Source organism: Drosophila albomicans, chromosome 3 (assembly GCF_009650485.2).
Source record: "Drosophila albomicans strain 15112-1751.03 chromosome 3, ASM965048v2, whole genome shotgun sequence".
Taxonomy (NCBI): Eukaryota; Metazoa; Arthropoda; class Insecta; order Diptera; family Drosophilidae; genus Drosophila; species Drosophila albomicans.
The window spans coordinates 22786154-22847101 of record NC_047629.2 but is presented as its reverse complement, the minus strand read 5'-3'; the positions used below and the strand labels follow the sequence as shown (position 1 = coordinate 22847101).

The following is a 60948-nucleotide window of genomic DNA, read 5'->3' as shown; positions in this document are numbered from 1 at the left end:
GGCGATTTACTGCTGTTGTAATTCCCTCTTCCCCCCACTGCCTTTTTATGTGCATTCGAAAGAGATTTTTCCTAGATTTTGTGCGTGTGATAAGCGCCTGGTGTAATTGCCTGCAATTATCATTGTGCACATGTGCGAGTGAGATGGCAATATGCCGAGGTCGAACATCGTGGGTATGTGAGTGTGTGTGTGGACTGCGGGAGGTGGTCAGCGTGCTTACATTTTAATTGCCCGCGGCGTTAATCAATTATAATTTATTCATTATTTTATTAGATTCGACTACTGCTTTGTGGCCATGCAAATACTACAAGCAAAGACCAAGACATTCCCTCCTTTAACTACATTCCCTCCCCTTACCCTCTTACTCCTGTCAATTATGTGTCATTATGCGCCTTTGTTTGCTGTGCATTTAGTTCCTTTTAATTGCATTTAATTGCTGCTTGTCAGCCATTTCAATTTGTCTCCACTCGTGCTTTTGGTTTTCCTTTAGGCGCCTGAAGGACTTCAGAACTTCCAGCTTGGGGCTTTGATTATTAATTGAGTCATTAATGAGATTCTGACAAGCTGATAACGTTTTGATAGGGCTAATTGCAAGATCGAGCTTGTCTCATTACCCAATCACATATTTCACCATTCAATTACGATGTGAGAACAAGTGAAATATTTTAGCTACCCTTTTTTTTAGTGGATTTGCTCAGCAGCGACAAGTTGCGCCATCTGTCGGACAGTGGCGGCACATTTATACAGCTTAGACGCCTGCACTGCTTGCTCTCTTAATTGATCTTCCTAATGAGCTTTCTTTAGAGGCCTTCAATCACTAACCTAAGATTTTATTTTTATTTTATTACATTAAATCTAGTATTTAATACTACATTTAATCTTACGTGAGATATTCGTGATCTAAAACTGATTTTCTACAAAACACTTCTTAAAATAAAAGAATATTTTTTAAATTAAAATAAATTAATGCTTATGTAAAAGTATAGACGTATATAAGTATATTGATGTGACTATTATAGTAATTGAAAATAGAAATTAAATAAACAACTATCATCACTTATTTATTTGGCTGCCATCTAAGTAAATTTCCATGCATCCACTGCTAATGCATTAACGCAAATGGAACCCGCAAATCAATACCACTAATCGTATTATATCGCAATCGATTGCTCGCTATGCGAAGCGTTCACAATTTGCGGTGGCCTCATTTTGTGGTTAGACAAAGTTGTGCTTTGCATTTGACGCCATTTCACACAAAAATAAAAGTTCATTTCCCCCCAGAAAAGAGAGCGTAAATAATTTAGAAATTGATGTGAGCTAAAACTTGTTTATTTATTTTGTGCTAATATGCATTGGGATTAGTTGCAGATTTCGGTCTGTTGTAGGATTTATTCAAATGTTACAAATAATGCTAAATAGTATCTATTTAGTTGGCGTATTCCGCTTAGCACTAATAATAGAATTGGGGAACATATAATTGGGAGTGTTTAACAAAGACTTAAATAATTACTGGGGAATGTGAAATTGGGAACACGCCGCTGTTTTAGTTATGAGACTGGGGAAACTCTTGGTTCACTGGTTCTTAGCTATACAATTTGAAGGATTCGCTAAACTAAAATACACAATACGATAAACGAATATACGATAATACGATACGATATTAGGACTTTTGATTGGAGTGTGAGGGACTTTCAAACTAGGCTTAAACTAGACCATGGACACGAGTCCCTTGTTCAGATTATCGAGATGCTCCTTCGCCTTGATGCGCAGCGTGGCAATCGAATTGCTTCTCATGTCCACCGACGGAGCACCGACAACGGACTGTGGTGGCGTCGTCGTCGCCGTCGGACGCTTCAGGGCCAGCGAGGAGGGCGGCGGCGGACTCTCGCGTCCCACATCGAGCAGCTCCACTTGGCTGCACTTCTCCAAGCCGCCGGCGCCGTTGCTGTTGCTGCCTCCATCGATGTCGCTGCAGTCGCGCGGATCGCCATTGGAGTCGGCATTGGAGATGCTGAGGTTTTGCGGTGACATGCAGACATCGGGGCCGCTGCACTCCAGCGACGAGGAGGAGGACGAGGTGGTCGAGCAGGCCGTGGTCATTGTGGTGCTGGTGGGCGTGACACTGGACGGCAGTGAGGCGGCGGCGGCGGCAAGTGCGGCAGCATGATGCGGCGACAGCGACGTCGCGTGTGGCGACATTCGTGACAGGTGCGGCGAGAGATGCGACGACAGCGACGGCACCGCATGATGTGCTGCAGCATGCGAGTGCGCGTGTGGATGCGAATGCGGTGGCGGTGGTGGCGGCGGATGCGATGGCCCAGCCACCGAAGAGGGGGGCGCAAGTTGCCCACTGTGCGGCCCATGCGGTGGCGGCGGCGGTGGCCCATGATGATGGCCCATGGCAGCCAAGCTGCTCATGGTCAAATTTCCGGGCGCCAGACTCAACGGAGGCGTCAAATAGCTGGGATAAACAGTTTGGGGATGCGACAAGAAGCCTGAAAGAACCAAGTTTATTAATTACAGTTCTAATTAGAGTTTTGAATCGTAAGTTACCTGGCAGCGCGCTCAGCAGCGGCGGCGAAAGCCAAGGATCAACGGGCAAACCTGAAGCACCGCAGCCCAAGCGATGCGGCAGCTGAGTGAAGTGCGTCAAGCCAAGACGCAGACTCTCCGACTTCTCCTGGCGACGCCACTTGGCGCGTCGGTTCTGGAACCAGACCTACAAAAGAGATAGAGAGAGAGAGGGAAGATAAGTGTCAGTTAATTACGAGGCGAGCGCAAGGCAATTAAACGCGGCGTAGGCGAATTTGGGCAGCACAAGGAGACGCGCTAATTGAATCAGGCGCAAAATGCGAGAGTGTCTAAACAGACAACAACAACAATAGTAAAAAGAGAACTGACAGCAGCAACAACAACAAAGAGAACATCAACGAAGGTCATCAAAGATAATTGGAAAACTGAATGAGCTTAATTACACGTGCCAGAGCGAGCAAGACAACGAGAAGGAGAGCAAAGCGACAAAGTGTGGAGCAAAAAAGCAAAATGGCCGCCGCAGCCAAATTGTTAATGAAAACAGCCGCCGCAGCACACAAAAGTCAGAGCGAGACAGCACGAGGAGAGAACGCACAAAGCAGCGCAGCAGCGACGCCAGAAGCGACAGCGACAGCAGCAGAAGTAAAGAGACAGCCCAAACAAGCAGAAAGACAGAAAGACAGACAGACAGATGGACAAACAAAATGGCGTAACAGCAAAAAGCAACAACGATTGACGTGGCCAAATGCTGTAGAAATAAAATTCAATTAGTGCCCGTAGCTCTAATTAGAATTATCGTTACAATGTGTGTGTGTGTGTATGTATGTGTGTGCAAAGCTTTTGAGCAGCTCTGCCAACCAGCGCGCAGCCCAAGCGTCTGTCTAATTAGTGGCAAACGCAAAGAGAGCAAATCGAAAGCAGAGAGAGCGAGCGAACGAAAGAGAGAGCAAGTGCGAGTGGATGGCAAAGAGAGGCAGAGAGAGTGTGGTGTGGTTTGCGTGTGGGCTGCAAGTGGGTGGCATATTTTGGATTTCCGTTATGCCGCCGGCAACGCTGCCGCTGCGCTCAAAGTAATTAAATGCAATTTGCGCAAATTAATAAGAAATTATTTTTGATGGAAATTTCATTACCATTATGTCGCTCTTGTTGTTGTTGTTCATGTTGTTGTTGTTTTTGCAGTCTTTCGTTGCTGTCGTTTGCTCTGCTTTCACTTCACACATAAACAAGTCTCTCTGTGTATGTGTTGGTGTGCGTGTGGAAGTTGTTGTTTGTATGTGTGTGTGTGTATTCTGTGTGTCGCTTTGGTTGCTGCGGCTGTTTAATTAAACATAATGGCGCGTAAAATTATTTTCGTTGTCAATTTGGCGCTCAGGCAGAAACTGATTTGCATTTCAAATTTGCCAAGCGTGCAGCTAACTGTCTACCTCCCCCACTCCACCCACTTTTCTCCGCTTCTGCTTCACCACGTTGACAAACAGAAAAGCGAAAAGTGAAAATGCTCTGTTGTGTATTGCTTTTCCAACGAGCAAATCAACTTTGGCAACTAATTAAGGCTAATAAGTAGTTGAGGCTGCTGAATAATTGCTTATATGTTGTGTATATTCGTGCACACAGCGATGAATGAACAGTTAACAGCTCGTTTAAACGTGACTAATTAAAAATATATTATTGCACGCCCAAAAGCGTGCTATAAAAATTATAAAAGCAACTATTTAGCAGGACTTTCACAAAGAAATTCTCTTCAAAAGAAGCCTTGATTGCTAATTTTTCTTATCTTTGAGGTTATGAATATTATGTAGCGATTTAAATTATTATTTTATTTCAATAAATACGCGCTTATTAAAATTATTTTGTTTTTAAGATATATCGAATTCTTAAAATATTCGTATTTAAGGTAAATTTGTTTATTTGGGGAGTCTAATGTATGGAGAAAGCTTATTTAACAAAACTATAATCGATTTCTGTTTTTAATAAAGATATATACACACAACCAAATTTTAAAATGTAAAATTTCTGGCAAATTGTAATTAAAGAATGTTTTTATAAGTCTCTTATTGAGTTGCTTCATTTAGTTAATGTAATAATAATAATAAGTAAAATTAATAATATTTCATTAACTAATTAAATATCTAAACGAATAAAGCTTGTTCAAATATGTTTCATTTAGTTGCTTCATTTAATTAATGCAAATATGAATTATCCTATCATTAAAAAGTATATGAATGTAACTTGTTTTAAACTATTCTGAACAATTCAGTTAAATAATAAATCAGCAATTGCCTTGAAGAAAAGAATTGTGCAATTCATCAAATATTTATATGCGTATACAGTTTATTTTGATTAGGCATCAAACAGTTTGTCTTTAGTTTAATTGCCAGCCACATTTTGACTTTAACTTTTGGCTGTTTAGTAAGTTTTGGCTAAGTGGCAAATGAATCTATAGTTCAATTAGCATAGATGAGTGACAGTAATAACAAAGCTCAAGGAGCAAAAACCAACTCAAAGTCTAATTTCCTGTCTCTCAAATCTGTACGAAGAAAATAAATTAAAGTTAGCAGCTTTAGGCCACATACAAACACACACACACACACATACACACTCAGACAGAGACAGAGACACACACTAGCCGAGTTTCAAATGTTAAATGAATATTGACATTCGGCAGTGCGAGTCGAGGATGTAGAGGGGAGGGGAAGAGAAAGGCGGGGCAACTTTAGTGGGAGGCCACTCAAAAGCCAGCGCCATGCTGCTGTTGCTGCTGCTGCTGCCGGTCGCCGACTGTTATAATTTGAGTTTGTGCTTCTTCATTTTAATTAAATCATCAAAATCAATTTTGTAATTTCCATTCATGGTGCGTCATAAGTTCCCAAAAGAGTGACAGCGACAGAGACAGCGACAGTGGAGCGATGAGGAGAGGGGAGTAGAGGGAGGGGTGGCAGCATAGTATTGATGGGTGGCACGCCCATCGTCATCGCCAGCATCATCATCATCAACGTCCACATCATGATGACGATGGCAAATTGTCTGCTTTCATCTTTGGCTCTTGATGCTCGCCTCGCTCTGTTGTGGCAACAGCTCTTCCTCTTCATCTTTTCCGCCCCCTCCCCTTTCCTCCAACCTGGCACCAAACTCAATTTTCCACCCCATAGACACAAATACAAACACCCGCACACACACACTCACACACACAGACCGTTTCAGCCATTTTCAATTTTGCTACATTTTGTGTTGCCCGCCCATCTTCTTCCTCTTCCTCTGCGCCCCCGCCTGCCTGCGGCATTTGGCATTCATGTGGAGCCCGCGCTGATGCTGATGCTGTTGCCGCTCTTCCACCAGAGCACGCGCCAGGCCACAACACCCCCTCCGCTTCACCCCCCTCCGCTTGGCTGTGCCCAGTCAACCACTTTTCAACTTTAATCTTTTTCATAAACTTCACATTGGCAGCAAACAATTTGCGTTGCCGTGTATCCCGAAAAATGGTGACGTTGATGTTGTTGCCTCCTCCCATTCCCCCCTTCCCCCTTCCTCGTTTACCCCCCGCTTAAATGGCGTTCAGCATCATCATCCCCCGAAAACAAGGAGAGCAACAAGAGCAACCCCATGGGCGACCGTTATTCTCATCGTTTGCCGTTGTCGTCGTCGTCGTCTTCTTTAATTTTGTTCGCAGCAAAGTTTTGCCGTTTTATTGGAAAACTTCTGCCGCAAAGTGTCGTCGCCCAAAAGCATACAAGGCGTATACGCAATTTGGCTTGTACTCTCAGCAGTCGTTCCCTCTCTTTCACTCTCTTTCTCTCGCTGTGTGTGTGTGTGTGTGTGTGCTATGGCACAAATTGCTTTTCGAATGTTTTTGACAGTTTGCAAATTGGAAAATTGACTTTTAACACACAAGAGCTCAGCAGCTTAATAAAACTGTTTGCAACTTGAACTACGCAGCGAGCGAGACAGCAATAAAGATAGAGAGTGAGAGAGAGAGAGAGAGAGAGGGGGAAGTCGAGGCAGACATCTTGTCATTATAATGGTCATTGTTGAGGTTCCGTTCACATATATTCATTGGAATACTTCCGTCTCAGTCTCCGTTAGTTTTTTGTGGCTAACAAATTGGAAAAAGTTTTGTTGCCATTTGCTTAACTAGCTTTTGGCCCAGAGGCTCCGCCATTTATCGTCTATCGTTGCTGGTTTATCGTTTATCGTGTTGAATCTATTCCCATTTGGGTTTGCATGTTCATGCAATTCAATCAATTTGATTGAAGCTGAAGTTGCGATAAGAATTTAATTGCATGGAAAATGCCAGCGAGGCTTCAACTATATAATTAGAGCAAGGGCTGGCGACAACCCGTTGCGTTCAAGGATATTGATAGCGGCGCCTAAGCTAATGTCCCGTCGAATGCATCTGCATTCACCACTCTCCCTTCTCCCTCTCTCTCCCTCTCTCTCTCTCTCTTTCGCTCCTTCTCTGCTCGTGTGCAAGCTTTAATTCAATTAAAAAACTGCCAGAACCGAACTCAAACTCAATCGCAAACTCGAACTCGACCCTAATTATATGGCTGGCAGGATTTTTACTTTAGCACACATATACAGACAGACATCAGTCATATCCTTGCCTGTCATAATTTCAGTCGTTCCTTCAGCCCTCGGCGCTGCAAACAAAGACTCAGCGTGGAGTCCGCTTTGCACTAGTTTATGACATGTTTTTTCATTCTCTTTTGTTGGCTTTTAGTTCCGGCCCTCGATTCGTACCTCAGTCGCAGTCTATCCCCAGTCAGGATCGCTGCTCGGCATCCTGCTTCGACTGCTTCGACTGCTTTACTTCTGTCTTCTACTTCAATTTTCGGGGGCAATTTTACGGAGGCAAACAAAAGCTTTGCTGCAGCCATAAAGCGCACAAGATGTTTTAATTAGTTTAAGAGCCGACAAGCGTATTGATTTACACTTGATGCCGCTTTGTCCTTGCTTCGTGAGCGGCAAAAGCTTCTTCAAAAAAGGGATCGAAGATCGTTTCGTTGAAATTCCTCTGACTCTGCAGAGTTTAGTAAAGTTTCAGAGATTGGAACTTGTTGAAGTTTCTGAAGCAATAATTCAAATTTGATCAAACTGACTTCGATATTGATTTTAGTTGTACATTTCTCATATTATTTTTTTTGAGATTGAATTTTACAATCTTTAAATGTAATTTGGTATTTGTTGGAGATTTATTTTCAGCAGTAATTTAAGTATGTAATTTAAGTATAAGTATTTGGTATTTTTTTGGAGATTTATGAGCAGTATTTTAAGTATCTTATCGACTCTAAGACTCTACAAGATTTTGAAACAAAATTAATATGAAAGCTGTTCCGATTTGAAAATTGAGAAAAATAAATAATAAGATCTGTCTTAGTTAGGACTAAGATGATTAAATTACTTTCTTATTTAAACCTGAATCATAATAAAAAATTTAACCCATTCTATTCTATATTACAAAAAAACTTTTCATTAAAAGATAAAGTAAGACGGCACAATTTCGCAGCGCTTATTACTGATTATACAGAGTTGTTATTTATAATGTAAACAGAGAAGTAGAAAATATAATATAATATATTAAATAGCTGGGTAAACACGGCCTTCAAAAATCAAAACAAGTTCTTATTCATTCTTCAAAATATAATTACTGTTTATATTTTTGGTATTTGGTGTAATTGAATTTTTGACACTCTCTTTGAAAAGTATTTACCCTAATGGCATGGAAATTTTCCCAGGGCTGCTAAGTATGTTTAACCTTAGCTGGCTGGCTCATTAGCCTTAATAATAGTTTAGCTTGCATTTGAATCGCAGTAATACAAAGCGAGACACACGACTTCCTTCCCTCTTCCTCCCCCTTCTCTCCACTATATTTGTGACCGCTGCCAGCCGCAGACAAACTTATCGGTTCAAATATCGCATGTGAAAAGTCAAAGGCAAAGGCAGGTCCTTCTGTTTAGTCCTTGGCTTGGCTCATTTAACACCCACTCGATCAACGCGCTCAAATTTCCTTTCAATTTCAATACGAATTTGTGATTGTGGCCTTCTTCTGCTCAACTTGAGCTGACTTTGACTGCTCCAGCGAGAGATTGACGAGGCAAAGAAAGAGGGGGGAATTATTCGACTTTAGTCGCTGGCACTGTTTGGCAGGGCGTATTTGCTTGCGCCACGTGTCACCCTGTATTTAATTAGCTATTTATTTACTTGCTGACATGCCGAGCACCCGAAAGAGAGAGAGAGAGAGGGAGAGAGCGGGAGAGAAACGAGTGAGATCTGAGGAAGGGGAGGAGCACAACAAACAGTCGCACGCACAGTTAATAAGCAGTTAAATCGGCTACAAAGGACGACAAATATGCCCAGCAGCTGCTTGGCAAATAGTCGACTGGGAATGGGCATTATTAAGAGAGTGGCTAGGGCTTGGAGAGGGGCGTGGAATGTGGGCTGTGGGTCGTGGGTAGCTGGTAGTTGGACTGTCACACGCTCTGCTTGTTTCACATTTTGTTGACACACACACGACGCATTTTTAATTTGCAACAGTTTCACGGCGGGTGGAGGGGGAAACAGGTACACAGGGTGCACTGCAGGGGCAGTATGAAAATGTCGCTGTTTTCGATGTGGCCATTAATTTTTTGCTTTGATATCAATAATCATAGCTTTGTCGAATACAAATGTTGTTTACTTAAAAGAAAGGGCAAGAAAGCTAAATTAACGGTGCTCAAGCTCAAAGTGTGCTAAAGAGACTGAGAGCACTAAAATTAGAATCTACTATGTTAGCTAACCACTGCAACTTGTTGTTGTGGAAGCTGAGAGCGTAAGTGAGCGCAGTCTGTACTGCAATTATAATTGAGTTCCACACCATCCAAAGAGTGCCAGCCAGCAATTAGAGTCCACAGTGAGAGCACAACTAAAGAAGCACTAATTGCAGTCCACATTGCGATCCCAATGAGTGCGAGAGTGTGCGCTGCAAAACTTAGCTCACTAAGCAGAGGAGAAGTTTGTATTTTCTTCATTCGCTTTGTTGATCACTTTTCGCGTTGCTTCCCCTGCATACGCAAATGAGCTAAACTTTTAAGGCCGCCCTCGCAGACAGGTCTGCATTTAGTTCTAAGCACCCGAAAAATTGCCGGCGGTTATTTTCGTTGGCGTTTGCCACGCTGGCTGATTACGCGCATAATTTGAATAATTCCTTATGACAAAATAAATTAGTGCGCTGTGTAGTGTGTGTATCCTGACTGTGTGTGTGTGTGTGTGTGTGTGTGTGTGTGTGTGTGTGTGTGTGTGTGTGTGAGTGCAGTGGCTAAAAGTTTGTTGCATATATTAAAAGTTGTTCAAGCTGTTCCCGTTGTTATTCTCCTTGTTGTTCTCGTTGTTGTTATTATTGTTGCTGGCTTTTGATAACTTAATTATGTATTTTGCGTGAGCCAAAAATGTGGCCTACAGTGGGCCAAAAAGCAGCAAAGCGAGGCCGAAAAATTGGTTAGGTGATTAATTAGCACATAATAAAGTGGCAAGCGCACGGAAAATTATTTAAGTGTTTTATGATTTATTCATAGAGGTCGCGCAACCACCAAGAGCAGCAACAACAACCGACCACAAAATTGGAAATAATAATTAAATAATAAACAAGCGATTTGAATACGCGTAAAACGCATAAAACCAATTAGCATGTTACACAAATTAATTAAAAGCGGAAATCAAAAGCCCCAAGAACCATGTCACACATTTCAGCCCCAACAAAAAAAAAAAAAAATACATACATGTAATTATAATAAGCCGCTTGTTATATGTGTGTGTGTGTGTGTGGGTTGATACCCAAAAATACTGGGAAAGAAGTTCAAGCTGAGACGTCGTTGTCGTTGTCAAAACAAGCATTTATATAAAGCTGATTAAGTCACATTTCACATATCGTTTCATGCGAAAAGAGAGTGAGGAAGAGAGAGCGAGAGTAGAGATGGATGATGGAGAATGGGGGAGGGCAACAGGAAGGTAACCCATAAGTATGTAGTACCTGCCTCATTTCGTTGAAAATTTCTTTTGATTGACTCCACTCTCTGAGTTGGCTGAGTCACATGAGCCCAAATTGAAATTGTTCTGTTCTCGGGCCTAATTTGACAACTTAAGCCCAATGCTCATTTAAACTGACAGCGTTTGGTATCAGTGCGTTTTACTGGGAGTATCTCACAGATTGTGTATCTGCGGCTCTCTTTGATTGAATTGATAAAGATTGTACCAAAACACGCGCACAAACTGAATGCATAATCAATTCCCCATTAGTTGTCTATGGGATCAATTTTTGGAATAGTTTTTAAGTGCAGCATGTGTTGTATAGAAAACTGATTTATTTCTTTTACTAACAGTATGGGACTTGAAAAACTGTTTTCAACTTTTAAGATTAACAGTTTAAAAATATTTGTTCTCTTCTTATATTATAGATTATTTCTTTCTTTAACAATTGTGGGTTTCAAAAACAATATAATAGATGAGAAATAGAAAACTATTAATTTCATTTCCAAAACATTTTGAATTGTATTATTGTATTATTTCTAATCTAAATTATTTTATAAAGAAAATTCTCAAGTTTTCACTATTTCCAAGGGAGCTTCTTTCTTTTTAAAAGTATTTTATTCATTGAATTAAAAGGTATCTAAATTCAATGAATAAAATGCTCTTTTTTGTAAATCTCGTCATATGTTATCTTCACAACTACTCTTAAATCTCAGTCAAATCATATCTCTCTTTCAAACATTTCATTAAATATCTTCATCATCACACTGCTTAACAAACTTGCATTCAAAGTTAAACACAATTACACGCAATTTCATAACTTTTTACATGCATCTATAGAAAGTATCGTTAAGCTTGATCTAATCAGTTTATTTGACAATTTTCGGCTCGTTAAAAATGAAAGAGAAACAATTTTTGCCGCTTATTCGATTTGTGCACGAATTTAAAGGGATATTCTCCGTGTACACTTGACATCTGACACATGAAAGAATGAAGTGAAATGAAGGCAAGTGCCATAATACGATAATAACAATAATGCGAGCATTTTTGGACAACACAACAGGACTTCATGTTGATGTTTGACTTGTGTCGCACTTGAAACCTTCAGCGCAGCGAACAGATGTGCAACTCATTACACAGCATTTAGGCACTTAAATTGAATAATATTCATAATTTCATTGCAGCGTAGAGGGGTGGTAAATCACCCACCCCTGGCATGGCATCGACTGCTCCGCACTTGACGTCTCAAGTGGACTTTGAGTAGAGTTGAGTTGAGATGAAACTTAGCAGCTGCTTAGTGGAAAGATTTCCCCAAAACAACTTTAGTTACAGCTGCTAAGCTTAAGCGAAAGTCTCTCAATCTCTCCCTTCCTCTCACTCTCCTTCTCTTATGCTTTCCTTCTCTTTGCAATTTAGCATAAAAAAACGGCATAATTTCATTGTAATTGTAATTGTATTCGCTTGATTACATTTGATCGCATTTTGTTTCAGTTTAAGCCAAACATATTTCGAGTGTTCGCCCTCAGGACAGACGCTGTCAGGGTTGACAGCAAGAGAGGGGAAGAGTAGGAGGGGGAGAGCATGCAGCGCAATGTTTGTTGCCCTCTTTTTGCGCCGTAACCCCTAATGTCAAGTGAGGTTATGTGCGTGCGTGCCAGGGGTGGAAACAAACACGACTCTCGACTGTCGACCGTTGACGGGGGAGGCAAAATGATTTATAATTTCATTCCTTTTGATTTATACATTTTTATTGAAATGTGTTGACAGGTTACGCCAAATTCGATATGATGCCTAAAACAAATTGTGCCCTGGATTTGTTTTTGCTTGCTTCACTTGACAAGTGGACATGCCCAGCATGCGGGGTGGACAGCTCTTAGTGGCAACTACTTACTAGTAAACAACTGAGACTAATCCGCAGCACGCGTGTGCGTCTCAATTTGATTTAATTAGCTGGCAAAAAGCGCAATCATTGTCGTTCGACGTGAGTCGAGTTGGCAGGACACGTTTCGCAGCTTAAATTACGCACACGTTGGCAGTGCCAGGCTGCAGTCTGGCAGTCAATGCTCGAGGCATGTGTAAACTTGCTGAGATAAAAGGATGCGGCAAAAGCGCTTTAAAGTTTTGCCCCAAAGGCAAAGACTGCGACTGCGACTCGTAGACAACAACGACGACGAGGACGATGATGACACCCTTCTGAATACCACAAGGACAACGTGGAGCTCAGCGTAAACTCAATAAGTCGCATAAAGGAATGAAATTGGATGCCATTGCAGCATCAACAGAGCGGGCAGCGCTCGCTCTGCCAAACAAACAAATAACTGAACAAACGATGCCGACGATGAAGACAACGGAGTTGTTGTCCTTGCGGCATCTCCTTCTGCACTTTATTCCCATCTCTCTCTCTGTCTATGCCTGCCTGTCTTGGCATTGCCAACTTAATTAATTGCGACACGCATTTGCTTAGGCGTTCCCGATCTCAGGTAAAGCTCCATCAAGGCGGCATCTCATTCCGTCTCCTTTGTGAAACGAGCCCCTAATGAGGGTTAATTGAAAGCAGCAGAGCTCTCGGTTCTCTATTCACTGCTCAGTGTTCTCTGTACTCTGGTCTCTGCTCTGTGGCTGCCACAAAAGTGAAAGCTGATAGCAACTACGCTGCGAGCTGTAATAAGCTTGGCTATGCAAATGCCTTAGAGATCGAAGTCGAATTCGATGCTTACAAAAAACATAATCAAAATGAGGGGCAGCTACTACATTGTGTTATTTGACAAAGAAAAAGTTGAAATTTTGAATTAGAAATAGAAAAAGAATACAAATAAAAGAATATATAAAGAAAGAATATATTTGGCAGGCTGTGAATTCATAATAAAATATATAATTTTTATGCTGCCATTTTATTATTGTAATTTGGGTCTTAGTAGCAACGACTAAAATTCTGTTTCAACTTTATACTTTTCTATAATTTCAAAGCTTCTTTGATGAATAAATTCAATGTTTATTAGCATATTTAACCAAATCCCTAGACATTTTATTAAACTATTCAAAGATACGCAATTTATAATCAATAAGGGACAGTCGTCTATTTGAGAATTTATCGTTTGGTACTTACAACTATTTATATAATAAAAATTTTTATTGCTAGCTTATTCTAGGGTGACTCAGTCATGATCTAGTAAAATACTATAATATACTATATATGGATATTATGTCAATTTTCAATTATTATTTATATAAAGTTTAGAGAGGTGTAGCCCAAGCAAAAAGAAATAAGAAAAGTTTTACTCCAATTAAATTTGATTATTTCATATGATAATTTAGAATAATGATTGAAAATATGATTTTCAAAGTTGAATATAGTAATCTATATTTTATTGTAGTGCTCTTAGGCTATCTTCACTGTAGCTATCGGCTATTTTCGGCCATTTTGTATGCAGATCAAGAGTGAGCTGGAGGAGAATTTTGATGTGGTTTCATTGTTCACTGGGCAGACTCGTAATTAGGCAGCTCGCTTCAAGTGTTTGCTGCTTGCTTTGTTTTATTGGACAACTTAAGCAGCAGATGTGCATCAAACACACACACACACATACACACACAAACATATATCGACTACCCTCATACTTGACTTTGACTGCTTTATTATTATTTATTATTGTTTACCCTTGCGCTGCGCATTGTTGTGGCTTTGTTGTGTGTTTGTGTCAAAGGTGGCATAATGTGTTAATTGTTGTGCCCCTGCCACATTCCACACACCACACGCCCACGCCTCACACCACACTCGCCTCAGCGAGCAGCTGTCGTTGGTATTTTGCATTAATTATAAAAGTAAGTTGAACAACAATCGAAAGCGGCTTCAATTGGATCCACATTTTTGGAGCTGGACAAATCACTGAGATTGACCCGATAAATGCTCGCCTATTGAAGGCGCATTTCCCCAATGGCAATTTCACAATAACTTGAATAAACTGAAAACTCACTGCCCCTAGAGAGAGAGAGAGAGAGAGAGGGGGAGAACAACAGAGAGAAGGGGAGGTAGCAGCAAATGAGCCCATTCATGCAATTGTCAAGCTCAATTTTGAGTATATTTCATTTGATATTCTGGTTTGTTTGATTTTTACGACACAACTTAGCCGTAGTTTGTGTCGTCCTTTTGCTTTTTGATTATTTTCATTATTAGATTTGTATAGGATTTCAATAAAAGCGCACAAAATGAACCTAATATGCATTATTATTATTATGACATGTGAAAACGAAAGCGAAAGCGATTCAAATCGAATCCAATCGAATCGAGTTGAATCGCATCGATTCGATGGACGGAAACATATGAAGAGAAAGAAAGAGAGAGAGAGAGAGACTGTGACTGTAAGTATAATAATAATAAAAAACAAAGCGAAAGCAAAAGCAAAGGAGAAACGAACATAAAAAAAGTAAGCAGCAACAATAACAATAACAAGAATAACAACAAGAACTTGAGGCCAGGCCATGGCAATGGCGCAAGTGGAATGCAATAAAAATCTATTTTATTTGTTAGTGAAATGACATTTTTATTTGTTTGCTTTTTATGCACACATACGCATACACACACACACACTCATATAGAGAAGCACAGAAAAACACGTCTCGCTGTCACGTCACACACGTCGTATGCGCAATATGCAGATAAATAACTATTTCTCTCTCTCGTTTATTATACGACTACGATTGTTATGCCAGTGCCGTTTGTCCTTTGACATTTTTACGATATTTAATCATTTGACTATGCTAAATAATTGACAGGCATTCATTCACATTCACATTCATTCATTTGTTTATTTTTGCTGCTAATAATATTAATAACAATTGCCATGCTCGACAATTTCACTAAAAGCTACTCAAAACCAGATACTCGTATGTTATTCTTTCGATTCTCCCCCATTGTTTTCTTTTCAAAATGTTCTCATATTACTCGAACTCGTACTTGAACATTTGGCATTTGATTTACTTATGGCAAACAGGCAAACAGGCAAGAAGCCAGATCACGCAACGCATGTTCCTTCAAATTCTCTTATTGAACTTCTTGACTTTCGTTTTAATGATTTCTCATAAATAAATCGATTACATGTGTTCTGAATACTTTCACAAAATTAAGCCTCAATGTAAAGCTATATTAAATAAACTAAACAAATTAAATATTGTTCTTGCTGTAACAGATTTTGATAATTTGCATTTTTGGCATTAAGAAATTAAATTAAAATTGTTATTTAGCAATGCAATATTTGCCATTAGGAAATTAATTTCAATGAGTAAACTATGTACTAAAGTTACTTAATAATTTCTTCTTTATTCAAAATCAATCTTACGGAATTTGTCGCGGGCGACATTATTTAAAATTATAAAAACATAACATAAACTATAACAATTTTAAAAATATGTAAAGGTTATTCTTATAGCTCTGGTATATATTTGGAGCTAAGATTGATTTTAGGAACTTTTACTGTTTCACAAAAAAGTATATACGTAAATTTGCTCATTTTCTGAGAGCTTAAGTACGAATTCGTTTATTTTTACAAATTATCTTAAAGCAGAAAAATAATTCCAAAATCATTCTTAACTCGAAGTAAAGTGATAATCAAGAGCTTTAAGATTCAACTTTACTCAAAATAAAAAAATCTACCAATATAATGTTTCTTACTTTTATTTCTTCCTTTTAATTTTGACTCCTGTTTTGTATTTTGTAAATTATTGTTATAGACTTCTTAATTTGTGTATTTGCAATTAAGTTAGAAAAAGTTAAAATAAAAATTGTATTGAAACTATGAATTTTTTGAAGAAAGCAATTAATTTCTAAATATTATTTAAACTAACCACAAATGTTTCTGAATCATTTTTCCCAAAATCCATCTCAATGCCCTTTGAGGGACAATCAGTCAGTCATACAGTCAGCCACAAATAGTTGCAAATATCTATTGAGCAAATAGTCGATCAATCAACAACCCCTATTGAAGGGTAATCGTTGTGCTTAAAATGCTGCAATTAGCTTTGCTTTGCCATGGCAAATTAGGTTTTAATTAAACTCTTTTTCTGTGTCGAATGTGTGAAGCCTTTCGCACTCGATTGTGTTTAATACGGCGTATGATTGGAGCACGTTTAACCCTTAAAAACGGAGCAAAGCAAGCTCGAAGTGTAAATGTAACCGAAACCAATGGCAAAGCCAAAAGACCCTCTCAACGCAAATTGTTGGCTGTCAGCGTGTAATCCAAATAAAATAATTGTCATCTATGAGGCACTTTTCGGGCCATATGTTCTGGCTCACATCATAAAGGAAAAGGAATGGAAAAGGAAGAAAAAACAGAAAAGTGAGGGGAAATGGCAGCTGATGAACTCGCAATGTTTTTGCAGTGTTAATGATGTGCCTGTCTGTCTTTGAGTCTTCGAGTCTTTGAGTTTTGTGTTTTGTATTTTGTGGTTGTTTAGTCCGTTAATCTGTTGTTTAATTTGCCGGGGCTTAACGCGTCTCTGTTTTGGTTACCATCTGAGATAAGCCCTAAGCCGAGGATATACCAAGAGGATATAACTTCTACTTCTCCTCCTTCTTCTGCTTCTTTTAATATTAATTGCTTTGCCAGTGCCAATGCAAAATGCTAAAAATAAAAAAATAACCACAAAATGACACAATTTCAATTTCATTTAGATTTCTTTTTTGCTGGTCGCTGAGTTCGAGCTAAGAGAAGCGGAGCTGCTCCATTACAATGTAAACGAGTGGCAGGCAATATTGCCATTTAAACAACAATCAAACAAGCCACAACAATACAACAATGCGACGACAGTAACAATAACAGCAACAACAACAACAACACAATGCATCAAATGCAAAATCCAATCAAACTTTTTAAACAAACATTTAGCAAATCTATTACAATGCACGTGGCATAACCAAAACCAATACAACAACAGTTACAGTAACAGCAACAGCAAATAGCAAAGCAATGCCAATGACAATATGAATACTAAAAGCAAAACCAGAAACCAAATTCAGAAATAGAATCCAAAATGAACTCATCTAAACGAAGAAATTGTATTGCCAGCTGCCTCTTCCAAGCAAACTTAACTGAACTGAACTGTACTGAACTCAACTGATTGACTGACTCCACGCTTCGGTTGTGGGTTGAGTTCGGGTTCAGATTCGGATTCGGGTTTGAGTTTCAGTTTGAGTTCTGACTGCGCTCTGAGTTGGCCAAGAAACAACTCACTTGGTATAGCTTTTAATGCTCTATGAATGACAAGAGTATTCAATTATTTGTGGGGATCAACAGAATTATATATTTTATTTAATTATATTAAAACTGATTTTACCAGATAGAAAAGTAAAAAATAAATTGGAGAAAAACAATTCTTTATTATCTTTCTTTATTTTTGTAAACTCAAAAATAATGTAAAATATTAAATGCAAATAGAAACACACTAATATTAGAGGTACTAGTAAAAACTACAGCTTAGACTTTACTAGCTTTGTTAGCATTTCAAATATTAGAAGGGTTTTCATTTATGTTTAATATGTCCTATTATATCTGAGGTTATAAAAAGATGAGTATTGTTTTTCTTTTTTAGATTTATTTTGAAAATATAAAAGTTTAATAGAGTTTTATCAATACTAATTATATTTGTGATGGGATATTTTGCATTAGTTTTAAGTTTATAAAGTACAAAAAAAAAAGTTGATATATTACCTAATGTACCTGTATTATTTCTTTTTTGAACTTACAAGTTTCTAAGATAAGGAAAGATATCAATAAAAGCTTTTTTCTTCAATTTTTCATTCATTATTTTCTCTTATTTAAAATTTTCTAACCAATCATTTTATCTCTATTTTGCATCACAAATATATGAATATTTAAAAGCTGTGCTCAATACTAATAAAATTAAGTTTTAAGAATGCAATTTAATCGGTATATTTTTTTTTTTTTAATTTTGTGTGTTCAAGAATATTGTTTTTATCTTTTCTGATCCAATTTATCTCTTAGTCAGTGTATTATATTTTCGTGCTGTGCTTTCTTATTTTTCCTTCATTTTTGGTCTCCGACTTCTTCTCAGAGTTGGTTGTGTGTGTGTGTGCAAACTTAATCAAAACAAATTTCCACCTTCAACGAGTTGCACACCAAGCAATTTCCCAGCCCGTAACGATAACTAGAACTTCATGCAAACTAACCGCAAATACGATTACACACATACATTCACACACACACACACACTTGCAAAGTGGGGGAAGCACCCCAACAAAAATGTGCCCACTAAATCGAAAAAACGAGTTAAACTTTTTTATTTGGGGGGAAACGCAGCGCAGTTGGAATTCTGTGAGTGCTTGGCAAAAAGGGGTGTAATGAAGGGATGGGAAAGAGAAGGGGGGAGGGAGAGGGTAGCTGGGTGGGTGGCTGGGCTTGTGGCATAATTTGAATTCGTGTCAATTTGACAAAGTGACACATGAGGGCCGTACGACCATCTAGAAAAACGCTGATAAATCGCAGCGCCGTCGGTGCAAGAAATTTGTATGCGATTTTCGTTCATTACTTTTGTATTTCGTTTATATACATATACATATACATTTATATACATATATAGTTCTGTATTTGTTTATTTATTTATTTATGTGCATACATTTGTGTTGCCAGGCCGCAGACAGTGTCGCCAACGTTGCAACGTTGCGGCACGATAATGTTTAGTCAATAAAAATGATTTGTCGTCTGAGGAAACGAATTCATGAAATTTGATATTGTCCTCAACCGACGTTCCACCTCCTCCCCTTCTCTCTACCTTCTCTCTGCACTCTACTGCACTTTATGGCTTAGAATAACACATAAAAACTATGCCAAGTCAGTCTGGTCCACTGCAATTAGATGGTTCATGCCACTCGAACCCTTCAATACAACTCGCGCCTAGTTCTACTTTGTCCTTTAACGCGTTTGCTCCTTTTTATTTTTTTCGAGTATTTTTTATTGGCTTCTCCGATTGCTTTTTGTGGGGGCCAAGCAGGCGTCTTTTATGCTACACCGCTGTGAAAGGAATTTACGAGGCGCCCCGCCCGTTAACGTCGCAATTTGCCACCCGAAACGAATGGCTGCCAGACATGCATCGCCTGCTGCCCCGTCCCGCTCTGCTACAGGCAAAAGGCGCACAGTCTCATAAAGTGCATTATTTCCTCAGCATAAATGCCTTTCCCCCATCTTCGTCTTTCCCCTTTTCTCTTGCGACTAACTTTTGGCCTGCATTGTCATTTCGCAATTGAGACATAAATTTTAATATGCACTGAAAGAAAGTTATGGCACTTTTTGTCTCTCTGCCTCGGAAAGTTTTGTGCTGGAGTTTGTTAAACAAATCGAATGGGATTGGAGCTGGAGAAGGGGAAATGGGAATTGGGAAAGGAGAAAAGAAGAGAAAGCAAGCAAGCAAAGCACTTTGCACTGCGAACTGAAAGCGGTTTCTATGATGGCAAGTGACTAAAGTACAATCAGTAGCTAACGATATCAAATCGATAAGGAAAACAAACAGCAGTTACTTATTCTCCCACTCGCATGTAACCGGATATGATTTAGGATTAATGATACGACTGGGTGTCGAAATTTGAAGCATACTCAATAAATAATTACTTAACTGCAATTTGCTGCTTATGGGTTTAAGAGGAAAACGATGTGATATTAATAATTATCGATTTTCAATTTAATTTATTTATTAAATTGTTTTAAAACTTCCGCATAATGAGGAAGCAAAGGGTATTAATTAATTTTCATAATTTATAACTAACGATTAAGGTATATAATTGCAGTCTTCTGGAATTAAAAATGATTTTTTAAATCATTTTCCACAAACACTTTGAATAAAAAATTGATTTACAATTTTTATTAAGAGAAGTGAATCAGACCATTTTTGAGAAACTTTCTTGAAGAACCTATAGAAAAGAAAGATTTTAAAAACACTTTATAATTTGTATAATAGAATAAAATATTACGTATACGTTTTTGTTATTTTACTTGGAATGAAATAAGTTGGTTCACGCAAAACTGAACTTTTTTTTATAAATTTTATTTTGAGGAATCCATATTAACTTAGCTGTAGATAATATTGCAGAACTTTCAGGCTTTCTGTAGAATAGAAATATATTATATTCAGCGAAAGGATGAAGACAACGATGTTGTCTAATATCAATACAGAGTATATGCAGATACTCAACTTGTATTTGACAAGAGAATGAATTTATTGTTAAGAAACTTTTTTAACATTTTTAAACAACATTAAAAACATTGTTTAATGCAAAAGTTTTCATATAACAAAAATATACAATGCTCACTGATAAGAACATTCAAGCTGAATTATGATAAGCTGATAATTAATAAAAAAGATATGAAGATGAGCCAATAGTTAGTTTTGAAATTGATGATATTTTTTTGGAAAATATATTTTTCCCTAAAATTGTACATAATATTTCCTCCATGGTTTTTAAGCTAAGAAAAGTAGAACAGACCCAAGTGGTTTGTACTCCTATTGTTATTCTCTATTAACATTGACACTGCATTCACATAGTCTAATAAAGTGTTCAAAATGTATTTTTATTATTGTTAATACTAAGTGAAGAAAGCCGTTAACATCGTAAGCGATTAGATAGTTTTGTACTATATTTAGTAAGTGACGTAAATTGCACTGCAATGTAAATTGCAAGTGACGAAAGCTGCTGGCAAGGGATAAATGCAGCAAATTATTCATGTGAGCACAACGAGTTACAAGCCCTTATCTATGAGTGGTGTGTTACTATATGTTGTGTTGGTTGAGCATAAATCCTTGTCAAGTTAGCCCAAACATGTTAACAACTGGCAGACAACAGCAGCTGATGGAGGGGGAAGATACTGAGGAGGGAGGAGTAGGGTGCTTAGTTGGCACAACTTAATTTCGTTAAAATAAATAGCAAAAGGAAATTGTTTAATTTCCGGTTCTGGGGCTCTGTGTGGCTCAGAGACAGACGTGTCCGACACGTTGATTGCACAATTAGCCAATGTCAGGCAACTTCTGCTCGGTTTCGGATTCGGATTCGGATTTGGATGTTGATAACTCACCTGAACACGCACTTCGGGCAGATTCACCTTCATGGCGAGCTCCTCGCGTGAATATACATCGGGATAATGCGATTTCTCAAAGGCACGCTCCAGCTCATGCAGTTGATATGTGGTGAATGTGGTGCGATTGCGTCGATGCTTCTTCTTGGCGCAGTTATCGTCCTGGCCTGCTTAGGACGTAGGCAATCCTTGAGTTGAGAAGTGAATGAAGAAAGATTTCTTAGACTCACCTTCATCGTCGCTGCCGGATGTGATCTTCTCGCCCTGCTCGCTGTTGTTGGTCTGATTGAGATCCTCGCTGGAGGCGCAGCTGCCGTTGACCAAACTGTCGTTGTCCACATGCTCCGCTTGATTATTGTTGTTGTTGTTATTACTGTTGTTGTTATTGCTGTTGCGATAGTCGTGCTGAAAGTGTTGCTGCTGCTGTTGTTGCTGTTGCTGTTGCTGCACTTCGTCCAGACTGCGCGCTCTGATGTTGTAATTGCCCAGTTGCTGCTGCTGCTGCTGTTGTTGCTGGCCGTTGGCTAATTTCGGCTCATTATCATCACAGTAGGCGGAGGCGGCGCCCGCTTTTCGCTTGCAGCCAACAACAACAACACTTCCATTGTTATTATTATTATTGTTGTTGTTGGGGGGTCGCGGTGTTGGCGGCGAAGTAACATCAATGTTGCAATCGCTCTGCAGCTTTGCCGCATCATCTTCATCCTCATCCAGTTCGCTATTCGAGGACATTGAACGCTCATCGTAGTCGCGCATTCCTGCCCCTGCCCCTTGGCCTCCCCCCGCTGCTCCAGCCGCTGTTGCTGCTGTGGAGCCAGTCGAAGCATCCGGCACAAAGTAGTTGCCACCGACAGCGGCAGCAGCCGCAGCAGCAGCGACGGCCGCAGCCGTTGGTGTTGTCGGCGATGACTTGGCATATTTGTTGTGCTGCTCTTGCGCATGCGCAGCCAGCGCCGCCAAATGCTGCTGGTGGCTGCCATAGGCGCCAGGCGGCGGTGGCGCCACCGTCACTCCCTGCACTCCGGCTCCCGCTGCCAGCGACTGCGGCGGCGGCGGCTGCAATTGATTAGCCTCGACCATTTGGTGCATGGAACTCAGGTAATTACCCGCTGCTTCCTCCTGTCCATGTCCATAGCCATGTCCATGGCCGTGACCGTGATTGTGATGGCTGTGACCGTGACTGTGAGCGTGACTGTGACTCTGGGTGAATCCAAAGGCATTGTGGTAGCCAAATGGGGGATGCCCCGCCATGCCGCCATGATGATGACCAGCTGGTGGCTGTGTGGGCGGCGGTGGCGCTGCCGGAGTCGGTGGCCCGTAGCTCAGCCCGTTCTTGGCGTGCTGCTGCAGCATGCTGGCCATGTGGTTGTCCATGTTGCGCAGCTGCGTCAGCGACATGTTGCAGCGCAAGTCGGTGGCATCGTCGTCGACCATTGAGCCATCGCCATCACCTGTAATTAAAGGTGAAGAAAGTGAGACCAAGTTAGAAATGCGCTTGTACTTAAACACATACTAAATATATAAATAATAAAATGAAATTTAAGTGAATTAAGGATAAAATAAAGGACAAGTATAAGACATTCGAAAATTGGCTTATAATTATATGTGACAGTCCTTTATAACTTTCTAAACAAGTAAGAAAGCTACAGTCGAGTATGTTATTTTATATAAATTCTAAGCGCTTAAATATACCAAATTAATTTTAAAAATACTGAAATCTATACTAAATAATAAAAGTCATTGCGGTACAATTCTTAAAATATACCGAAATGTTATACTACACTGCCAAAATATACCAAAGACTTTAATTGGTATATCGATATAGTAGATATAATATACCAGATTGTCAATCAAGGTAACTAACAACTAACAACTTTGGAATATAAAATTATTTCTTAAATAACTTTTACAATTTCTCTCTGATTGCAACTAAATTTTCAGGAGTACTTAAGACTGTGGTTATTTTTGTATGCACCAATAATCGACTCTAGCTTTCAAATTACGCTTTTCTATTCGGTATATTTCGATTTGTAAGGAGCGAAAATGAGCGTAGTAAAAATCTAAATACTACATAATGAAAGCGCAAAATATGTATTAAAATGCAAAAATTAAACATAAATAAATTCAATACATTCATATGTATATCTAATAATGTTATATCTTTGCTTTCCTTAGCATCAATCCTCAAACAGCTGTCGCAGCTTCAAGTCAACCATTATATTATATTTTAGTTACGGCTCATTAGTTGTATGTTAGTTACATAATCGAATCATGTAGCACAGTGTACGCTGACGACTGGTCGAAACTGTCAGCAAAAGCATTGCTGCAGGACTGATTAGATTTTAATTAGACAGTTGGCCAAGTCATAAAGCTGTCGCTGCCCATGTGGTTAAAAGCCTGCCTCGGTAATAACAATGTGTTATTTAAGCGCACCCCAACCCGTTCCCTCATCCCCAAATGAGGAATAACCTCAACTACCCCCACACCTGTTGGCTGCCCCATTAATAAACGGCTTTCAATTAGTCGCCTCGTATTTACAATGTGCGGCAATAAAAATTCTGAGAAAGGCCCCCGAATGGGGGCGTCTGAAGGCCAAAAGTCTGGGTGTCAACTAGGATGAGTTGAGTTGGAACTAAATAGTAGTGGGGAGGGGGGCGTGGCAATAGGTATTTGGCTCTAATGGGCGTACTGACTGCCGACTGCCGTTCGCCGTTCATTGTTGTTGTTGTTGCCGTTGCTGCCGCTTGCACATATCACGTGACATGCAAGGAAGTCATTAGTTGTCGCCGAGTTGAAGTTGCCAGAGAGAGGGAGGAGTGAGGTGGCAGATAGGCAAGTGGGTGGTTACTGTTTGCACTGACTTTTGCTGTGTGAACTCGAACTGCTTTTGTTTTTGTGTAACCAAATTCAATTTCTGTGTTAAATTGGCTTTTCCAAGAGAGGCAGGCAACAATCGAGTTGCCCTCAAAATATCTGAATATCTGTAATTATTTGATAGTCTTTTGTGTAATTGCTTTTTGATGTAGCCCAAGTTGGATTTAATTTGCATGTACATAGCGAGAGAGAGACTGAACTATCAGTTCGATTACATGAACTCCCCTTTTGAATCGAAAACCAGAAATCATTCAACTCTGGCGATTGTCTAATGTAATTATGTCTGGCACAAATGGCCAATAATTATGCGGCTAGTGAACTGCCTAGAATTTAGTTATTGTCTCTCTATTGATTTTCTCAGTTCTCTCTCTCTCTCTCTCTGACTCACACAATTTTCTTGACATTAATTGGGTCAAATATTTGGCTAATTAAGCATAAACACATCGGCTGTAAATGGCCTGAATTAACCTCAGCTGCGTTTTGCAGCAATCAATCGAAATTTACACGCACCACATGCATTTTATTTTGAGCCACTGTGGCGTTAATGAAATTAAACTTGAAAACTTTACACAAAGAAATTCGACAAAACATCAGCGAGCGAGATAGCATCAAGCATCAAGACAAGCACAAATGAGGTAGCACAAAGGCAATGGCAAAGGCAATAACAACAACAACAATAATAATAATCATAATAAATAATAGAAAATACCATTTAAAAGGCGTGAAGGCGCCACATGAGGTGCAGAGCCACAGTAGCCGCAATCTCAGACCCAAGACCCGGACTCGAGCTCAGACTGCGAACGAAGCCCACACTGAGTGCGTGAGTTAATTGCGTGAGCTTGAGACTGAAATGAGCAACTTCGAGTACAACAACAAGAACTGCGAAGTGAATGAATGAATGACGTCGCATGTGAATATCCACACAGCAGCTACAAAGAAGCCTTCAATTTCAATTTAGCCTAAAACTTAGTTCACACGTGCCAGTTAGCTGTCTTTTCATATTATTCGCATAACTAACAGATTTCTGATGACTTTATTTCTTTTCCTAACTTTAACTTTGGAACATTATTTTCAATACATAGATAAATGTTTGCGACAAGTAAGACAATATTTTAGCTAAGCTTTTAATCATCGTTATATCTAGTTCCTCATATTAATTATATTATATTTAACAGATTTTAAGTTATTTCATTTATTTAAAAATGTAAAGTTAGAAACATTAATATTTGTCACAAATAAGGAAGAAATGTAATTCATATTTTATACTAAAAATGTTTAAAGTTTCTAAGTAGAACGTTTAAAAAGTTATGAATATGATTCTTTTCTATTCTTTAGGATTCCTTAAAGCTTGGGTACCATGAGATGAATAACTTAGAAATTGTATAAGACAAAAACCGTCTGCAGGTGTCGGGTATGAATTGCTTTAGTTGATAATCTAGAATATGGTATATTTTGATATCAATAGTATGCCGCTATAACTGTTGGTATATTTTAGTATTTTTTCATTATATTATGTCGTAAATTAATTATTATTATTATTTTTGTCAATTGACTGTATATTTCTTAATTGTTTACATATTAGTGGTATTTCTGGCATTTAAAGCTTAAGCTTTTGTAGCTTAAATTATAATTATGAGCTTATTATAAAACCCACATAAATAAGCTAGCCTTGACGCAAAAAGTATTATTAATCTTTGCTCAACAAATTTGCAAAAATTTAATTTGCAATTATTTCAATTAACGAATTTTAATTATGCCATTTTAATATCAATTAAAATATATTATTGACGCACTAAGAGTTGCTCTATTTATAATGAAAAGAAATTGCAGCATAATCGAATAGTGAATGAATTGAATTACACTTAAAATGAAACAACATTCGTTCCGCTATCACATGTGAAAGTCTTAGTTGAATTTTAGATATTCATTCATAGATTCGAAATAAAGAAAAAAAGCAGCAAATTGTCTGATCGACAGTTCAATTAAGAAATGATTTTGAATTTGAATTTAAATATGAAATTGTCTATTGGGCCATTAGCTGTGGCAATTAAAGTTGGCAGCTGGAAATATTGGGTTGTTAACAAATTGTAAACCACGCAACACAACACAAAAACGGGCAAGTTGAAATGTTAAAAGGTTCAAATTAAGCCAGCTACTGACAAGACAAGACAAGATGAGTTTTTGGTTACGGCTAATTGAGCGTGGTCCGCCTATAAAACAGATGCTTGTTGGCCTAAACAATAGACGAAGTATTCTGGTTGTGCTCTAATTTGCGGCAATATGAGCTGCGAGTATTTTGTGTAGTAAGAAGTAAAGTTAAGGACAAATTGACGTTAATCGCGTCACTCAGATGATTTGACAGTTTCTCCTCGGTTCAGTTCAGTTCAGTTCAGTTCGGGCCAGGCCATTAGGCGGCGGCCTAATTGAAATGTTATTAGCCGAAAACAAGTTCGGCTTATGCTCGTCATTTGTCGGCAACAGGTATAGGAAATGCATAAACTCAAGTAAAATGTGCTTAACATCTTCCGGCGCAGGCGCAACGCAGAAAGATACAAAACGAAACGAGATATAAAGATACTGAGATACTCTCAGATGCAAGATACACGAGATATCGAGCTCATATCAAAAAACGAAACAAGCCATAAACAAAACTGTCAATCAAGCGTGTTAAAGTGAAGTGGATTGAGGTGGCTCGCATTGTTGTTGTCGCTCTTGTTGTTGTTGTTGTTATATATGTGGCAACAAAAGCGGCTAATAAGCCGCAAGCCGCAATCCACAGGCCGCAACACCGACGCGCGTTTAGCTCGCTTCGGACACGCATTAAAATCATTAAAGCGACTTAATGCTCAATTTAATGCCGCGTCAACTCTGTGAATGTGAATGTGAATATGGATGAATCAATCGGGTTCTCTCTCTCTCTTTTTAGCTCTCGCTCTTTTTGAGCTCTGTTTATCTTGATCTTTAATAATGCAGTTCAACTCAACTCAACTCAGTTCACATCACTTATTGACGCCTAATGCACTTGTGCAGCCAACGCTTTTATGCGTTTAATGAGCACGTCTCTCTTCCCACACTCCTTTCCCCCTTCTCCACCTCTACCTGCAACTTCTTTCCTCTCTCCTTTGCTCGCTTGACGCCACCTCAGCCAGCTGTCAGTTTAAATGCTTTTTGACAGCTTGTGTCTAGCCGCAGTTTAATTATGATTATGACTTTGTAGGCATCAGTCCGGTTTGGCTGGCTTTAATGCCCCACCTCTTTGCCCCCCTTTTAGCACTCCTCCTCTTCTCTCTCTACCCTGTTAACCACTTGCAACTTAGCCGGTTTATTTGCTTGCCTCTAATTAATTTGCGGCCATTTAACCTGCGCTTTTTTTTGCACAAAACCATTTTGTTTGCTCACTTTATTGTCGCTTTTATTCCTCTCGTTGTTGTTGTTGATGCTATTATTGCTGCTGCTGCTGCTGTTTTGTTTTTATTATTGCTGTCGCAGGTGTCGTTTCTGTGTTTTGTCTTTCATTGGACAACTTTTTCGACTTGGTGCTTTAATTGAATTAATTGCTACTTATTTAATTGATTTCGTCTTCCTTTTGTCTTCGTTTTTTTTTAGATCAATAAGCAATGAATAGGAAACAAGTGGGTTTCAAGGCAAAATAGCAGGAAGATATTTGTTTCTTACAATTAACGGATTAGTTAAGCAAACGCTTAAAAATATGTTTTAAGATCCAAAGACAATTTATAATAAATTTCTTGTTAATCTTATATTCCTCAATTGTAATAAAATTAATGTAGTTTTTGTTTTAATGGTTGAGTTGCCACAACAATTTGCAGGACCACTCACATTATAATAATAAATATAAAAGAAATAACAATCATATAATTATATAATAACCTTTTTAATATCATACATTTATAGGTGACTCTAAAACATTTTCTTTTTAAATTGTATTTCTTCAAAAAGTGGGACTTACTATATAAATGTAGTTTTTTGTAATGTTCTAAAACTATCGAGTAAATTAAGTTTACTTTTTTGGTGTCAATTATTCCCATTTTATTAACAAATATACATGTTTTAAATGTATAAAACTAATGAACAATTTTAATTTATTTTTAGGTGTCAAATATAAGAAATCTCATAAAAATCGACCTCAAAATCTAAATTCCAAACACTTCTCGTTCGCTTTTGTTTTCTGCTGTCGCCTCTTCATTCACTCCTATTCATTTTGCAATCAAGAAATGCACATAAAAAATTATTAAGCTGACGCTTTTGGAAATCAGTTGTCGCAATCATCGCAAAAAATAGAATGTAACCTCCCATTTTTCGCAAGTTGCGAGTTGATGGGTTTTGGGGGCGTGCGACAATCGCTTTTCGGCAATCAAAACAAAAATGAAATAAATTATAAATGGCAAAGAGCCGCCAGAAGAGACAGAAGAGAGGGGGAGGCATTAGGCCATCCATTAGATACAACGTTCATTTTTTCGTTTGGTATTTTTGGGTGCGAATCGTGTGCCTGACGCCGAGTGGCACCGCATTGGCAACGGTGCATAAATCCAACTATAATCCAGTTAAAAAGCCTTCAAGGTAACGAGCTGTTTGGAAGCCAAGCAAGAAATATGTATGCAATAAAAGTTTAAATTGGCCAAAGAATAGGCAAAAGGCAAGACGCCCTCGCATCCATTCTAATCCCCGTTGTTGGCCATGTTAACGATTACCGTTGACTGATTTGAAGCTTATCAGCTGTCGTGCATCGAGCCAAGGCGGCGCTAAAGTGCAACCCCGGCATTCGTCAGTTCGCCAGTTACAAGTTACAAGTTTTTTTTTGCTGCTTCTTGGCCAAATAACAACTTCAAAGGGGGAGTCAGAGGGAGAGAGAGAGTGGCAAGCTATTGTACATAAATGCTAATATAATTTTGCGATTGTGTTTGTTGATTGTTTGGCACAAAAGGTTGCACTGTAATTGAAATCGATTTGCAGTTTTGCTTATCAGCAAAACACTTTGGCAACCTGCTGAGTTGAGCTGAGCTGAGCTTATGATGTGCCGGCTAATGCGTAAATAATAAAAATAATAATAGAGTATTTGTTTTTGATGTATGAATAGTGCTAATCTAGGTTATAATATGAAGTCATAATTTTTGCTTCAGACAATGTTAACTGCAGACTTTATAATTCTTAAAAATTCGGATGCAATCAGATGAAAATATTAATCTGAAGCTGACGGTTATTAATTTCCTTAGTTGACAATCTGGCATGGTATATTTTAAATGTAGTGGTATATAGATATACCAAATATCAAACTGGTATATTTTCTACTCTATGATATCATTTAAATGCAGTAGTATATCGATATACCAAATACATATCATAGTATTAATATACTAATTTCAGTATATTTTAAGGATAAAACTGCGTTCGCTCTGTTTCGCTTTGATTGAATATGAATAGAAGGTCGCTAAACTTTCTCACTTACTCTTTATTCTCGTAAAAACATAATTTATTAATTTCTTTATAAACTTACCGTCACTTCCGTCCGTTTGCAGTTGGCCCTGCGTCTGTTGGCCATTGCGATTCTTTAGGCCAAGTATCGCGTCGATTGTGTGTCGCGGCGTCAAAGTTTGACCGCCAGCGCCAAATTTGCGTGCGTTGTCCTTGAGCGACAATTCGCTGTCTGCAGAAGAGAGAGAGAGAGGTAGAAAGTGAGCTGGGTGAATTAAAAGCCTGTTTGCCAACAGTTTGGAAAGTCAATTAGGTGCACGGCAAGCGGCAAGCAGCAGCAGCAGCTATGCAAATTTGTCAGCTATTTTGAAAGTATTAAAATGCACACACACACATGCACATGCACGAAGAGCTTTATTTACAGTTTTAACGAGCTAAAAACTGTAATTGCATCTAAGCGACACATGCCACACACTCACACACACAGTTGTGTGTGTTTATTCTAATGAGAGTTTGTCATGCGCTGAAAAGTAGGCAATGCCTTTTTATTTTGTCGTATGTCGATCGCTTAATATAGTTTTAACGAATTTCGAAATACAAACTGCAAATGTTTTCATATTCGAGAGTTGTTCGCATGCCTTGGCAATTAGTTCATAATTTGCAAATTATTTTAAATGCCGGCTACGGCCACATTGTGCATGTTAATAAGTCAAAACAAACGCGGCCCCAAAATGCAAAACAAGAACGCGAACACGCAGCAATATAAAAACATTGCAATTGTGTGTGTGTTGCTTTTTCATGTGCAGCAACAATTTGTGTTAATTAAATCGGTAATCCTTAATGGCAAACGCTTTCCGGGAACTAAACATGCACAAAAAAAAAAAAGAAAAGATCGTCGCTCCCCACTTACCCTCTGTAATCACAGTATTGTTGTTCCCCAGATGCGCATAATGCTCCTGGAACTGCTCCAGATTCTTAAACTTCTCGACAATCAACTGCAGATTCTTGGCATCCCGCACATTGCCCAACAAATGGCGCAAATGGTCGAGCTGCTTCGGGGCCAGCTTGTGATTGCCGCCGCTCTGTTGCACCAGCTGCTCGAAGATGTGCTGGAATGTTTGCTTATTGTGCTGCAGTTGCTCCATGCTGCCAGTCACTAAAACTGGCGATGCAGGCGAAGCGGCATCCACATTGCCAGCCATGGGCGGTGTCACGGCTGTTGTCTTAATATCCATTTTATAAAACTATTTCTTTATTGTTATTTTGCGATTTAATTGAATATATTTTAAGCTCACTTAACACACACACACACTAGCACAATAAATTGTTGTTTTCTTGTATTGCATATAAATTGTTATTCCACTTTGCGACGGCGTTTAGCTTAGCGAGACTTTTCACTACTCTCAAACACTTTGCTCAGTTGCTTGCGAAGGCGAAACCGTAACTCAACCGCAACCGTTGCGCACCGTGCCAAGGCAGAGTTGGCAATAAACAACGCGCCACGTTCAACAGACGTTGACAGCGCTTTGAGCTCGAGCTCGAGAATCAAATTGGAAACCGGTTGCACGCAACCTGGGAATGTCTTTGTGTTAAGGGGCGGAGCTTGCGCAGGATTGCAGAGAGAGAGCACAACGGGGAGGAAGCCTATGGAAAGGGATGAGAGACAGAGAGAATAGGAGAGAGAGAGGCAAGCGCACGCGCGCTGAGTTATGATGTGGCATGGGGCAGTTGTCGGTTGTCTTCCAGCACGCGTGCCATTGTGTTGTGGAGTTGGCGATAACTTTTGTTTGCCAGCTGTTTGATGTGGCATCAACTAATAGCACAGCACTCTCTCTCTCTCTCTCTTTGTCGCTCTCTCTCTGTACGTGTGCAACAAATTATGATGCAGGATTATTGCCAACAATTACATCACAAACTGATAACTTCCTTCCCCAGTTCTACACTCGCTCTTACTCTCTCTCTTACTCTATCTCTCTCTATATACCTCTCTCTTTCACTCTTTCTTCTACTCTCACCCTCTCTCTCGACATAAGTGGATTTTTGTTAATATCCTGCTATTGTTACAAATTTGCAAACTGATTGCGCCGCAGCAAAACTTGCAACTTGTCGTCAACTGGCAACTTGAGGAAATCAACTTAAATCTGCTGTTACAATGAAGCGAGTGTTAGTTAGTGTTTCTCATATCAAAAGCGTTTACCTGTTGGCATGAGTTGTGTTTTTTTTGCTGTTCTCCTCGTTTCAGCCCAATTCAATTCACTTCATTTCACTTGACTCGACTCATTTGCTCGTTTACGCTATCTTCCATTACACGTTAAATGAAAATGCCAGGCGATGGCAGAGGCCCACAAACTCACAGACGCATCGACTTCCAGACAGCCACAGCGACAGACGGACGGATGGACGGAGATACAGACTGGGAGCCAACCAGGCAGACAGTCAACCATTCAACCATTCCGTGCTCTGCTATCCTGGCCAGGTCCTTTTGCCAGCGATTCGATTTGTGCCAACTAATGAGCTCTTAATGTGCGTTTATTCTTACGCATAACGAGCTTGCCAAACGTAATTATGTGCTCCATGTGTATGTGTATGTGTGAGAGAGCAAAATGTGCTGTTCGTGTGTGCTTTTGCTTGTGTGTGTGTGTGTGTGTGGCAGAGAGGCTGGGGTCTGCCATGTTGGCGCGCTGCTTAATTGAAGTGGAGCGTCGACTGCCTTTGCTGGGGCGTGTGTATCTGTCTATCTATCTATATATAATATGTATGTAAGTGTGTGTGAGTAAGTGTGGGTGTTAGTGTCTGTGTGTGTGTGACTGACAAGCGCCTTGCGTCATTTTCATTTGCGCTACATCCGCAGCATTTACGTGTTTTATTATACCCAGTGTAAAAGTTCACAAGGTGTATTAAAATTCATTTTAGATGTAACGCAATTGAACTAATAAATTCAATATGTATAGAAATAAGTTTTCATTCACTATTCGTTTATAATAAAAAGTTAGAGATTGCAATAAAATAAAGTTCTTAACTTTTATGTACTCAAATCAACATAGCACTTAAGTTTTCAAGATTCAGCAATGCAACTTTTACTTTGTTAGTTTGAGTATATTGTTTGTAGATACAAAATTTCATTAAATTATTCATCTGTCTAACAAATCGCAAAGTACTCATTTGATAGACAGAGAATCTATGCTTTATGATATATAAGAAGTTAATTCCGTATAAAGCAGTGCAAAGTTTCCTCTTATAAACCACTGCTTGCTGATAGTGAATCTAGTACAGCAAGCAGTGCAAGTTAAACACTGCATTAAGAATGCCATAAATTAAAGAAGGGATTCATAAAACACTTATAACTCGATATAATCTTATAAATACACATTAAATGTTGACTGTTCATTGCAACTCTCCAATAAATACATCCCTATAGAGTATCTGTTAGTCGTCTACCACCACACTTGCCCTTTATTGCTGTGTTTTAAATTAATTTGCTTTTAATTTGCTTTATTATGTGGCAATTTCTCCTGCTTCGTACTTTTAATTAGTTTGCTTTTATCGTTAAGCTGTTAAGGGGTTGCCTCAACTTTGCGCTGTGGCATCTTTTTCCCCTCTCGGCTTCCACAGTTTCCTGTTGTTGGGCGAGATGTTTGAGTTGGCTTCGCTATCTGCCTGCCTGCCTGTGTGCGCATTTAATGCCAAATTACGCATACGAAGAGTTGGCTGTCGCTTTAGCTGCTGTGGCCATAGTCTCCCTTAAGCCGACAGCAATAATTGTGTAGAATTAATTTAATGTATTTGCAGCAGCTTTGCTTCCAATGCGCTTCCACTGTGCTATTCCATTAGTGATATGATCTCTGGCTCTGTGGCTGTGACAAGCTGAGAGTTGGCTTGAAGGTCTTGCAGCCTTAGCCTGGGGGCACTTAACATAGTGTTATCTTCTGGCTGACATCAAATCGGGCTGGGCATGCGCACAAATCGAACCAGTTTTAAAGCAGACTCGTTCTACATCTCACTCACACCTCACACAATGCTTTCCCTCTCTTTCTCGCACCCCTTCCAGCCGAAATTTAGCGCTCTCTCTCAGGAAAGGCGTGGCCTAAACCAGTCGCTGTTGCTGCTGCTGCTGCATCAGAGAGTCAGACCATCGAGAGAGCAGATTTGTGAGCGCTTCGACGCAGTTTGTCAGTCACACACACACACATACTATCACACACGCTCGCACACACGCATACCTTGTGGTAGACCATTGAAAAAGTGATGAAAATAACTCTCTGTCACTTTATTGGCGCTTAACGAGTTTGAGTTGATGAAGAATTTAATTTATGATGCTGCTCACTCCACACTCTCTCTTTTCGGGCATAGCGAGAGAGGAAGGGAAGTGGGCGGTTTAAACGCTCTTAACCGCAGTGAGCACAAGTGCAGATGCAGACCCAAAAGTTGGCGCTGAGCAACAGCAAAAAAAAAGCCCAGAAAAAAAATAGACTGAGAAATTAATGAACTCGTAACTGTCGCTTTGCCAAATTGGGCCGGCGCTGGCTGGCGCATGTGTGTGTGTGTTTGCTATAATGTGTGAGAGAGAGAGGTAGTGTGTGCGAAGGTGAGAGAGAGAGAGAGAGGAGACTATGGCAACGGCAGCAGCAGCCGCTGCCGCCAGACGTCAAGCTTTGATGATTTAATTTTCTGGTCTTCTAATTTAATTTTATTATAGAAATACAGAGACGATGTGTGAGTGTGTGTGTGAGCGAGCTAGACACAGTGTGTGAGTGAGAAAGCGTGTGAATGGCAAAGAGAGAGAGACAGAGAGTGGGAGAAAGAGAGAGGAGGCAGACTGTCACACACACACACACACATACGAACAAGCATAGACATGCATGCAAATTCGTTAATGGAAAATGGTGGCGTTTAATTGAAAAAGGAAGTGCGCCAGGGGCTGGGAGAAAGGATGAGCGCAAGGACCAAGTACAGAGGAGCTCTGTGTTCAGCTCTGCTCAGGATGAGTTCAGTTTTTTATCCGTTTGTATCTCTTTCTCTCTTTTTCTTTCTCTGAGTCTCGACTGTCTCTTTCTGACTTGTGGTATTTTGGTAGTGCTGTTGCCTTTGCAATAACAATTTGCAATTAAAGTTATTTGTTTGCCAGCGCACATTATTAATTGACAGACAGTCGATGTAGCAGAGCGCCTTTTATTTATTTTTATATTTTTATTTACATCTATATTATATGTTTGCTGCATACGTACATATTGTTTTTGTGTACCCTGCATACTTTACAAAGGAATAATAATAGTTTCACTGTAATAAACCAAAGCATATGATGAACTTTGCAAGCAATAGTACTTATTTAGTGTTGTCGATTTCTTTGTATTGCTTTTACATATTGTTTAAAGAAACATTATAAAGTACGATTAAATAAATTAATATAATCTTAGATCACATACTATAATTTTCTTAAATTCGAATCTCTCAAAAATGAGAATTGAAATACAATTTTATATTCGGTTGCATAAAATTGATACATTGATTTCTTTACTTTTCTTTACTTATTTATAATAAACAAAATAAAGCAGTAAAACTTATTCATGTATGTATCTTTTCTAGTAGGTTTACTCTGTCCCGAAATTTTAATTTTTATCAGAACACAATTATTTTAAAACCAAAATGTATTTTTCACTTTCCATTTCTTACACTTCTTAAAAGTTAATCACGAATGTTGGCGCCATCTGGCGTTTAGGAGCGCTAACTAAAGGGTAACTCTAGGTTCAGCCATCAGCTTTGAAGTTCCTTGTTTTTTGTCGGCTTGCGTAAAGTTAATTGGTTTAAAAATGCGCAGATAATTACAAAATGGCGTTAATTAATCGTCAGCCGCACACACATATTGATTTTGCTGCAACAATATTTAATGATTAACAATTAAGTACGAAGCAAACTGCGAGTAGTGAACTGCGATTTATGATGCCGCCTCACTTCAGTTCTCTCTTGCTCTCGCTCTGGCTCTTTGCAAGCTGAACAAGCTTTCTGCCTTAATAAAACCAATTAAAATTCATTAGCAGCGAATTTTCCAACACACACACACACACACACAGATTGAGAGTCTTATACAATCACACACTAATGCCATCATGCGCTCGTTTTCTCAATTATTCATTCAATTTTCGTGGCACAAAAGTCGGATCTAGCCACAGCTTCAGCTTCAACTATATAGCTTGAGATTGTGCTTCGTTTCTATACATATTCATGCAGCTAAATGAAAACGGCAAAACGGCAAAAGCGGCAACACTTAAATGCAATTTACCTCAATTTTGAGCAACCACTACACACAACTTCATCATCGTCTTCCTCTTAGCAGCAGCTATTCACATCGTCTTGGCATCGTCTTCAGGTTTCGCTGCCTTCCCTTCCTGCTTCTCCATTCCGTTTAGAGCATCTTAACGTCTTTTCATGGCACTTACATCGTCATTCTATTCGTCTAATTTCATTTTCTTGCCATTTTCCATGAACGAAGCAAGCGAGTTGAGTCGAGTGAGTCGCTGTTGTTGCTGCCTCAGCTCAACTGCTGCTGCTACTGTGCCACAATTTTGCTGTTGTTGCATCCACAAGATTTGGCAGCTCATGCGTTTTTCTAATTACATTCAATTAGAATGTTGATTGATATGTTTGTCTTGCCACAGATTGAGGCAACAACGCATCAGCAGGCAGCATTTTAACATTTGAATGCTTTTCAGCTTTAGTTTATTGACTCATTGATTCAAATTACGCATTTGAACATTTCTTAATCGAGAGATAATATTTAAAGAGAATTGTTCAACTTTTTGTGAGCATTTGTAGATTGAATATATAGAACACATTTCATTAATAAATAGAATTATTTGTTGCACTCAATTAAAATCAAAATAGTTTAAAAACTGCTTAAGAAATTGAAAACAAATATTATATATGAACATCAATATAATACACTCCACTGAAACCTAAGGAGTTTAAAAGTGTACAAAAGAATTTGTAGAAAATAATAATTGATTGAATGTTATTAACTTAAGTTTTAGAAATAATATAAAAGTAAAAAGAACTTAAATTTTTGAAATAAATAAAGTTTTAGTACAATCTTTCACCTTAAACTAATATGAGGTTTGGCCCAAACATAAACATTTCTTTTACCTGTGTTGTTATAGTACTATTTTGTTCTTGCTGTTCGATACTTAAATAAAGAAGCTAATTAAAAAAAGTACAATCTGAAAATTGAATTAAATATATAGACAAGTTTACGTAGATTTATAGTAACTTACTAAAAGATAACATATGAGAAAGTTTTAACTTTTAATCGAATTTTTGAATAGAATAATATGGAACTTATAGGCTTAAGTATTAGAATAATCTTTATTAAGTTTAACAAGATTAAAGTATGCCTATTTATAGAACACAGTTTGACAAGTTCTTTATTATTTTAATTTGATATAATTCACATTTCACACCTCATTTATTGAACGTAAAACTTTTTAGTTAATTTTCAATTTAATGCCTTTTTTATAAAATTGAATCGCCACAAATTATGCATAAACATTAATAATATTTCGCTGGTGAATTTAATGAATAATTTACAAAGTATATATTGTAGGAAATATGTTGCTAATTTGACGGTTTTGCGGCGCTGTGGCAACTTCAACTCGTTGATAAACAATTTGACAGTGATTAGATGCAAGTTGATTGTCTATTATGCAGACTATTTAGTATTCATTTAAAATGTATCAACAATGGATAAATGATAACAATTAGTTGTGTGTTCTTTGTTAACAATTTCATTAGTGTGCGCGCTTCAAAATGAAAACATTTTCTAAATCATTTGCATAATTTTGAGCGAAAAACAATTCGTGCATTTGCATTAATAAATTGAGTTATGCATTTTATAATTGCAAATTTTGGTAAATTTGGTGAACATTTTGGCAACATTTTTCCAGCGAGGTTTTTGCCGATAAATTCCAATAATTATTTAGCCAAAACAACAGAGAGAAGAAAATCGAATAGAAATGAAACGATGCGAATCGTGACCAAAAATTACGCTTTATTTTGTGAAATTGCAATTCAATTAAGTTCTCAAAACATTCAAGTTGCGTTTGGCCATTGCGCCAATGCAATGTTGACTGTGTCGCAGCGGCAACAACAGCAACAACAACAACAAATGGAACTGCATTGAAATTTGTTTGTATAATTTCATTAGCGTTGATTTGCAGCAATTGCAATTGCAATTGCGAAATTGCGTGTCCCAAAAGCTGGCCTGTTTCTGATTATAGCAAGCAGAACGGACTACTTATGGTGAAGGGTAGAGAGGGAGGGAGGAAGGTCAAGAGAAGGATAGAGGATATTCTGGCTTGTCCTTTCTAATAAAAAGCAATTACCAGAGAGCTTGCTTGCTTCCTGCTCCTAAACAGAACTTTGGCACAGTCCCAGCTCGAGCCTCAAACTGATAATTAGAAGCTACAATCACAGTTCTGCTTGCTTGAGCGTGTGTGTGTGTGTGCGTAAGAGAGTGTGTGTGTGTGTACGGGTCAGAGAGAGATGAGACAAGGGTGCGTCACCACAGGAGGCCCAATCCCAAGCAATATTTCGATTCGAAATGCCCAGAACCAATGCCATAACGTGCAACGGGCTGGGACAACATGTCCGCAACAGTTTCCGCATTGCACTAACACAATTATAGGTTGTAGACACAAACATATGCACACACACACACACACACACACAGTGAAATTCTAACACATGGCTGACTGAATGCAGAGCCATATCCTGCGGCGTTGTTGCCGACGCTGCCCCCAAAAGTGGAAGCAGCGCTGCTTAATTAGTGGATTACTAAACGCAGACTCTAAATACTCTAACAAACAACAACAACAGCAACAATCACAACAACAACAACAACAACTACAACTAAATAAGCAAGCAATAACTGCTACAACAAACAGCAAATGTAACTATAATGCGATGAAATTGTGTGGAAAATTTACTTTGAACCAGACGTCCTAATTAGCTGTTTGGTAAGGATTTGGAAGAGACGTAATGAGGGATGAAGTAGCCCTTGGAACCTAATAATTTTAATTTGATTTGCTTTAGCTTAACATATATTTTATAAATTTAAATTATGATTATAATAAAATTATGCCATTGACAACTTCATCACAATTTCTAAAAAAATGGAAATAAACGTGCTAAGATCAAGCACAAAATTTTAAAATAAAAATTTTAATGTAAAAATGAAAACAAAAGGTTGTTTCCTAAATCATGATCGAAATTCTACAAAAATTATAAATTGCCAAGTCCTCAAATTTAAATATTTATCTTGTTTCAAGAAAAACTTTTAATAGTACAGATTACTCTTTACAGATATAGATATTTATCTATATTTACTAAAGAAAACATACTCGACATCATCAATTTGAACAGCATATCGAAAAAATGGAAAGCGCCAAAAACTAAATTTTACAGGTGAATTTTTTTTTATCTTACAACAATATTGATTGATGGTAATTGGCATTATTGTTATGCAAATACGAAATTGCTTCTGGACATTTTTTGGAAAGATGCGTTTGGTATTTTAATATTGGGTTAAAATGCACAGATGTCATTAGTTTTATTTTTGTTTTCTGTTAAGTCCAAAGTATAATCGGAAGTGCAAGTAATTGACACCTTAACGAAAGTTGTGAAGTATTAAGTAAATTGAATGCATCTTAATGTTAAAATCAGGGCACAAATTATTTAATCAAGATGAAAAGACAGAAATAACTCTAGTCTACTTATTTAAATGAGATTGTTCTTAGCTCATATAGAGATCAGAAAACAAAAGATTCTATCTATGTATTGTAAATTAATACCTATTTGACAGTTTTCTTTTATGAAGTCAAAGATACATTCTCTTCAGTGATTGATAGTTTTAATTGGCAAGCCCGACTTCAAATTCGGATCGTAGTTGAATTTCACAAACTAGCACAATTCACAAACTTCTTAAAAACTTTATCTTCTACCCGATTCATAGCGATTAAAGAAAACATCTCTGTCGCAAAGAGGCTGCACAGGACGCGCATTGCGAGAGATGCGAGTTCCGCTGCGAGTGCGCAGTTTGCGGAATTCGTGCAGTTGCCTCTCACTGATGGCCAGCGAAATGGGCGAGATGAACCACTCGGCACCACGATGGCAAGGTGGCTCAGTCAGCGAGCCGTGATAGCTGTAGAAGTCCGTGTAGAACGCGGGCATTAGATACCTCAGGGGAAAGGGAGGAATCTCCACTTGCCTGCCTGCTGATTGAACTAACACCAGATGTTGAATGATCACATCCAAATAAGGATTCTCTGTAGATACAGAAAACATATAAGAGACAATTAGTATGCCGTGACTCGAGGCATGATTGTGATCTGTGGCATCCGTGTGCAGACACTGCATCTCCATGGGAAAGTGTTCGTTGTCCACCGTGTGCTCTGATCCTGTTTCATTGTACCAGCTCCAGCGAAAGCTAATCTCATGAAAGCTAAAGCTGCCCAGAAAATCGCAGCCATCTATGTTGGGTTTCTCATCCGGATAGGCGGCGTGCAGCTTCAAGGTTCGTCCATCGTTCTGCAGGCGAATGGCCGAAGGCATCACATCGTATCCCAGCCACAACAAAGGATTGTCAAAGCAATGCAAAACTGCGTCCGACGTTTCAATGTTTATCGGACTCTGATTGTTGTCTGCACTCTGCCAGGTGTGTGGCCCATTACTGACGCCATAATCGAAGCCAGGTGCATCTACTAACCTATCTCCTGCTCCTTGCTGCTCATCGCAATCAACACTACATATCAATTCATAGAATAAACGACAGTTGTAGAGCACCAACAAAGCGGCCACAAATGAGAAGAGCAGCAGATACACATTTAACTGCATTATTGACTTCGACAAACCAGAAAAGAAATCGCTATTTATCCAACTCGTAATGCTGTCCATCGTTTATATTTAAAATTTTATTTTCTTTTTATATTTGTGGTATAATTTTCGAATGTCAAAGCGAGTTGTTGAGATAGTTAGTTCTGGGCTAAGTTGATTTACTAATATATAAGATACGACTGTTGATTTAACTTCAGTGGTAGAGTAATCAACAAATTTAGACATGCTTAGCAGAAAAATGAATTATTCTAATACACAATTACTTGAATTATGTTTAGGAACAAGAGCCAAAAGATATTGCTACCCATAGCGTAATGCTATTCCTATAGATTTCGTATAGCATTTTCTTGCTAGACTTTTGGTATAACTTTTTAATGATAATGAAAGAAGTGAAGACAGCTAGTTCGAAGCTAAAGTTATGTTAATTTGCTATGAGACATAATTATTCAATTTAGTAATAAATATATACTTCGCATATTTTCTATATTCGTTTAGCATAAGTAAACTTTGTGTCAACAAATAATTAAAACATGGGTCAAAAAAGATACAAATAAAATGTTAAATGTGAAAATGTACCCAACAGCACTATAATAAATATAATGTTTGCTCTTAATTAATGCAAATTATGTAAATAACCAAAAATCGAGGTCTACTAAAGAGATTAGATTAAGAGCAATAGAGTTTTGAATAAAAATATTAGTATTGAATGTTGCTATTAATTTGTATTGCGCAATTTTAAAACTATGATAAATTTATAAATATATAATTTAATAGCAGTATTATGAATAAATAGAACTAGTCGCACAAGAAGAAGAAGAGTCGTACGAACTTTGAAAGAAAATATTGTTCTTGTTGGTGACTGTTGAGAGACTGTTAGAAGTGCAATTAGTAAACTCTCAATGAAAATTTTCCTAAAAAAAAACCTTTGGTTTAATCAAGCTAAGTCAGAAGTTTTCCATATAATTTGTACCATTGCTTAACGTATCGAAATACTTGTTGGGCTGCTCTCGCCAATTCGCCAAAAATTTGTAATTAAATGCGCTGAAAAGTTAATTATTTTGAAAAACAAATTTACGCAATTTGCAATATATTTGCATTTGCATTTTTCGGCAGTTGTTGCCGTTGCCGTTGTTGTTGTATGTTTTTGCATAAATTAATTACGCGCGATGCTAAAACGCAGGAGAACTCTTTAGATACGGAAATGACTTGCACAAATATCCTGTAGCCCGACTGCAATTTTGTGGGTGGGTGTCGCAAGGATATTAATTAGTTTTGTATACAAAATACGAAATGAGCATTAAAAGCGGAAATTATTTTTAGCTCCTCCGCAATGAGGTGCCGCCAACTTTTCACCGTCCACTTTTTTATGATTATGATTGTATCTTCCTTTTTTGGGCAATCGAATTTTCGTAGTAGTTTTTGGGCAGGCAAAAATTGCTGCTGAAATTCGACACTATACGAGATTAGCATAAAGTTATGAAAAGCAATCAGAATGGCAGCAAACGCCCCCCGCCCCGCCCTCGTTTTGAGTAGAAATTAAATAACGCACAAATTGCGAAATGCATTTAAATGGTGGAGTGTCCTTAAGAGTCCTTAAACTGCCCGCTGTCTAGCTCTCTCTCACTCTCTCTTTCTGTCTGATTCAATTATGACAGTTTCATCAAATTGTTGCCTTGATTTGATGCAATGCTCTGCTCGACTTTTTGCACTTGCCCAGGGAGACGAAGAGAAGGCGTTGACATCTGCCAAATGTTACAAATATTTCATGTTGACTTCCTTTTGTTGCTGCTGCACTGTGGTGCCACACATTTGTGTTGTTCTTGTTGCCGCGGGCGTTTTGTTGTTTGCAACATGCACGCAAAATTGAGGGGTAAGCATGTGGCATCAACGAACGTAACACTAACTTTGTTATATTAAGCCTCGATGCTCGTTGCTTGATGCTTGATGCTTGAGGGTGACCAATCACTGTAATAACTTGCCATAATGCCAACCCATAATAACCCAAGGCAGTTGTTTATATTTTTGATCAACCACTTTTGCTGGTTCATGCCTAATTGACTTGCAATTCAGACTCGAATCGAACGAAGTAAATGAATCAACCTATCAAACATCATTCTATCAATACAATCTCTGATTATTATAAAAACATTATTATTCTACTAAACTACGCGCTAGCTTTCAACAACGAAAAACGTGACGAGAAACTTCACAAACTCACTTTTTTATTAGTCTGAAAACTTGCTTTGAATTCAAGTTGTTTTTACATATTTTATAATATTTTTTCATACTTTTACCTTTTGTTTTTTATATCCAAAAAGTATGTCCGAAATAGACCAAAACAATAAAGAATTAGAAATGGAATGCTTGACAGTCCTGAGACAATCGCATACCGAGGTCATTAGCGATTTGCGTGCAATTTGCGAGAAGTTAAAGTTGATTAAGTCGGAAACAGCGGATCTTCGCAATAACTTGGCCATGGAAGCGACAGAGGATAAACTGATTGGAGATCTTGTCTTGAATCAGACACTCTCGAGCATTATCTACAAGGCACTATTGAAGATGGCAAATATGGATGATAAATTAAATGTGCTCGAACAAAATATGAAAGTCACTTCAACGGAGGCTGACAAGCTTTTACTTGCAGCGGATAATCATCACACAGAATTGGTAGACTCCGATTCTGATTCCGAAGCCGGATCTTCTACTTCAACTATAGTCGATGAACCATTGCAGTCGAGTGTCACATACAGCTCTGAACTGCAAACGCTGCTTAATTTGCTGAAGAATCGAGAGATTCAACTAGATTTCAGTCTTGAAGGTGTAAAGTCCGAGTCGACAGTGAAGCAACAACTTGTGCATCCCATTGTGCGCATTAAGGAGAGGAATGCTGCTGAAGATCAGAATATAAACTCTTCGGATCCCATTGATAGAAAACTGTTTGAATCGTTTGGAGATCATCGCAACAGGTTGCTGGCTCATTGCCAGTATGTGATGCGATCCTATGGCATTCCTATGTACGAGTTCTCAATGTCCTGGGCCAGTGGACACGCGCTTTGCGCCCTCATTCACTATCATCACCCGGAATTGATCGATGAGTCATATTTGAAGTGCAAAAATGCTGATGTTACTCTGCAATATGCCAGCGATGTAGCACGTTCAATTGGCGTCGAATTCGAGGGCAGTTTGGTCCGATTGTATCGTCAAAAGCGTCCCAGTTACATCAAGGTGTTCACTTTCGTCCACAAGCTGTATAACAAACTCATCTCTATACCGACGTCCAAAAGCAAGTGAACTTTCGTAAATAAACATTAAAATTTGATAAAATAAGCGTTCTAGCACATTCTATCCTCCCACGAACACTTAAAAATCTTTGTTTGCGTTTAAACACAAGCAGTAGAAATATAAAACCATCCAACCAAGACATAATCCTAAAAACTCAATATCAAAGCAAGTCTTACCAACCATACATTCATATACACATACGGATCCAAAATTCTTCACTCAACTTCTTTCGCATTTACTACAGAAGACCTAATAAGAAAAAGGGGTCACCAAAATATAGAAGGAAATGAATTTGCAGACAAATCGCCAAATACGCACCCAAATTTCCACTTATCCCCACTTAAATTTATAATATTATATACATACTATAAATAGGCTCTTAAAAGAAAATTTCCTTATATCAAAACTTATTCGACTACCTGACCCATCCATTAGGTATCCACTTATTTATAATAACACATTAAGCCCCAACAACTTTATTAAAAATATAAATCATGCCGAAATCCAAAGAAGTCGTCAAGTTAAATACTAAGATAAAAGATTTAGACTTGGACATACTCTGACAAAACACGAATATTTACTCCAATGTATTGCTAGATTTTATGGCAAGGGTTAAACTGGTTTAAAGCTTATTCCTTATTAGATAGTGTAAAATTCGGCCCCTGATAAAAAGGTTTAACATCAAGATTTAAGTTTTAGTCCATCTAAAAAAGTACGTTAACCACATGAAAAATGAAGAAAACACATTGATTTCAAGAAGATTTGATATACGATCAAGTGAAAAAATCGTATACATTTAAGACCACAAATCTTATTATAAGATTAAAAAATATTACAATAACTTTGTAAGAATTATGTTCTTAGTTTGAATAATTTGATCTTCTTTTTGATTTAAGAACATGGAAACGTTAGTGATCGTTAGTAATCGTACTAAGATTCAATCAGGGGTTTATTTTTTAAGCAATTCAGATGTTAAATCGAAAGCTGATTTAAAAAATCATAAATATAGAATATGATTATATGTCATATTCTTTGTTTTATGCGTTCATTTTATTTAATCTAGTTTAACAACATTTTATTAGCATTCACTTAAGTTCATATTCACATTACTGTCTTCGAATAAGTGTAACTGTTGTATTGCTTTGTCAAAGCCACTTGCGCTGAGATTGAAATTTCCCGTATTGCGAGCACATTTCCCAGGTGTTTGATACTCACTTAACTGCAACTGCAGAGCTTCAGCTTCAGTCGAGGCAAACAAATTGATGCTGACAAACATGCGAAAGAAATTTCCGTTTCCGTTCGAAAACTTCGTTAAAGTGACGCGAATTCAATTGCAAGCGTTGGGCAGAAAGCATTTGCAAAAGAGCGACAAAAAAAATCGTTGCGAGCTGCAGGCGTCAAATAAAGCTGCAGGACAAAGTCGCAATTCTCTGTCTACTGCCATTATTAGAGAGAGTTTTGCACCTGAAGCAGCCAATAGCTAACCATATTTGTGTCGAGATTCGATTTGAATTGAGTACGAATAAGATCCCGTAAATCACTTAAACGCATTTGCTGATTAAACCAATGAGGAGACTGTCGTGCGGCCGAGATGTCCTTCCGAGAGAGTCCCTCAGAGTCCTGCACAGCGGGCGCTTTCCCGTCAGGCGTAAAATTTCACACATTATTACTGTGCTCTGATAACATTCTATATAGTTTTTGGGTTATCTTCCAGCTGATAATGTTAATATGCGCCGCAGGACATCAAACACACACTCAACACAATTCAACTTTGTTTGGCCAATCCGCTTATCGTTCAGGACTTAGAAAGAGAAAGAGAGAGAGAGAGAGAGTGTGTGTGTGTGTGTTGTCAATGGCAGGATTATCGCTTTACAAGCCGAGTGCGATTGTTAAATGAACAGCAAGAATGTGTCAAGCATATCCTTGCTTACCTGATTGCCTGCCATGCTGTCTGAAGTGTCTGTCTCAATTCCTTTGCCATCACCACAATAAAAACCACATTTACTTCTGCTACTATGTCTGACGACTTCTGTTCTCTGTTTCTCTTTGACTGCTGCATGCTGCTTCTTCCTTCCTCCCTCGTCCTTCGTCCCTTTGCTGAGCGTGTGAGCAAGATCGTTTTGCAGCCATGTTGCAAATCAACAGCATTTCAGTAGCTCCATTTGCCTCTCAGCTGCTGCCTGAATGCATGGCAAGTAATCGTGATCCTTATCGCAGCATGCGACCTTTGTGAGGTTTTTGTCCTTTGTCTGCTCTGCTTCATTAGCAGCTTAGGGGCGTTGACGTGTTGGTCCGCTTGTTTACAATGTTGTTACTTGCCCTCATTATGGCCCGAAGACGCTCAAAGTGTACATTTCCTCTCCGCATTGTTGTTGTTGTTGCTGTTGCCGCTATTCTCTTTGGCACAAAGGAAGGGAAAGCAATATGTATCAGCGAGTCCTTGAAGTGCATGGTATAATTGACAAACTTGAGACTGTAAAAACAAATACACCTACTTGAGTTTGGAAAATATATCCATCCTGGAGTGAACAATTAGTGAAAGTGTAGTGGAGTGTAGGAATAAGAACACTCTATAATAACAACAACAGCAATATTGCATAGAATTTACCATTTTGTCACCACTTTGTCTTTGTCGCTTAGGGAAACTATTTCTCATTTCAATATTTGAATAAAACATTAGTCATAGAAATTACTAAAATATTTATTTTGTGTATCAGCTAACCCTTTATATTTTGCTCTTTAAAATATATCCAGAAGAAAGAAAAGGATTTCTAATATGAATATTTGATTGCAAACATATCGTTAACCCTTTCTCGAACATAGTAAATTGTTGATGTCGCATTGAAAAAAAATATGAAAATAAATACACAGAGTTTGAATGCGATCAGACAAAAAACAAAAGAACATAAGGAAAATATATGGATCTCTTGTGTTATCATCAATCATCAATCATTTCGTTGTGTTGCTTACTCATTGGTCCTCAAAGGGTTATATTAAATTTAATTTTTCAATAAACGTTTATAATTTAAACTAACGAATAAAATTACGCCATTTTAAAATGGACTTGACTTTATTTAAATACACAACAGTTGAGTATCCCGAACGCACATCACGCATGCTCTGAAAATTCGGCAATAAACGTTCTCAACAGTTTAGTTTTCTGAACGCTCACCACTGTTACTTCGCTGTGTTGAATTTCTGTTAAGTGAACACTCATCAGTTGAGTATTCGATACACAAACCTAAGCACGCATTTGGAGTTCACACGCAGCCAAGACACAAACCAATAGAGTCCACAACATCCACCGTTCATGTAATTTTTGGCAATGCAAAGAAATTGGTAAGCGTGTGGAATTTAGTACATTTTAGTACAATTCACAACTTTAAAGATAATCATCTAATAATAAAGGTAATATACTTTGCTAAGTAAAAGAAAAACAGAATTTAAAAGCTAATGAGCTTTTGTAAGAAATTATGCTATGAAGAAGTTCAATACATGCGACTGCAAATGAAAAAAGCAGTTATTGTGGATTTGTTGAATAGTAAAAATTAGATGGTAATCTCTAACTAAGGCTGAACAACCAAATAGCTTTATTATAGTTCTACATTTTAATATTAGATAATAATATTTGAAAGAATCAAGACCATTATAATATTTTTATGTCTCATAATACCAAAATTCTTTTTAATTTTCGAATGCGGAAAAACAAGATAACAAATTGAAATCTGTATCTCTAACAGAAGCAGATACAAAGATAGAAAAAAAACTAGAAAGATAGAGAGAGAGAGAGAGACGGAGAAACGGAAGAACGAGAACGAGAGATAGACAGAGGCACTAAGCAAGAATAATGCGTTACATGAAACTGCACTAAGCTCAACGTTTTCGGCTGCCTTTTGGCTTGCGAATTTATTTTTTATGCGTCAGGCTGCACAAAGCAAAGCGACACAGCGATAGGGAGGGAGAGATAGAGAAAGAGACAGCGAGGTGAAGTGAGGGTGATGGAAGAGATAGTACAAGTTGAATTCCTTGAAGGAGACTGGGCCTAGGCAGAGATGGAAGCACTAGACAAATTACCGATGAGCAGCGACTGCAACTGGAGCCATCCGTCAAGAGCCCTTGGCCCATGTCAGGCAAAAGGGGCCACTGGAGGAGCTGCTGAGGATGGGGAGGAATCTGATCCTCAAAGGGTCTACGGCAAACAGAAAAAAACGCTTTTTGGGTCTAGGCAAGGGACAAAAAATGGACGTTCTTCGTTATGGGGGCCAAATGGAGCATATGCCATGGCTAATTAAGCAGCCCAACCAGGGGATACACAACAACAATAACAACGGGGGGAGTGAGGGTGTTTGCCAATTAAATGTTTAAGCTGTGTTTCTGGTGAGCTTGTCATAAATTTTGACTGATTATGCGTATTCGTCTTTGTCGTGTGCACTGTCCCAAGGAGCCTCGACCTGCCCAGTCTTTCTCTTTTACTCCCCCTCCCCCTTTCCCTTTCCCTGCCATTAGTCGCATCCTTTGACATCCTTTTCGTGACAACTGAAGAAATTCTGCGGTTGCTGAGGTCGACGTTCAACGTTGAATGTTGGATGTTGTATTTTGTCACCGCAGCTCCTCTTCCCTTCTCCCCCCTGCGCTGTCCTTAAGCAGTGCAACACCCCACTCAGATTGTGTCCATCGCAATTCATCATTCAATTAAATTGACCGCAGAGCCGCATTTCAAAGTTCCGAGTTCGTCGACATCTTTGGGGCATGGCCAAGGCATTGAGTGGAGTTTTAAAGTTGTTGCCCACGCAAATCCTTTAATGCATTTTGTCGTTGCCATCGATTATCCTTTCAATAAACGCCCCCATATCCCTGCCTTTTCCACTGTCAAAATAAGAATACAAAATAAAAGGGAATTCGAGAATCCTTGCATTGCCACTCCGATTGGCATTGGCATTGGCATCTTGCGTAGCGTAAATCTCGCGCTTGATTTATGCTCTGGCTTAAAAGCCAATTGATGTGAGCGCTCTGAATGGAGCCGCTAACTGGACGCGTGGGTGTGTGAACGAGGACGAATACGTGTTGCTGTTGTTGCATGCTGCACGTACGAGTGGCTGCCTCTTGGATTTGCAACTGCGTGGCGGCTTAAGCGATTCTTTGACACAAAGTCAAAAATGTTGCGCACATGCCAAGTGCAGCATTCTTCTCTCCTTTCTCTTCTATTCTCTGACTTAGTATGCCAAGTGTCGCCTCCATGTGGTAGACACTTGCTTCTTAGCACACTGTCAACAGCCAATATCCTAACGGCATTTGGCAAAGTGATTTATGCCATGTCCCTGCCCAGCATTTCAAAAAAGAATCTGCTTCCAGTTGACCTCCAGTTTGAGATCTTTGCTTATTCGGATGACGAGGCCAATGCAAATATTTAGAATTTCAACTAGTTCCCAGCAAATATTTGCTCAATACATCTAACTTTTTCGGCCAGTGTATTCTCGGATGGCGTAGCAAATGCGCAACTGACCAAACGACTTTGATTAATTAACACTCATTCAACATTTCTGATAACAAAATTCAAGCGAAAAAAAAAAAATAAGAAAGAAAAAACTATTGACGACATGAAGCTCTAATAAACGAGCTCAACACCGGATTGAGATGTTTTCACGATTTTATTTCGCTTGTTTACTTTGCATACGCTGCTTTTGAATTAAGTGTCCAGATCGGGTATATGCACTTATAATCTTATTATTTTAATCGAGAAATTATAATAAATTTAAAACGATATATTTTATAACGAGCCTCGTCACTGAAGGCTTCCGAATTTTAGCTTGTATTTATAGATGATGGTATAGACATATGTGCTCTAATAATTAAATTCTATAGTTGTATGTATGTTTCTTTATTTGTGTATTCTAAGATAGAATAATTTAATTGTTTAGTACAAGAATATTTCCGGAGCAACTCTGGCCTGGGACTGCTTTATTTTATTCTCTCTTCTAAATTTTAAATTCAATGAATTATTTGATAAAATGTTTAGTTCTTTGTTTGGTATTCAAATAAGTACTAAAGAATCTGATTAATTGTAATGTACTATACCTTACGAATAAAATAGTTGAAATGTAAAATATATTGGGCAGCAAAAATACTCATATAAAATCTGGTGAAAAAACAATTGTAATAATCTCTCCATAATAATTTTTATGGCTCACACATTTTTAATTTAATTTTGATGTGTGATTTGAATACGAATTAGTTTCAATACTTTTCTCGTGTATTCTAAGATAGAATAATTTAATTGTTTAGTACAAGAATATTTCCGGAGCAACTCTGGCCCTGGGACTGCTTTATTTTATTCTCTCTTCTAAATTTTAAATTCAATGAATTATTTGATAAAATGTTTAGTTCTTTGTTTGGTATTCAAATAAGTACTAAAGAATCTGATTAATTGTAATGTACTATACCTTACGAATAAAATAGTTGAAATGTAAAATATATTGGGCAGCAAAATACTCATATAAAATCTGGTGAAAAAACAATTGTAATAATCTCTCCATAATAATTTTTATGGCTCACACATTTTTAATTTAATTTTGATGTGTGATTTGAATACGAATTAGTTTCAATACTTTTCTCGTGTATCTTTCGAAATATAAAATATAATAATATCAAAATATAATGTAAATAATATGAGTGTGGCTGATAAATTTTTGGACACCACAGCATACTTGCTTAAAATATAGTTTTAATTATTGTTGGCACTGAAAGTAAGTAAAATACTTTTGAATATTAATGCGGTGGCTCAAAAATATTAAGTTTAGATTATTATATGTTATAAAAGTTTTGTAGGTAACTCTCAGTTAATTTGATAATTTTAATTTAAATTAAAGTCTCATCGAAGAAGTTTCAAAATACAACTCTTAAAACATTAAATTCCCATAAAAAAGCTTAGCATTTTGATTCTTAAGGAACTGCTTTGTAATTTGTAATAAATAATTTTAAAAATGCCAAAATATTGAGAAACTAATAACATTTTAAGAGTCACAATCGCTTCTAATGCTGAATCAGATTTATTTTTAAAACTGATATCTAAGATAGTTTGTCGTTGCTGTACTTAAGTTCGATATTCGGAATTGAAGATTTGGTAATGGAATTTTGTTTGCTCATCTACAGTGACTTGGCTACCTGCCAGATCTGAGAAAGGGCTGTGATTTTTTACAGTTCTGAATGTATTTTACTGTATCAGTTACGAAAGTCTGGCTATGACTTCGACATCAATTTGTTTCTTTGTAAATGACGCTGATATTTTTCGTATGTGTCTCGTATTTTTTTTTCTCTTCTCCGATTTTTGTTATATTTGTGCTTCTTGTGGTTGACTTTGATTTGAGTTTTTAATTAACGCTTTGGATTTGTTTGCTTGCGCATTTGGACGAAATGAATTGAAAGAGTCCGAGCACGAATGCGAGTCCAAGTACGAGTCCCCGAGTCCAAGTTCGAATATGGGCAACTGATGAGCTGGGAAGGGGGCGTGGTAGGCACATTTGAGTGGAGTGCCATGGTTGCCATGGCAAGTTTCATTTTGACAACATTCTTTGTTAGCTAATTCGGCATTTTGCATGCTGCACAAATATAAAATTCCGCCGAAAGCACCCTGACAACTGCCAACGTAGCAAAGAGGCAAAAACTAATAAGCGAGTAGGACAACAGGTGAGTGGGCCAGGCGAGTGGGCAAAGGATAAGAGAGGGCACGTGGCAGGCAGCCAGCAGACAGCAGCCAACAGCCAACAGAAGCAATGAGCTCGAGCCCGAGCTCATCGTCTGAAGGTGCTGCTGGCAGGTCCCAAAATGCCACGCGGCTCAATCTTTGTCATCCTGCGAGAGTTATGCTTTATACAAATTCCACAGTTGCCGCCCCCGAAGTTGACTTTTAGCAATAACTGTGAGTGTATTTTGTATGCTGTGGTTGCACTGGCAACCGTCGTTCACTTCTAGATAGATAGAATAGAGTGGGGTGGCAATGAAAGCTGCGCCGATTTCAAAAGTTATCTGTCATCGTTTATCGATAGGCAAACACACTAAGCTAAGCGCCAAACATTTGCCTTTTATCGCTGTGCAGCACAATTATTCTCCCCATTTGGTAGCCGCCCCCCACACACAGTAAAAACATGTTTATGGGCGTTCCCTCTGCTACACGCATAGCAAACAGCTTTGCGTCTCACTCGCTTCGGGGCAGTGTGCGGGCGTCAGAGTGAGACAACTAGCTGTGCACGCATGCTGCTAATGCTAAGATGGCAGCTGGCAACACGTGCTATTTCGCTCTGACACAGTGTGCGCGCTTTGCAAATCAATGCAGAAGTTAAGCAGTTGGGCAGATAGCAAAGCAGATAACACGCGCCTTACCCGCTTTGTTGCTTTTTGCTTTTCGTGTTTCGCTTGTCGATTGTTGTTTGGCAAGCCAGTCGAGCTGAGTTGCCTGCCCAGGGGGTGGGTGGCGATTGAAATCGTTGTCGTTGTTGTCGTTGCCGTCAGTGCGCAGCGTCGACGTTCACGTTATCATCATCGAGTCAATTCGTTTTGATTTTTTCGCATTTGTCTCAAATGCGAGCGAGTCGTCTGGCAAACGTTACGCGTTCCGTTTCGTTCCGCACACAACCGTTTGTTTGTTTCGGCGAACAGCCGTCGCCAAAATTTCACAATCATATTCAAATGCAAACCGACATCGAAACCGGAAAGAGTTAACTCTGAGCCAAGTGTTCCCGCAGGCCAAAACTAATTTGACTTATCAAATATTCAAACAAAGTGCAAAAAGTGTGAGAGTGTCTGTGGAAAAGAGAGCATAATAACTAAGCATCGATTACAGAAGAAGCACTAAATCAATTTAATATCAAAACAATAACAACAACAATAACAATAAACCGCAGTCTAGCAAATTGCGGTCCGTCGGACAGTGTCCAGCTGTCAGTTGGTCAAACATTTCATCAATAAACGATACAACTTCCGTAACATTGCGTGCTCACCTTCAACTTCTACGTGTGTGTGTGTGTGAGTGAGTGTGGGTGTGTGCGAGTGTGTGTGTGTGAGTGTTAATGTGCATGTGCGTGTCTCGTAAGCGCCAAGAGAAAACTTTTCAACTTCCGGCCAAGTGACTTCGATTTAATTTCTTTGGCTTTTTTATGGTCAAGGCATTTAATTAATTTTACTATGGCAATTTGAGTTTGTCCTGCGTCCAGCGTCTGCATTGAACTCTGACCCAAGCGGTTAAGTTTTGCCTACAAAACACACACAACAAGCGGAAGGGGTTAGCTTCAGACATCAGGGGTCGAAAGGTGAGTGAGCACAAAAGAAAAGCAAACTGGAAATGCGCAATCAAAATCTTAAGGATACAATCAATACACCAGGCACTTCACTTGCGAAAATTTTTGAGTGAAATGTTGAGTTAATAAAGCAACAAAAGCAAACGAGACTTCTTAGTGTTTAGAAAATATGTCTTACACAATTCAAATTGGTTATAAAATATATTTTTTATGTTTTGAATATAGTTTTTATAAAATTCTTTAGAAATAATATTAAAATGTTTTCAAATTAATTTCTGAATTAATTTTGTATATTCTTAACATTTTTTTTATATGATTCTTATAGCAATTAACATATATTTTTTTCAAATTAGTAATAAAATTAATTCTTTATATCTCTTTAACATTTTTTCTAATCAAAATGTTTTTAAAAAATAAAAGTAAATTCTTTTGATACTACTTTTAAAAAGAATTCGTAATATCCCCAATACATTTTCTATAAGATTCTTTAAGACATTAATATAAAATGATTCGAAAATGTGGAGTGTGTTTTTCTTATATATGTACATTGTTTCACATACTAAAAGTAAAAGTCAAAGTCATTTGTTTATATTTACCATTTTTAATTATGACTGCTTCACTAATAACTGAATAAATAGCAATCCTTGCTTAGTGTAATATCTGATTCAATCTTACTTCTATTTGCAGACCCCCGCTTTTGGAAGAAATTAAACGAAAAAACAATATTGAAATGTAATTTGCAGTTCGCATTGCGCTAGATTTAACATACTGTGATAGACGAGTATACGAGCAGATTCATTGTGGATGCTGCCTAAATGAAATAATAAATATATATGACATACACAAGGAATTCAATTAAATTGAATTCGAATTAAGATTACGGATTACAAACAGCAGAATTTTCGGCTAACGACAGATTACAAAGGCGACAAACTGTCGACGTTATCGATACGCAACTTCTCGGCAAGCATGCTGAACAATCTTGGGGCCAATGTGCTGGGTAAGTAGCAGTAGAAACGGTGGAGAAGGGGGGAGGGGGAGTGGGAGTGGCAAGCGTATAATATTGTAATTAAGATCTTCGAGTGAATTGCGCTAATATATAATAATATGTGCATTAATCTCAGCTGTCCAGCTGGGCCATAATTAAACTAATTTCTTGAGCATACCTCAGCTGTAGAAATATGTAGAGAGAGGGGGGGAGGGGGAGTTACTTCCGACTTATTGGATATACAGACCATCGATGCCCGATGCTAAATGGCCTATAATTGAGGCGTCTAAACAGCTAGCGCCGCTGTCGCGTGCATTTAGCAATAATTAAGTTGTATTTAACTAGCTCGACTCGCATTTTTGTTGTGGGTGCGAACTGTGTGTGTTGTATAGGGCCTCAGTCTACACTCGCTCCCATCAGTATATGCATAGTGGCGTGGGTGTGAGTGTGTGTGTGTTAATTGCCATAATTGCTCTTTTAAATATGCCGCACTGAAATTGTAAATTACATTTGTACATTTCACATAATTATCAGTTTATAAATATGCACCACTTTACGATAATAATAACTCATAAATGCGAATACGTTTTTTCCACCACATTGTTGATCATTTTTCAAGCACTTTCAATTTCGGCAATCAATGCATAAGCAGTTGCAGTTGCAGTTGCCTGCCACCTTCATTGCAACTCTGTGTTGCAACAACAGTTTTACACTCGAATGAAATATGGCCCGCGAGCTTTTATTGAATATGTATTTCGCTGGCATTCAGCTCGATCAATTTTACACCCACACTTTACTCGTAATTAATTACTTTTATTAATTTATTGCCATTTTTCATGCACTTGCTGTGCCCGGCATACGCTGCGTATGCGCTATGCAAACAGTTGCAACTGCGTTGAAAGTCTCAGTTACGATTTTATTATATTTAATTTCCTCTTTTGTTTTTGACCCGTTCAAAACTATAAATTTCAATCAGTTTGCGAACGCGTCGAAAAATCCTTTTTCTGCTGCAGCAACCAAGCCAAATCCTGGCTGCTAATAAATTTCATAAGCCCTTCGCTCCCCTCTATTTTTGTGTCGTGGAATAACAAACACAAAATGCTAGGTGAAGCAACAGACGGCATTTGCATATTACGTATGCGCAGCGTAGGCCAAACACACAGCATGGACTGTGGCGCCCAATTAAACGCCATTTGCATGCAAAAGAAATACGAAATGCGAAGGGAAAGAGGAGAGAAGAGAATGAGACTGTCTCTAATTCGCATTCATTTTACGGAAAACTTAAATCGTTTGACTTAATTTCGAATGGCAAATTGTAGACGCGACGCGTCTCGGGCATTTTTCGTGGATGCCTGGATTAATTAAATTAATTTCATGATTGCATTTGTAATTTGACTGGCAAACAGTCAGCTCCCAAGCACACTGTGCGCATTGGCATTTTTGCGGTCCGCTGCGCTAGTGAAATATGTGCTCCGCTTTTGGGCCAACATTTGCATCGAAATGTTTTGCGGTTGCTGCGAATGCTGCAACTGTTGCTGCGGTTGCATGGACCTCGTCTCTCCTCCCCCTTCCCTTGGCAGCACACAGAGAGCTGCCGCCTAACCGCACAATTTCCAAATTTCAATAATTATATACAGTGCATGCAACTGACGCGTCTAGGCTGCAGTTGCAGTTGCATTTCCACTGTTGTTGCTGCTGCTGCTGCATTCACTAGTCCGTGCCGCATGTGTTGCCATATATTTTGTGGCAGATATTTGCATTTAGTGCGTTGCAATGCGCGATGCTGTGCCAGCTTCTCTCGCTCGGCAGCCACCAACCAAACTGATTTGCGCAAATTGTGCAAATTGCTTGCGCGATAAATTCATGTTTGCCAATTTTAATTAATTAATCGCTTTGTGCGGTTTTCGTGCAACGTCCGAAGCGAAGCCTCCACGTGAAGCCAAAATGGCTGCCCGCTTGGTCAGCACACACACACACATACATACATGCCTCACACACAAACACACACACACAGAGTGAGTGAGAGATATACATCAGCTCTGGGTGCCGCCATGTTTTATTGTAACTGCAAATCGTTGCGAGCATTACGCAACATTCAACTAATGTCACAACGACGCCATTTCAAATTAGTTTCTCGCTCCGATGATTGATTTCATATTTCAATTAAAGAACATTACAAAAATCAGATAAATTACCAAATGAAATTAGGTTGGTAAATGTGTAGAGAAATGGACCGAATTCTATTCTAGAAATGCATAACTCTTTTAACATACATCAGCCTAATTTGTAACTCGGTGAAACATTAATAATAATGTGGGTAACAACTGTCATACTAATTTAATTTTGCTTGCACGAAGTTCGATCGCCAGGCATATAAAAATAAAACTCTACAAGCATTACTTGGTTTTTAAAAACTTGCATAAAACAAGATCCATTTCTAAAAACTTGAGTTCAGTCACAGAATTATTGGCTTAGTCTGAAGATCTGTATTTTAAATATAGCTAACTAATCCTGGCGATCTTTTAGGCCCCCTTTAGTTAATTGATTGTATATTTTATTAGAGCATTGGAAGTAATAAGAAGAGAATAGAAGAATTAATAAACTATAATAATAATAAAACAAATTAATTAAAGAGAGTATTTTGTGACATTTTCTACTAAAGATCTGTTTCATTTGACAATAGTCCTAAAAATAAATAAATTACGACTGTTTAGGCAACTTTAAAATGTTTACTTACTATATAAATTTATTATTCTATCAATTTAATTGCTTGGAATTTGATTAACCTTAAATTAATAAACGGTTATTCTTGCTTTCTTAATAGTCAAGTGTTCAAAATAAATTTAATTTTGTAGCTTCTTCGCTATGACTTTATATTTGTTCCTACTTCTGCTTTGATTTGCTTCTCTATGTATACATATATTATAGTTATTACATTATGAACGTTTGGAGCAACATATTCGATTCAAAACCATTAATCAAGTGTTTTCGATAAATACAATTTGTTTGAGGTTTGCTTCACTTGAGGTACGTGTTTTCCTAGGCTTCTACTTTTATACCATACTTATGCACATTAAACGAAAATGAGTTGTCTAAAATTCAATTCAAATTTAACTCATTCAGAAGAGTTCCTCATCTAATCATTGAAAATATTCCCATCAGCAGAACATAATGCTGTAAAATTATGCAAAGCAACAACTGCTGTCTTTTGTTAGCTACTTGAGATATTTGTGCTGCAAGTGTTTGCATCTCACACAGATTTACTGTTGGAAATCGGTTGCTGTGGCTGAAGTTGCAGTTAAAATTGCAGCATCTTGACTTGGCTTTGCTTTTCATATTTATGTGCCACAACTGTAAAATCAAAGCTGGAGCTGAAGCCTGAGCCTAATGCCAGAGTTGAAGCTGAAGCAGCCATCGAGTGCGATTTCGAGAAGTGGCGCTATTTGGCAAGAGAGTAAGACAACTCTCAGATAGATGCTCGTAGCAACAACTGAAATGCTAAAAGTCGCACTTCTTCTTGGCTTAAAGCTGTGTGTTTCACCTAAGCGGATCACTGAAGCGTTTGGCAAGCTGCTGCAGATGAGCGAAGAGTACGAGTAACTCGCACCTAACACCGCGCCTTAAATTTACTAATCACGACCAAAGCGAAGTAGCTGAAGATCCGCCTAAGACGAGAGCTGAAGCTGATGGGCTGATGACTCCATGATGTTGTGTTGGCCCTGTTACAGTTGCAGACCAGTTGAGAAGTTGAACAGTTGTGCGATAACTGTAAATTTTAAATAGTCAACAAGTTGACGACGGAAGCAGCTTCAGCTTCAGCTTCAGATTTCAGCTTTCAAGATGCTGTTTGCTGTCGTTTAGTTTAGTTTTGGTTTTAAATGTTTGACAAATGTCAATGTTGCAACGGGGAAAGGGAGGAAAAGCTATGCCTATCTCTTTCTCTCTCCTTCTCATTCTCTCGCTTTGTGTGTGTCATGTAAGCGCTGTCAGGCGCGTCAAAATCGCTAATGAACAGTAGCCGCGCTGGGTGTATGTGTAAAAATTAGCACTTTGCTGGCGAGCGCTTTAAAAGCGACTGCAACAACACAAGCAGCAGCAACAACAACAAATAACAGCAACATGAGCAACAGTTGAACTGGAATAAGGGAATGTCGCCGTCTATCAACAACAAGTGCTTACAAAACAGTCCATTCAACTGAAAGATACTCTGTAAAGCACGCTGAGATACAACGCTATCAATTCGGATACAAAATGATGTAGTTAATATAAAAGAATGATGGATTTAATGTTGCACATCTTAACACCACTATAAACTGTTTACTGACTAATTCCGAATTTGTATCATCATATAAAGAAAAAGATACATTTTAATGCCAAAGCTTTCAAATACTAAATTCATTATGTTTTAGGCGTTAAACTGACAGCTTTAAATGCTCATTTTTCTTAGCAAGTACACAGAGAGAAAAAAATTTAAATTGAAAATCCTGATTTAAGAACTTTTCGATATTATCTTGAAAACAGAATTTTAAGTTAAAAAAAAAGATTGAACAAGATTTCTAAGTTAAATTTGAATCGCATTTCTTGATTTTTTGACTTTTTTCCTGTGTACAGCCACTTTTTTATTTTATGTTGTAGTTATTTCATTTATGAGTTTTATGAGCTGACTTCCAATTCCCATTTCACAATACACAGTTCCAGTTTCGAGGCCTGGCACCTGTTGCTGCATCACACAGTCTGCGCTTCAGCTTTGGCTCTGAAGTTGCCGAAATTTTAACAAGTCCATTTGAGAACAATAAAAATCATTGATGCTCTGCTCTCACTCTCTATGTCGCTGCCTTTGTCTCTTTCTCTCTCTCTCTCTCCCTGTCTCTGTTTGTGTTGCACATCAAAGTCGGCTAGCTAAATTGAAAGGCTGAGTTTGAGTTTGAGTTTGAGTTGAGTTTTTCTGCAATTTGTATTTTTTGTTTCGCTTTCAACGGAAATTGCACACTTGCCTTACGCCCACACCTTCACTCTTAGGCGGGCCAGAGAAGTGCGCATAATTAAATGAAAATCATGACAACATCAGCTCAGATTTAGCTTCGGTTACAGCCTCAGTTTTTTTTCGTTTTTTTGGTCAAGAGTCGAGCCCAGAAAGGTTCGAGAGTTCGCATCAACTGGCGATGAGTAAATGTTTGACTTGTAGACAGAGTTGAAAATATCAGAAAAGAGTTGAACACTGTAGTAGTAGTCTCTTTGTTGTTGTTGTTGTTGTTGTTGTCTCTCACATCTCTCACAGGCAGCGCCTCGCACATACATGTTAAAAATTCCAGACATGCGTTGGAAATCTCGATGAGGTCTCCGACTCACTGACTGAAGCGCGATCCCAGCGACTTTGACTCGACTCGACTAGACGAGACTTGCCTTCATCCACCTCACTGGACGTATATCTATTTGTATTTGACTATGATTTGTTGTTGTTATGTATGTCGAACTTCTTCGTGTTGTTCGCGTTGTTGTTGTAATTGCAGGCCGAAAAAAAACAACACACAACAACACACACGTTACGTAGTCAGGTGAGCTAAAGGTAGAAATGAAGTGAAATGAAATGAAAAAGGGGGTTACGCTCAGAGTTAACATTTGTATCTGTATCTATACAGGTAACTATGTATCTGTATCTGTATCTGTATCTGTGAGTATCGCACCTCAGTTGAGATGCTGCTGCTTCTGCCTCGGCCTCTGTCGCGTCGCTGCGTTTGCCTCTGTTTTTGGCATCTTTTTTTTCTTTTTTGAATGACAGCTTGTTGAAAATTTCAATTTATCCGATCGCCGCAGTTCGGTTTGAGCAATTCACGACGTCGAAACTTGACGCGGACATCGCGCGACGGTGACGGCGACGGCGACGGCAAAACGGAGAACAGGATTCATTATTCGTGTTTGATTCGTTCAATCGCATCTTCTAACAACTTTTTGCATCATTCAATTCCAATTCGATCAATAAATATTTACAAATTGCGACGGCATTTTGTGTGTGGTGTGTGTGTGTGAGTGTCCCTTGTGTGTGCTGCTATTTAATTTACACAAACAATTAATTAAACCTACAACAACAATTTATAAATTTCTATGCTGTGGGCTGTGCCTGTAAATTACATTTAATTCAAAACATTCTTCGGCTTTTTTTTCTGCAAATAATTATGCGTCTGTTAATTGTGACAGAAATTTACTCGACTTTTGACTACATTCATTTACAACAAATTTACTTCAATGGTTAACACTATTAGCAAAAACAATTCGTAGCTTAAAGTCAGCTTGTGCATTTCAGCTTCAGCTTCTTAAATAATATTTGTGACATATTTGAGTTTTAGTTAGTGAATTATTAATATATTTTTATTGCCAATTAATGTGTATTGAGCAATGTAAGAGAATTCAATGAGAGAACTATATTTGAAAATTACTCAATATTTAGATAAGCATTTATCAGCTTATTATATATAAGTATTAAGCATACCAGTTACTCTGCTGTAAATTATTAATGAAAATACACCGGAAAATATAACTCATTTGTTAAACAGAAATTTCATAAGCTTAAGAGATTTATATTATGAAATAATAGAATAGATAA

At 38.2% G+C, this 60948-nt stretch overlaps 4 protein-coding genes across 7 annotated transcripts in view; 2 read left to right on the top strand and 2 right to left on the bottom strand.

The window, feature by feature from the left end:
• Positions 1–1504: 1504 nt before the first annotated feature.
• On the bottom strand, positions 1505–31327 carry LOC117571676 (retinal homeobox protein Rx). Its single transcript, XM_034253917.2, has 6 exons — positions 30817–31327; positions 29989–30138; positions 21833–23053; positions 21603–21769; positions 2554–2719; positions 1505–2495 (listed from the first exon to the last, which is right to left on the bottom strand). The coding sequence occupies exons 1-6, from the start codon at positions 31139–31141 to the stop codon at positions 1708–1710; spliced, it is 2817 nt and encodes a 938-aa protein (XP_034109808.1). The 5' UTR covers positions 31142–31327; the 3' UTR covers positions 1505–1707.
• Positions 31328–39753: 8426 nt separating this feature from the next.
• LOC117569015 (carbonic anhydrase 1) lies at positions 39754–40952 on the bottom strand. The gene has a single exon (XM_034250003.2). The coding sequence runs from the start codon at positions 40845–40847 to the stop codon at positions 39885–39887; it is 963 nt and encodes a 320-aa protein (XP_034105894.1). The 5' UTR covers positions 40848–40952; the 3' UTR covers positions 39754–39884.
• A 2190-nt stretch (positions 40953–43142) lies between these two features.
• Positions 43143–44078, top strand: LOC117566561 (uncharacterized). Its single transcript, XM_034246103.1, has one exon. The coding sequence runs from the start codon at positions 43143–43145 to the stop codon at positions 44076–44078; it is 936 nt and encodes a 311-aa protein (XP_034101994.1).
• An 8563-nt stretch (positions 44079–52641) lies between these two features.
• Positions 52642–60948, top strand: part of LOC117571366 (homeobox protein orthopedia) — a 25402-nt gene continuing 17095 nt past the window's right edge. For 2 of the 4 annotated variants that reach the window (XM_034253478.2, XM_034253477.2), the window contains exons 1-2: positions 52642–53371; positions 54047–54359. In XM_034253478.2, the coding sequence (XP_034109369.1) occupies positions 54329–54359 (31 nt within the window). In that variant the 5' untranslated portion in view covers positions 52642–53371; positions 54047–54328. The remainder of the gene's footprint in view (positions 53372–54046; positions 54360–60948) is intronic. The other 2 variants (XM_034253480.2, XM_034253479.2) reach the window with 1 other exon arrangement.

Coding starts and splice junctions, on each gene's coding strand:
- LOC117571676 (XM_034253917.2), bottom strand. CDS start 31,141: ATGGATATTAAGACAACAGCCGTGACACCGCCCATGGCTGGCAATGTG. Junction 21,770..21,832: donor ATCCGGCAGCGACGATGAAG/GTGAGTCTAAGA, acceptor CGTCCTAAGCAG/GCCAGGACGATAACTGCGCC. Junction 2,496..2,553: donor GCTGCTGAGCGCGCTGCCAG/GTAACTTACGAT, acceptor TGGTTCTTTCAG/GCTTCTTGTCGCATCCCCAA.
- LOC117566561 (XM_034246103.1), top strand. CDS start 43,143: ATGGAATGCTTGACAGTCCTGAGACAATCGCATACCGAGGTCATTAGC.
- LOC117569015 (XM_034250003.2), bottom strand. CDS start 40,847: ATGGACAGCATTACGAGTTGGATAAATAGCGATTTCTTTTCTGGTTTG.